The sequence below is a fragment of the Lactuca sativa genome, chromosome 4 (genome assembly GCF_002870075.4).
Source record: "Lactuca sativa cultivar Salinas chromosome 4, Lsat_Salinas_v11, whole genome shotgun sequence".
Lineage (NCBI taxonomy): Eukaryota > Viridiplantae > Streptophyta > Magnoliopsida > Asterales > Asteraceae > Lactuca > Lactuca sativa.
Window position 1 is genome coordinate 5,879,838 of NC_056626.2, and position 72,089 is coordinate 5,951,926.

The following is a 72,089-nucleotide window of genomic DNA, read 5'->3' on the forward strand; positions in this document are numbered from 1 at the left end:
TGCCTGCTTATGAGAGATGCCTTTATGCCAGATATGTGAGCTATTAGTGTTGTATATGTATGATTAGAGATCTCCAAGGAGCTGTGAGGTAGGATTTCCTGAGTCCGGTGATGCCTTTTGTGTTGTGGATTGAGTAGTTGGAGTTGTATGCTAGAGTGGTTTTATGTGTCGGTGGAGGCTGCTTGATTCCTGAATGCTGCTTGATTTGTTCTTTGTGGAACTCATGAGTGATAGGGGTTCTTCAAAAGATTATGACAAAGGAGTACGGGAAACTAGGAGAGCTTGGGGAGTAATTTCATTCCAATAAGTGTTTAGCGGTGAGTATTCTTTGGGTAGCGAGCATGTGGAATGAGATTGGTCAGTAGGGAAAGTTGAGCAGCTACTTAGGAAATTGGGGACGACCCTTAAGGAAAGTATGGGTAGATGTGGAAGGTAGTATTGGTCCCATACTAATGAAATCAGAGGACCCATACTCGAAAACAAGGAGAATTCCAGAGGTTCTAAGTAGCAGGTTGAGGGGAGATAACATGGTTTGGCTACCATGATTCGTGGCAGAGTGTGTTTATGTCTTTACTGGTTATCCGACTGTGGTTGTTCAGACTGAGAGTGTATATGGTAATTTGTGGGGCCAGAGGGTCATGTCGGTCGAGCTTAAATGGAGTATACCTTGCGAGGAAAAAAATCGAGTTTAGGCATCGAGGGATTTGACCGGTGAGGTGCCAGTTGGAGTCGCAGGACTCAAAAAGGGAGTGGAGATGATGCATTGTGGAGGATTGCAATCGGAGTTGAGTGATCGGCCTATGGAGTGTGAGGGAAATGTCTATAACGAGAATTATATTATTCCCGCTTTTCGTGTTGGAAGGAAGGGTGAGTGTGCTTTTGATTTCGGAGATTAGAGGAAGACCCTATAGGGTACCAGATAGTTGTGGTGTTAGCACCAAAGGGATTTTTTTGGTACGAGTGCCCTGAGTTATTCCTTATGTCGGGAGGGAGTCATCAGTGGGGACTGTGACAGACGAGGATAGGGATGCGCCTCAAATGAGTATGGTAAGGCGTATTCTAGCAACCATTCCAGATAACCAAGGGGAATATCTTGGGACGACAACCTTCGTTGTCTATGTTGCAAATCGACTGTGCGAGTGAGGTCTCCTATTTCTATGTGATTCTTGCGATCAGCTGTTAGGTGAGGATCCAAAGAATGAAGAAGGTGATAGTTCATTATTCTAGATAAATAGTCGATACTATTTCAAGACGGTCGGAGTATCTGGTTGCGCAGCTTTATGAGATTCTTGGTGATTGGAGGCAGTCACATTGGGAAGTTTCCAAGATCTCCATATGAGATTCATAATACTTGGATTTGATTGGTATTTATCTGGAAGATCATCGAGCGTTGCGCGGTACGTCCCAAGAGTTGGGTATGGTATATCGGGTGAGCCAGTTCGTAGTGTGGTTTGGTTGGTATTCTAATTGGCGATGGTTCAAACCCTAAGTGGGGGAGAACTAGGTATTATGTTGGGAGGATTATCAGTCTGTTTATGTTTTGGTTCAGGAGATTAGGTTATAGGGATCTGCGGTCCGGGTATATGAGACTAGGGTCTGTAGGCAGTCAAGGCAAGGTGTAGAGCGAGATGATGGGTATTGTATGTAACGTCCCAAAAATACGAGCCAAAAATTTCATTTTTAAAACATACACTTTGCAAAACATTCGAAATAAACATTCATTGATCATATCATTTCATAAAAGATGTTGCGTGTCTGGAAACCATTTTATAAAACATAATAATGTCAGAGTACAAATCCACAGGAAGATCTCATAGTGCGGGATACAAAGCATGTATGTGATGTGCCGCTACCGCGCCAGCTCCTTCCCCTTCTAAGAAGAGGTACCTGAAACCAAAACTGAAAACTGTAAGCACAAAGCTTAGTGAGTTTCCCCCAACATACCACATACCATACAATCAAATAACATACATATATTGCCAGGCATATCTGGGTGCCCGACCTACCCCTTCGGTCCTCGCGACCAGATACAAACTAGTCAATCTGGGAGCTTGCCTCCCCTTCGGTCCTCTCGACCGGATACTGACTAGCATATCTGGTTGTTGGTCTCCCCTTCGGTCCTCTCGACCGGATGCGGACTAGCATATCTGGGAGCTGGCCTCCCCTTCGGTCCTCTCGACCAGATACTGGGGACTATTTCACCCCCTACTACTACCACATAACACATATATCACATAATCTATCTAGCATGATTGGGCATGACCGCCCCTTCGGCCCTATCGACCGGTATTCTGGGGAACTATCTCCCCCCTACTATCACTAGCACATAGCATCATATCATACTAGCATAATAACACATCACAGGTAGTAGCAACCCTAGATGAATATCACAGAGACAAACATCTATCATAAAACTCCTACTGGTGGGCCGGCATTATGGCCGTAGACCCATCGCTACTGGAAGGTAACTCACCTCAAAGTAGTTGTTGATCTGCGTGGGAACTGACTGTCTTCTGCTGCTGCTGCCCCGGAAATCCTCCGGCTATAATTCCCACAAAACACTCAGTCAAATACTGCTAACTGACCTCAGGGTAAAATGACCATTTATCCCTAACCAAGCCAAGAGTCAAGGTCAAAGTCAACTTCCAGTTGACCTGAATCGCCGAGTTGGCTTGCCAACTCGCTGAGTCCCTATTCATTTGATTGACCATAATTTCGTCTCTACTCGTCGAGTCGGGCATTGACTCGATGAGTTTTCTTCTAATCGATGTCCAATAGTCCTTCATCCTACTCGCCGAGTTATATGAACAACTCGTCGAGTTCATCTTCATCCGAAGAACATGCTATGCTGAGACTCGCCGAGTTGTATGGACAACTCGCCGAGTCTGTTCTTAAGGCAAGAAGATTGCCTTGGACTCGCCGAGTCAGGGCGTTGACTCGCCGAGATACTTCATGGGTGAGTCTGGCTTCCAACTCACTGAGTCACACCCCATGACTCACTACTCCACTCCACAAAGACGAAAAGGGGGAAAAATTGGGGACTCGCGACTTGACTTGCCGAGTCCGATGAACGACTCGCCGAGTCAGTCACATGCAAATACTATACACTCGATTTTGCTTGAATCCAGCTCATGCCATACCTAGATCTGGGTTTCTAGGGCTTGATTAACACGTAAAGTTTCCAACTTTACGTGTAAATAAACACCAATGAAGGTTTTAGGGCTCAAAATGCACTAAAAGAGTATATCTAGGGCTTTCATGCAATATGGCTTCATAAAGGCAGTGGATCCGAGCTCCTGGAGCTCAATGATGCCTAGATCTAAAGGTTAATCGACTTATTACAGACCCTAAATCATACCTAAGCTTAGAAGTGGCTCAAGAAGAACTTTAATGGAGCTATAAGGGACTATAAGCATGAAAATAGAGGGAAATTGAGTTATACCTCAAGGGAATCACTGAAATAACACCAATATGTCTGGCCTCCTTCTTTTCTTCTTGATCTACTCTTCTTTTCTCTCAAAATCTTCAATAAAACACACCAAAGCACTTCAATCTCACAAGGAACAAGGGTTGGACGATATAGGGAGCTCTAAGGGTGAAGGGGGCGAGGTTAGGGCGCATAAGGTTGGTTTAAATATGGTGCAAACCCTTGGAATTTAGGGTTTCATCAGAAAGCGGGGACTCGCCGAGTCCAGAATATGGACTCGCCGAGTTGCCAAATTAAACGTGTTCCATATCCCGTCTCTACTCGGCGATTCGGGCCTACAACTCGCCAAGTCCAAGGCTAAAAATGCAAAACACTTAGATAAATTTCACATACCAGGAACCAGGTGCTACATTGTAGGTGCCCAGGAATGAAATAGTGTCTTCACGGATGATAGTCATTGGTCAGGGATCCTATTGTGGTCAGTGTTTCTTTCGGGTTCGCCAATGTTCGAGTTTCGAGGCGGTCGGGTCGTTGAGATCAAGTTTCGATGGCTGAGAGATTTGCTAGTTCGACGTATAGATTGCTATCAATACTTCAGGAGGGGCAACAATTGATTTGTCAATTAACTTCAGAGTCAGTACGTGTAGTTTCGCATGGGTTTGATTAGTAGTGTTGGGGTTTTGGATTGTCATCAACGCGTTTTCAGTGATTGACGATTTTTCCATACATCATTAAGGAGTTTGAGTACTTCGAAGGCTTCGAGTTGTGTAGTTGAAGATCAGTGGTTGTGACGAGCTATTGTGAGATTCTGTGATGGTGTATTGGGGTTTCCAAGTATGATGCCCCGAATGGTTGGAATGTAGGATTATTATAAGACTCAGGTTTGTTAGATGAGAAGTGGAGCATCGAGCGACTATTATATATTCCAGTTGTGGACCCATCAGTTATTATTCACTAGAAGGGGATTGTCCAAGGGTGTAAATTTTATTGAGGGAAAGTGCTTTGTTTATGATAATTTTCGTCAAATTGTAATGATGATTAATCTGAGTGAGTGTGTGTACCTATTTATGGTTGGATCGCGGAGCCTGAGTTTAGTGAACTTAGTATGGTGATGGGTTGATAATAAGATTGTGAGATTGTTCCGTAAACTAGCGGATATGAGGTTGTAAGAGAGTGGATGGATCCATGTGGGAGTAATCACTTATGACTGTTGGGAAGGACCATGGGGTGAGCCTATGGCGAGTGAGGGAGTGTCGTAAGACTGCAGGGAGCCGTAGCATTCACTAGTCAGTGAGAAAGTGTTGTAAGGTTGCGGGGAGTCGTATCATTCACTAGTCAGTGTATGACACAGAGGGGTTCTTAGGCTAGGGTAGCCTTTCCATTTGAGTCTTTGGGAACCTGGTGGTCGGACCATGGGCGAGACTAGGGTCTTAGTGATGGTCGGGAACCGTTATATCACGATTTAGGGAGGCGATGTCGCAATCCGGAAGGATTGGAGTGTAATGGACGCGTAGATTCATGGATATCGGGTCTTGAGTTGAGTATCAGATTGGATATGAGTGGTTTCATTTTTGTTGTCAGACCAGACTCTTGTGTTTGAGTTGGCTCTATCTGTGTAAAGGATAGATAGGTTGGAATTTTGGATTTTCAGATGGATCTCTTTTTGAGTGGTTATGGTTTCCATCTAATGTTTTAGATATGAGTGGGTCGGTTGGTTTGGCTTGGGGGAGGGACACAGCACGCGCGGGATGGTCCTGTCTGACGTGAGCTTAGACATTGTGAAGAGTTTGAGTTTCCATGCAGAATGACAACGTATTATTTTAATGTCTGAGGGCAGATTATTGAGGGTTATTCTTCGGATGGGTTTGATAGCAGCATTGGTGGTTGGTCTTCGATGCGAGGAGAACCCTTCGTTTCTTATGGGTTTCCGTCAGGATCGACCAGTATGGCGGGTGATGTGTGTAAAATGCACTAGTTTTAATCCTACTACTTCAAACACAAATAAACACACGAAAGGCAGTGTACATATCGTTTAGCAATATAGTTCCAGCAAGCAGGGTATCGAACACAGGGAACGATAACAATTAAACTAATCTACTAGAATTATCTAAACAAGTAATAAAAAAGAAGAATTTTCTCTAGTTTTGCAAGACTAGAAACTTAAGCACCTATTCATCTTCTAAAGGTGTCCCTCGGCTGATTTATATTTAAGTTAAGGTGGCCTTAGGCCTTATTCCCTATTGTATTTGTATTGTGTTGTGCTTTTTGGTTTTCTTTATGGAGGGATCTCTTATTCAAAATATTCTTGAAAGGCGGATTGACAAGTGCGACGAGGAGATGGAGATTCTAGAAAAGTTCGATCTTTGAAGCTATTAACTAATATCTAGGGCAAGTAGGACTAGTCTTTATGGCCCTATTGATTTAGGAGTTGTTGCAACACTGGTTGTTGGCGGTTATTAGCGAGGTACGAGCAGGAGAATGGCTAATGTCCCTCACAATTAACTAACACTCAAACTAAGACAATTAATAACTAAAGAAAATAAGAAGTAACTAGATTCAATAATGAAAGAGACTTATGTTCAGGTTCGACTCACTTGTTTCTATGGTTGATTTTGTGGCAAGTGCAATGGATTATTTTATCATTGGCTATCGATTAGTGTGATTAGATTCATGTTCACTATTACTAGTCCTTAGAAAGCAAATTAATTCAAACAGTGGCCAATTAGTTAAACTAATAAGTTTCCTAGTATTTTGATTCGGGTTAAGTAAGACTTGTAATTTTAGCTAATTAAATTTCTCAATTCAATCAACATCTTGTATGGTTGTTCATCACACAAGCTCACGTATTAACTTACTTATTTTCTAGTTAATTAGGTTCACATTCACTAATACTAGGCATATAATATTGTTTTCACAAAAATCATATGGAGCAAGTAATTAAGAAGATGTTCATGCAACTTAATAGACTTGATAATTAACAGAAAAAAATTATTGTCAACATATAAGGGTCTTTAACAAGCTTAACAAAACAATTTCAATAAATCCAGTTAATCCATACAATAAAATCAAACCAAATTAACAAGCTAATCTACCCTAAACAGAAGTTATGAGTTTTTAGCTCATATTTATAGCAATTAACATCTCAAAAACGAAATCCAATGATAAAAACATAATGTATGCAATAGATTAAGAAAAGAGAATGTGTTTTGCCTTTCGATCTCTTCCAAATTGGTCTCTAGGGTGAAATCTCGAGTTCCAGAGCTCCACCAATACTTCTAATTGTAAATTAGTCGCAATTAATCCTCTGAAAAACTTTTGGTCTCGGGCAATAATCTCATTTATATAGTTTTCTGAAAACAGGGGCAACTGGTCGAGTCCATAGACCGACTCGACGAGTCCATCACTTAAATCCCGTGTACGGTAAGGCACCTGATGGTTTGCGAATCTTCTCATCAACTCGTCGATTTCTTAACCTTTTTTTAGCTTGATTTATTCTAACTTTAATTCTTGAACTTCCAGTCACTAGTCCCGCTTCCTTTTTAACTCGAGCACGTCTTTTAGGCTGAAAATATAATTGTAACATAATTAAGCACCTTTTGTTCAATATTTGAGACAAAATAGCCAAAAAAAAATATTAAGATATTAGACAAAATATATGACTAAATACGCACATATCAAAATACCCCACACTTGACTTTTGCTTGCCCCCAAGCAAAACTGAATTTTAGCACACTAGCACAACATAAGACAATCCTAATCTAACCCAGCCATTATGCCAAGACCGAAACTTTGTGTCTAAATTTTTTCCTAAAGACCCCCCCTCCCCCCAATCCTAAATACTTAGAATCCTCATAAACACTCGCCCACTTCTTTTGAATAATGCTCTTTTTATGCATCCCTCCAAATCCATCCACGGAAAACTTTCTTAACGTCAAGTCATTTTTAGTTAAACAACCAAGCATACATAAATTCTAGAAAAATTACATCCTTGATACCACAATGGAGCTCTTGAATTCTTCACTTATTTGATCTTTAATCTTTCTGAATTCACCACCTTCTTTGTTTGGTTTTTGGTATCTTCAACTTTTGAATTTTGATTTTCGTACTTTATACTTTAACCGCTCCAAAATTCTTTAACTTTTTGGTAAATTCTCTCTGTTTTGTTTTTACATGTTCCTCACATTTTTCACTCAAACCCTACATGCTTAAGCAAGGAGCTTAACTTCATCCTTTATTGGTTAAGATATTAGTCTTATGTGCAATGACTACTTCGGTTTTCCTGGATAAATTTCTGGTACACGATGCTAAAGATATTGCATCCCTCAAACTAAGCGAGGTTATGTTTTTGTCCCATGATTTCACTAGGATAAAGGGGGCCACAAATGCATTAGAACGTGTATAGGCTCAACTAAACATTTAGGTCTTCAAAGAATCATCAAACACAATACTAGCATGAATCCAAATTGCTTTTACCAAAATTTCCTAAATTAAGTCCTACCAATTTTACGCCAAAAAATTAATTAACTAAAATTATGATTCTAATTTAACTAACATAACCAACCCCCTACCCTGCACTTAATCCATGCAATGTCCCCATTGCATGTTATGAATGATAAAGAAACATAAAAGTAAAGAGGGAATTGGAACAAACTCCGTTGGGATAGTAGTTGCGAGGTTGATATTCTTCATTTAAAGCTCCATCTTCAATTGACTTTTAAGTATGGGAACAACTCATCCATGCCTTAGGTGTCAAATCTTGTGTGGTACAGCTCCAAATATTTAGGAAAAAGCTCTCGGAAATGCTCGAAAAATAATCTTCAAAGAATATAACCAATACCGCGTCAAATGGAATCGAATTATTATCTTGAAAAACAAGATAATGAGCCACTCGTCGAGTTCATGTGGAGACTCGACAAGTTATCCTTATAATGGCAGAAAAACGTGTTTTTTCCTCTTTGACTCGTCGAGTTCTATGTATGCACTCGACTAGTCATCGCTATATGGCCAAAAATCTCTTCTTCTTTTAGGTCCGTTTTCTTTGGGTGTTTGGGTAATATCAAAGTAACAATTTCCCTCATTTTTCTTTAGTAAATAAGCACTCTTTAGCCCTTTTCATGATCGGACTCATACTCGGACTCAAAACTCCTATTTCTCTGGCCTAAACTCGAATTTTCTTTACTCTATATTTTTGCATGTCACACCCTCGAACCAGACGGCGGAAACGTCCGAGGGCTTGCGCGTGACTTCATCTTGAAATATCATTACAATGAATATAAATGAAACATAACATCATCATCATGCATATCAAATACAACCAACATTGTTTACATAAAGTACAATATTACATGTTCAAAATATTTAATGTATGTTGATAACAAAATATAATATATTCCACCATTTTCTGCCGACCTTTCTTCTTAACGATTCCCTGAGAATACAAGTTATTTTGAAAAACGTCAACATATATAATGTGGGTGAGTTCATAAGCATATTTGAATGAAAAGTTTCGAATTGCTTGTATATACCAGAAAGTCCGATATTTTCTGAAAATGGTTTGAACGTGATGTATCAAAATCAAGTATTAATGCATGTGTGTTTGTTGTAGTTAAAATGTATCGATAATAAAGATGTAATCAAGATAAAAATCTTGTGTTTTCTGTTATAAGTAGAAATTAATGTATAATTGTATTGATCCTAGAAAATCCGATATTTTCTGCTTATATGAGTATTGAGGTCATAAAATTTCCAAGACCGTGTATGGATGTATGTATGTTTCTAGTATCGTCGAGATTAGTATCAATATACCGAAATCTTTGATGAAGTTAGTCTCTAAGTGAGCCGTTACAACCATTCTTGAGAAAGACTAATTCGCGTGTCTTGGCGTTTTCAGGCGCCGGTTTTGATGTAGGTAAGGTTTGTCGCCCTAGACTGGCCTAGTCTAGCTGTAGCGAACAGCTAAAGCGTGGGAGGTCACCTCGTATAGATCTATACACAAACTCCCGCTCTCCCTCCAAGAGACCCTGGTTATAACTACATGCTACGATCATACACTCAAAGGTGTCAACCGACAAGTCTCACTAGATTCTCAACTTATTCACGAGTAATGTATTTCACCAAGTATAATGTTTATGTGTATCTTTTAAGTTTTCAAATCCAAAAGTATGTATATGAATATATGAGGTTCAATGGATATGTAGAGGGATAGTTAAGATCCACTAAGCATGTGATTTTCAGTCCAAGCCCAATTAGCATGTAAATGGACCACTAAGGCCCAATAAACATGTGATCCATATCTCAGGCCCAAATTAACATATCAATCGGCCACAAAGGCCCAATAAACATGTGAAAGAAATATTAGGCCCAATATACACTTAAATGGACCCCTAAGGCCCATTAACCATGATACGAGAGTATTAGGCCCAATAACATGTTATCGATGTATTTCGTCCATTTGTTATTATTTCGTTGTTTTGTTTTCGTTCGAGATTTACCAAGACAACAAAATATCTATTTTTTTGTAATAGAGACATTTTTGGCCCATCAGACAGAAAATATACAATTTTAGTCACCTTTTTGGAAAATTTAACACTTTAAATCCCTTAAGGCTAAAAGTTTCCATTTCCAGCCCAAAAATCATAAATATTAACATTTTTGACCCAAATACAATAAAAATTAAAATTCTTAACCCATTTTTAAAAAGAATGGCATTTTAGGCCCATAAATCCAAAGATTTACATTTTTGTCTCGAATTTGTATTACTTGACTATTTAGTCATTAAAAATCGAGATTTTTACAAAATAAGCCCAAGAAAAACATAATGGCCCATAATATGGCCTATCATATGAAATTTTCACTTTTAGCCCTTTTTGAAGTCATGAAAATCATTAAGACTCATTTTTGAAATAAAATGACTCTTTAGTCCCTCTAAAAACCGAAAATAACTTGAAAACCTCAACTTTTTGTTTATTTGTCAAAAATGGTCCTTTTTCAAGATTTTGTTTAGTTTCTCATGGACCTTCACATTTTTAACACATTTATCTTTATAGTAAGTTGTAAGAAATGTTTTAGGTTACAAATATCACTACTTTTAGTTAGAGATTTCGAGATCTATAGAGTTTTCACACATAATCACATGTTAAATAAAGAAATACACACATAACATGCATAACACTTAGATCTAGCACATAGTAACTTGTATTCTCCACCAAAAACACATGAAAACCGAAAACAAGGGGGTATGAACTCACATTAAGGTTTGGATTCGATTTTTAGATGGGGAGATGAGAGGATCTCGGCTTTAGCAAGCCTCTTGAGGAGGTTTTCGAACTTGGATGGTTCTAAGTAACATGATCCACAAAACATGGGTGTAAGAGGAGTGATTTGAGTGTAAAGATGTAGTAAATCAACTTAGGTTTGTAAGATCTTACCAAGGATGATGATCTTGATGAAGAATCCTCTTGAAGACACACACAAATCTCGAAAACTAAGACGAGGAAGGAGGTGCTCTTGAGGGATTTCTTGAGAGGTTTTTGAAGGAAAAGGAGATGGTGAAGAAAGAGGCCTTTGGCTGAGATTTATAGAGGGAAGAGAGAGATGAAAATTAGTGAATGCATGGAAGATTAAGATGTAAGTGTTTAGATACATGGGATGTAAGTAGCATGGAGATCCTATAACAACATAAAATTTTCAAAACAAATTTTTTTTTCTCATTTTAAACACATAATATCTCAAATCATCATTCTCAAAATCACAAGCGTCTCAAATGTCAATAAAAAAACATAAATCCCGGAATCATAAAACAACTCTTCGCCAGTGTGTACAATCACGCTGGTGCCTTGTCGCGATCCTCGGAACTACCTGAAACACATAACACAGTAAGCGCACAGCTTAGTGAGTTCATCATAATACCACACACAACTCATTAGCCACTCAAGGCTATAGCTCAATGAGACCCTCTAGTCAATGTGTCTCAGTGGGTCCCTCCGGTCCCACAACTCAGATGGACCCTCCGGTCGCTCGACTCATCATATCAATATAATTCATAGAAAGCATAACACAAAACAACAACATGATATCTCACTGCATAGATCATACACATAAGACCCTCTGGTCACACATAAATATTACCACTCAGGGTAAGTATAGTGAGAAGACTCACCTCGTAAGCTAATGGATGAAAATATTGCACTGGGGTTCTCGATCTCTACCCACCGGTCTAGCCTCCGCCTAACACATAATAATTATCCCTAATTAATATTGGCCCTCAAGAAGCTAGACTAACCCTTCTTCAACTCACAGAAGGGTAAAAGACCATCTTACCCCTCCAAGGCTTAATAGTCCTCAATCTTGACCAAACCCTAAGATTCAATAAAAGTCAACAGCAGGGAGTATGTTGCGCGTTCCAACTCCCTGCGCTGGGCGTACTCGGCTGCTCACAGAATCGGGGGTGCTTGACCCCTACGCTGCGCGTACTGGGGTTACGCCCAACGTACGCCCCGGTTTCACTCTTCTCATATTTTTGGTCTTAATCCGTTAAGAGATATGCTCATATCTCAGATATGGACCTTCTAATGCCTCTTAGTCCATAAAGTCATCGACTTTAAGCCTTTGCATGGCTGGAAAGTCACCATCCTCCATAAATACACACTCTTTTGTCCCAAAGGTCTTATAACTCATGCATGAAATGATTTCACCAACGATGATTGGATTTTTATGGCTTCACACTACTCATACACTCAAAAGGGGTTGGTCTTAGGCTTTGGAGTTCAAGATCTCATCAAGACTCCACCTTTATGGGAAAAAGCCCTAAAATGTCCAACACAACTAGCTCATAAGAAGGAAAGGTAAAGTCTGAAGCTTTATACCTCAAATAGAAGCTTCACACCTAGATTTGCTCAGATCTAGAAGCTTGGACTTCAACTCTCCTTCTTCAAGGTCTTCTCTTCTCTTCAAAATCACACAAACACTCATTCAAAGCTCAAACACACACACACAAGCTCTATAATGGAGATTAGGGCACTCTTAGGGTTTTCTCTCTGGAAATGGTGGCCATAAATGAGGCTATCATGTTCCTTAAATATGGGACTCACCCTAAAGTAGGGTTGAATTCTGGGCCTAGTACGCCTAGCGTACGTCCAGCGTACTGGGTGCTCCGCGTTGCATGCACGTTGACGAGTACGCTAAGCGTACCCTCAGGTACGCCCCGCGTACTTGTTCCTCACTCTTTTACATTTAAGACCAATAATGACAATATCCCAAAAGATTAAGGTTCTCGAGGTATACCTGGACTCGGGATGTTACAATTCTCCTCCACTGGAATCAGAATTCGCCCCCGAAGTCATGCTCCCCAAATAACTCCGGATGCTGCTCCCGCATCTTGGACTCTGGCTCCCAAGTCATCTCGGACCCTCTCCGATGTTGCCACTGAACCTGAACCAAGGGCACCTCCTTGTTCCTTAACACTTTCACCTTTCGACCCATAATCGTGATAGGTCTCTTGATATAATTCCGGATCGCATCCACCTGAATGTCCTCTAATGGTACCACTGCCGTCTTATCGGCCACATATTTCCTCAACTGGGACACATGGAAAGTGTCATGGATCTGACTCAACTCCGTAGGTAGCTCCATGCGATAGGCCACCTTACCCACTCTAGCGATCACCCTGAATGGGCCGATAAATCGGGGCCCTAGCTTGCCACTCCTCCTAAACCGTATTACCCTTTTCCATGGGGATACCCTCAGGAGAACGAAATCTCCAACCTGAAAATCAAGTTCGGATCGCCGCCTGTGCGCATAACTCTTCTGGCGACTCTAAGCCGTTAGTAATCTCTATCTGACCTGTTGAATATGCTCAGTCGTCTTGAGCACTATCTCAATGTCACCCATCACTCGCTGGCTTACCTCCCCCCAACAAATATAGGATCCAACACCTCCTCCCATAAAAGAGCTCAAAAGGAGGCATGCCGATACTGGAATGGTGGTTGTTGTTGTAAGAAAACTTAGCCAAAGGTAGGTATGTGTCCCAACTTCCTCCGAAGTCCATAACACACGCTCGGAGCATGTCCTCGAGCGTCTGAATTGTCCGCTCGCTCTGTCCGTCTGTCTATGGGTTGTAGGCTGTGCTAGAATGCAATCGCGTGCCCAACTCCTCATGAAACTTCTTCCAGAACCTGGAAGTAAACCGCACATCCCGATCTAACACGATGGATATCGGCACCCTATGCCGAGCCACCACCTCTCTCACATATATCTCCGCCAGCCTCTCCGCGGAAGAGCTCTCACTAATAGCAAGAAAGTGAGCGCTCTTCGTCAACCTGTCCACAATTACCCAAATTGCGTCAACACCCTGCGTGGTCCTCGATAATTTGGTGATAAAATTCATAGAAATTTGTTCCCACTTCCACTGGGGAACCTCTAGTGGCTGCAACATGCCATGTAGATGTTGTTGCTCGGCCTTGACCCTTCGACAGGTCAAACACCTCTCAACTACCCACGCAACGTTCCTCTTCATACAGGGCCACCAATAATCTCTCTTCAGGTCCAAATACATCTTAGTGGCCCCAGGATGGATCGAGAATTTCGATCTATGCACCTCCTCCATCAGGGTATGTCGAGCTCCGCCCGTATAGGGCACCCAAATCCTTCCTCGGAAGGTCATAATCCCTCGGCTGTCCGTCACAAACTCGGACACCCCAATCACCCGCTCCCTTTTGCGGTTCTCTGGTCTACAGCCTCCGCCTGGGCCTCTCGAATGATATCTAAGACCGGATTCATCACTGTCATCCTCATACACACGTCTCGGATCGGAGCACTCTCTGCTCTGCGGCTCAGGGCGTCGGCTACACATTAGCCTTGCCCGGATGGTACAAGATCTCACAGTCATAATCTTTCACCACATCCAACCATCTCCTCTGCCTCATGTTAAGGTTGAGCTGATCCATAATATATTTCAAACTCTTGTGGTCCGTATATATGGTACACCGAACCCCGTACAGATAGTGACACCAGATCTTGAGGGCAAACACTACTGCCCCTAGCTCTAGACCATGGGTGGGATATCTCGTCTCATGAGGCTTCAACGGCCTCGATGCGTACGTTATCACGTGCCCTCTTTGCATCAGAACCGCACCCATGCCCGTAATAGATGCATCGCAGAAAACCACAAAATCTTCCATCCGCTCCGAGAGGGAGAACACGGGAGCCTCACACAATCTCTGGTGAAGGGTCTCGAATGAGTTCTGCTGCTCGGGACCCCAAATAAACGCGACACCCTTCCGGTTCAAACTGGTGAGTGGGACAGCAATCTTGGAGAAATCCCTGATGAATCTCCGATAGTACCCGACGAGTCCCAGAAAACTCCTGATTTCGGTGGGGGATCTTGGCACCTCCCACCTCATGACTACCTCAATTTTGGCCGGATAGACCAAAATACCATTTTGGTTAAAGAGGTTTCCCAGGAACTGGACCTCTCGCATCCAGAAATCACATTTGGAGAACTTGTCATAGATCCTCTCCGACCTCCGCATACCCAGAATCTCTCTCAGATGCTCCTCATGCCGCTCTCTGGTCCTCGAATACAGTAAAATGTCATCGATGAACACAATGACCGAACGATCTAACATGGTCCGGCACACTTGGTTCATGAGGTCCATGAACGATGTCGGTGCGTTGGTGAGCCCGAAAGGCATCACCACAAACTCATAGTGCCCATAACGGGTCCTGAAGGCCATCTTCTGGTTATCCTCCTTGCGGACTCTCAGATGATGATACCCCGACCTCAGATCAATCTTGGAAAACCAAGATGCTCCTTGTAGCTGATCGAACAAATCGTCGATCCTCGGAAGTGGGTAACGATTCTTACCCGTCAACTTGTTCAATTCCCGGTAATCAATGCACATCCAATGTGAACCATCCTTTTTCTTGACAAAAAGGATCGGGGCTCCCCACGGTGAGATACTCGGCCTGATAAATCCCTTCCATAATAGCTCCTGCAGCTGTGAGGATAGCTCCTGCATCTCCGGCGGCGCAAGGCGATAAGGTGCCTTGGCGATAGGCGCCGCTCCCGGTAGCAAATTGATTTGAAACTCTACCTGCCTCTCGGGAGGTACTCCCAACAACTCCTTGGGAAAACATCTGGAAACTCGCACACTATTGGAACCTCAGAGAAAGAACTCGATCTCTCTGCAGAAGCCCGAGCATCTAACACATACGCCAAAAACCCCATACATCCCTGCTGCAAACTCTGCATCGCCCTGGCAGCAGAGCAGAACGTTGATCCAGATCTAGTGCCCTCTCCGTACACCGTAAGTAATCTCCCACTAGGGTCTCGTATAGTCACCAGCTAGTGCTCACAGTCGATCATAACTCCAAATCGGCTCAACCAATCCATGCCCACGAGAACACAAACATCCCTCATCGCGATCGGCACCAGATCTATCAGAAACTCAACTCCGAAAATATCAAGCACACATCCTCGAAGCACATCAGTTGCAAACACTGAATGCTCATCAGCTATGGAAACTCTTAGAGGTCGACTCAATGCCTCTCGACGGATACTGAGGTGACGACTAAAAGCTAACGATACGAATGACCGACTCGCGCTCGAGTCAAATAACACCAAGGCAGGCACAAAACACATCAGAAAAATACTGGCCACAAAATCAGGTGTTGCGTGGACCTCCTCCACTGTCAGCTGAAAAGCTCTCCCACGAACCCTTGGTGTCTCGGCCTTCACTGGCCGGCTCTCAGTAGCACGCACAAAAGTAGGTGCAGATCCCTGCACTAGCTGGGGGCACTCGGCCTTCCGGTGGCCGGTCTGGTTGCAATGAAAGCAAACCGAGAATCCCTTGGGGCAATCCTTCGCCATGTACCCCTCCTTACTGCATTTGTAACATATCCTCGTACGACAAGAACCCTCGTGACTGTTTCCGCACTTGCCACAGGCGCGGCCCTTCTGGCCCCCAACTTTGGAATCAGCGAGCTTTGCCAGCTTCGTTGCCGGATGCGACTGCACTGGTCTTCGATCCCTCCCCATGGACTCCTCTTCATCCTCCCTGGTCTGTAACTCAAGCTCAATCTCCTTCCTCCTGGTATTGGCTTGAAGCTCGGCCAATGTCTGATATGACGAGTTCGCCACGAACTCTCGTATATCCCTCCTCAGTATGCTCAGATATCGGCTCACACGTGCCTGCTCAGTGGACACGTGTTCAGGGAAAACATCGCCCTCTCACGGAACATCCTCGAGATCTCAGTCACTGACTCTGTCTTCTGCCTGAGAGACAGAAACTCCTGCGCCAAACGTTCCCTCTCCACCTGGGGAACAAACTCGTCTCGAAACATCTAAATAAACCTCTCCCATGTCACTGCGGTATGATTTGCAGTGGTAAAGCCAGTTGTCGCAAACTTCCACCAGTCCTTCGCTCCTAAGCGAAGCTGGTTCAGCACAAACCGAACTCTCAAATGGTCGGGATAGGAACACGTGTAAAAACACCCCTCTATATCGGAGATCCACCTCATCACAGCAATCAAATCCTGCGTCCCATCAAACTCCGGTGGCTTCGTGTTGCTGAACTCTCGGAACAGCAACGAGTCACCTCCCTGTGGCCTAGCAGCGGTGACGGCTGCAGTGGTCACGACAGCAACAGACTCAGTGATAGTAGTGTATTGCTCATCAAACGTCTGAATCAAGGTGGTCTTGATAGACCCAAACATCTCCGGAATCTCTGCTCAGATAGCTGCAGCCACCTCCTTGTGGATCATCCTTCGTATCTCCTCCTCGCTACTCCCACTGCTCCCAGGGTTGTGGCATGTCCCCACCATGATGTCTCTAAAACACAACACAATATCATCAGAGACTCGCTCAAGCATACTCACACTCGATCCCCAAGATTCTTACTTGGGCCGCTCACTAATCCGGTGCTTCCAGTAGTACGGGCCCAATACTACCTTCCACACCGCATCAGTATTCATCCCAAGTCCTCTTCCTCGGATCCCAATTTACAGGTACTCTATGCCTCACAAGCTACTCTCACAGTAGATCTCTCATTAGCTCGTTCCTGCTAGGTACTCATACTCAAGCTAAACACTAATAGCAGAAATCCCTAGGCTAAGGCATCACAAATCAGGCCACCCTTGTCCTAATATATATGAATCACTTAGCCAACTCTCTAGCATGCATTATATCACAAAGCATATCTCGTAACACAAAATGAGGGTATTTAGGGACATCACTGCTCGGCTCTGGCTGATTGTACACACTGCTCCGGCTCGACTTCTCTTAGACTCTTGCTCATTTTTAGAAAAATTTATCTCTTTTTGAAAACCCTTCTCAAACCCTCAGTTTGAGTCCAAACACACCCGAGGGTGCATCCGAATCCCTCAAACCAAGGCTCTGATACAAACTTGTAACAACGTAAAATTTCCAAAACAAATTTTTTTCTCATTTTAAACACATAATATCTCAAATCATCATTCTCAAAATCACAAGTGTCTCAAATGTCAATAATAAAACAGAAATCCCATAATCATAAAACAACTCCTCGCCAGTGTGTACAATCATGTCGGTGCCTTGCCGCTATCCTCAGAACTACCTGAAACATATAACACATAACACAGTAAGCGCACAGCTTTGTGAGTTCCTCAAAATACCACACACAACTCATTAGTCACTCGAGGCTATAGCTCAATGAGACCCTCCGGTCAATGTGTCTCAGTGGGTCCCTCCAGTCCCACAACTCAGATGGACCCTCCGGTCCCTCGACTCATCATATCAATATAATACACAGAAAGCATCACGCAAACAACAACAGGATATCTGATTGCACAGATCATACACATAAGACCCTCTGGTCACACATAAATATTACCACTCAGGGTAAGTATAGTGAGAAGACTCACCTCGTAAGCTAATGGATGAAAATCTCGCACTCGGGATCTCGATCTCTACCCACCGGTCTAGCCTCCGCCTAACACATAATAGTTATCCCTAATTAATATTGTCCCTCAAGAAGCTAGAGTAACCCTTCTTCAACTCACAGAAGGGTAAAATACCATTTTACCCCTCCAAGGCTTAATAGTCCTCAATCTTGACCAAACCCTAAAAGTCAACAAAAGGCAACAGCAGGGAGTACGCTGCACGTTCCAACTCTCTACGCTGGGCGTACTCAACTGCTTACAGAATCGGGGGTACCTGACCCCTACGTTGCGCATATTGGGGTTACGCCCCAGTTTCACTCTTCTCGCATTTTTGGTCTTAATCCGTTAATACATAAGCTCATATCTCAGATCTGGACCTTCTAATGCCTCTTAGTCCGTAAAGTCATTGACTTTAAGCCTTTGCATGGCTGGAAAGTCACCATATCCAAAAATACACACTCTTTTGTCCCAAAGGTCTTATAACTCATGCATGGAATGATTTCACCAACCAAGATTGGATTTTTATGGCTTCACACTACTCATTCACTCAAAAGGGGTTGGTCCTAGGATCTGGAGTTAAAGATCTCATCAAGACTCCACCTTTATCGGACAAAACCCTAAAATGTCCAACACAACTAGCTCATAAGAAGGAAAGGTAAAGTTTGAAGCTTTATACCTCAAATAGAAGCTTCACACCCATATTTGCTCAGATCCAGAAGCTTGGACTCCAACTCTCCTTTTTCAAGGTCTTCTCTTCTCTTCAAAATCACCCAAACACCCCTTCAAAGCTCAAACACACACACACAAGCTCTAGAATGGAGATTAGGGCACTCTTATGGTTTTCCCTCTGGAAATGGTGGACAGAAATGAGGCCATCATGTTCCTTAAATAGGGTACTCACCCCAAATTAGGGTTGCATTATGGGCCTAGTACGCCCGACGTACTCATGGGTACGCCCAAGGTACTGGGTGGTCTCTGCGTTGCATGCACGCTGACGAATACGCTAAGCGTACCCTCAGGGATGCCCCGTGTAGTCGTTCCTCACTCTTTTACATTTAATATCAATAATGACAATATCCCAAAAGATTAAGGTTCTCGAGGTATACCTGGACTCGGGATGTTATAGATCCTATGGGTAAAGATGAGGTGTCACCTCTTATTTCCATAAAATTTTCTCTTTTTTTGTATGGGCCGAGAATGGGTTAAAAGAATGGGAAATAAATGGTTTTGGGCACATTCTTGGCTTGTTCGAATTTATGAAGTCCAATAATGTATTTTTCGGCCCATTGGGCCCTTAGGAGAGTTTACGACCCAATGAAAGTCCATTAGGTAATTTACGGCCCACATGGCCGAAAATGTTAAAGTGTTATGAATGTGGGTCCAGTTAGAGCGCAAATAAGGTCCCTAGGCCCAAGAAAGTCAAGTTGGAGGTTTATTGATCCATTAGGCCCAGTAAGAGAATCCTAGTCCACAATGAACTTGAACTGGGATTTCTAGGGATTTCAACCCATAACTGAACATATGAAGTGTATCTGAGTGAGCATAGAGTATGATATTCACTTAAAGTACAAGTTTTACAATACACTATGTTTACATGATAGTATAATTTCCTAGCTAAAATGCTAGTTGTGACGTCATCCCCCTGTTAGAGGGAATTTTGTCCCGAAATTATTTCGAAAGGTAGGTTCACGAATGAGAGAACAGGTGAGGGTACTTCTGCTTCATCTGGTCTTCGCGTTCCCATGTGAATTCCGGTCCACGCTTAGCGTTCCACCGAACCTTCACAATCGGAATTCGACTCTGCTTTGTACGCTTCACTTCCCTTTCCATGATTTCAACTGGTTCTTCGATGAACAGAAGATTCTTGTTGATTTCGATCTCTTCTAAAGGAATGACAAGAGTTTCATCGGATAAGCACTTTTTCAAGTTCGAAATGTGGAATACGGGATGTACGTTGCTGAGCTCTGAAGGTAGCTGCAACTTATGAGCTATCAGACCAATTCGGGTCAGAATCTCGAACGGTCTGATGTATCACGGTCCTAACATATGGATATTCGGGCCCATCCATCCTTGGTATGTGCAAATGGCTCATCATGTGCGTGAGTTCCATGTTGTTGTAGTTCATACTCCGCCGAAGATCATCTTGGTATGCCCTCGATTCTACACTATACCAGTCCATTGTAAGCTCTTCATCCACCGGGATTACCGGTGGGTCTTCATGTGCATGATCGTGCCTCGAACTCACCCTCCTACCCAGTTATTCGGGTGCCACCACTTCATCATCTTCCGGAATGGCAAAGCTACCACCACCATAATCCTCCACTATTTTCGCCCTCCTAAAAAGAATAAGATTGAATGGAGGTGTGGGAATCATGGTTAGAACACTCGTGTCTCCCCTCTCAGTAACACCATATGACCTTGCTTACCTTGTTACAAACATTCCCCCATTAATTTTAGAATTTTTTTCTCTCCTTCACCGCCCCTTCACCCAAATACCTCTCCAAACAGTAGGGAATATTACAGAAAGTGTTTGGCATAATTATGCACCATAAATAGAAAACATCAAGGCTTGGCACCTTGTCGTCATCTTTCCTCATGTTAATTGTGCTTGTAATAAGACGGTGAATTGGGGACCGGATGCTTCCTTCTTGTACCGTGGAAGGTATGTAGACGTTGTTTGCTATAGTGTTCCACTAATTTCCCAAATTTGTCCCGCCCGGAAAAAGTCTATGGCAACAATCCAAGAATGTACCAAATGCCTCTGTCATGACCAAAGATTGGTCATATAGATCCATTCTCCATCCCAAGTCCGCCATACTACATTCTCGGTATTCACCACCGAGGCAAAAGGTCAAGGCCTTCGGGTTATAATAATCGTCTCCTCCACATAATATCACAGTGGAAAAGAACTCTAAACAAAGCTCCATGTATACCGGTTCTTGCATCTAGAATAATTTCTCCCACCTGTCACACATGATTTGAACTCCATATTGTATGAAAACTTTAGTTAAGTATGGACTCAAAGAATCCGCCAAACCCAATTGCTCAATCTACGTCCAATTAAGTTCATTTGGTACATAGAATTCTTTCTTTTTAAGTGTTTCAAGCCTCTTTTTCCATCTAGTCAAAGTAGACTTGGATCCACTTTCTGGAAAGTTGAACCAAGAGAAGTCCCCTTGATCTATTATTGAGCTCTGACCCTTACTTTTGAACATTTTCTGCAAATTAAAAACAAGGAAAACAAACACACAAACCACAGAACTTGTTAAAATAATCAAAATCCGGAAACTGAAAAACGGACTCGTCGAGTCCGATGAACAAGTCGCGGGCATGCTTCTAATTCGAACCAAATCTGCCATGTAAATCCAAAATTTGTTTTAGAGGTTTTTTTAGGGTGATAATCCAAGTATTAATTCACCAAAAATTCCTGTCTAAACACTCTAATTTAACCAAAATCAAAACCCTGAAATTTATGTCAAAACCAAAAATCGGGTTTTTAACAAATTCCAACTTCTAAACAACCAAAGATCAATACTTTGACAAGATTATTCAAGAAAAATGTTACCTTTTGAGCAAATTGGAAGAGAAAGTCACGAAAATTGGAAATCTTTGCTCGAGATAACTCTTGGTTGAATGGGGGAGGATGACAGATGTAAAAATGAACGAGAGTTTTACTTTTTAGGGTAAATACCCTAATTTACAGAGTTTAATTTTTTTTCCATTAATAAAACCTACTCATCAAGTTGGGGTCCCCGACTCGTCAAGTAGAGGCGTATACTATGAAATATCGCATATTTCCAGATGGACTCGTCGAGTCAGGTCAACTGGACTCGACGAGTTGTATCCTCTGTTCGAAAAAAAATTGTACTCTTAAAAATAAATTTCACCACACCCCACACTCAAACTTGGCTTGTCCTCAAGCAAACATTTTAAGCTTAATAGAAGTTACCAAAAATCCTTTAGAACACACAAAATAAAGAAAATGGAAATAAAAACCAAAACGAAAAGAAATGGGTAAAAAGAAAGCAAACTCAAACAGCGGGTTGCCTCCTGTAAGCGCTTCTTTTTTAGGAGTCTTTAGTTGGACTCCTTCCCGCTCTACGTTGCAGGGGCTTTCTCCAAGTCCATTCCTTCGTCAAGTAGTTCTTCATTTAGTATGCCCTCTTCATATTTCTTGACCCTATCCTTGCAAGGGCTTTCTCCAAGTCCATCTCTTTGTCAAGTAGTTCTTCATTTAGTATGCCCTCTTCATATTTCTTGACCCTATCCTTATTCATTTAAAGCTTGACCCATCTTTGCTCCACAACTCAATTACCCCGTACAAATACACATGCTTGATTATAAAAGGCCCGGACCAACGAGTACGTAATTTTCCCGGAAAAAGATTAAGTCTTGAATTGTATAAAAGCACTTTTTGATTAACTTCAAATTCCTTGTTACCCTTCAACCTTGCATCATGCCATCTTTTTGTCTTGTCTTTGTAGATTAACGAGTTAGTGTAGGACTCATTCCTTAATTCTTCCAAAGCATTTATTTGTAAAAGTCGGTTGGCACGCAACTCATTTGGCTCAAAATTGCATGTTTTTAAAGCCCAATAGGCTTTATGTTCAAGCTCCATGGGTAAATGACAATTTTTACCATAAACCAATCTATAAGGTGTGGTTCCAATGGGTGTTTTGAATGCGGTCCTAAATGCCCAAAGTGCATCAACAAATTTTTTCGCCCAATATTTTCTATTGCTACCCACCGATCTTTCCAATATTCTTTTGAGTTCCCTATTTGTGACCTCGGTTTGCCCATTTGTTTGTGGATGGTACGGTGTTGAAAATCTATGGCGTACACCATATTTTTGCAACACTTTTGCTAGTTGGTCATTAGCAAATGGGTTCCTTTATCACTAATTAACGCCTTGGGTACTCCAAATCTAGAAAATAGTTTTTTTAGGAACTTCACCACAACCCTTGCATCATTGGATGGTAATGCTCGCGCTTCAGCCCATTTTGACACATAACCCACCGCCACAAGTATGTATTTATTACCTTTGGATGAAGGAAATCGTCCCATGAAATCCACACATCAAATATTTCACAAACTTAAATATTCCTTTGAGGCATTTCATTTCTTGCAGAAATATTACTCGTCCTTTCGCAAGCATCACACTCCCTCCCATAAGTGGCAGCATCTTTCTAAACTTGTAGGCCAATAGAACCCCGCATCAAATACTTTCTTAGCAGTGAATTGTACCCCATGATGTCCACCTGCCGGTCTATTGTGGCAATGCTCTAATATGTCTCAGGTTTCCTTGTCAAAAATGCATCTTCTTATGATCCCATCCGCACAACTCCTAAAAAGATAGGGCTCATCCCGGATATAATATTTAATTTTTGAAAAAAAAGCTTCTTCTTTTGTTGATGAGTGAGTCCTTTTGGAAGAAAGTTGTTAGCCAAGAAATTTGCAATGTCTGCATACCATGGTTATTCCCCCATAATCACCATCAAGTACTCTTCCGGGAAGCTATCTTCAATTCCCTTGTCATCCATCTCGTCCCTTGCTGGATTTTCTAATCTAGAAAGATGGTCAACAACAACATTTTCCATCCCATTCTTGTCCTTGATCTCGATGTCAAATTCTTGTAGTAAAAGCACCCATCGAATCAATCTTGGCTTTGCATCCTGCTTGGCAAACAAATACTTAATAGCACAGTGGTCAGTAAAAATAGTAGTTTTAGAAAAAATTAAGTAAGGACGAAATTTGTCAAAGGCATACACCACAACTAATACTTCTTTTTCCGTTGTGGTGTAGTTTTCTTCGGTCGGATTTAGGGTCTTGCTTGCATAGTAAATGGGTTGAAAGTGCTTGTCAACCCTTTGGCCAAGTACAGCTCCTAAAGCATAATCGCTTGCATCGCACATTATCTTAAATGGTAAGTTCCAATTCGGGGCTATAATGATCGGGGCGTTGGTTAATTTTTCTTTCAAAATTTCAAAAGATGCTAAAAATTCTTTAGAAAAATTAAAAGGTTCATCTTTCAAAAGTAGCTGAGTTAAAGGTCTAGTAATTTTAGAAAAATCTTTAATAAAGCGGCGGTAAAAACCCGCGTGACCTAGAAAACTCTTAACGCCCTTCACATTAGTTGGTGGGGTAATTTAGCAACAATATCAATTTTCGCCCGATCCACCTCAATCCCCGCTTTGGATACTTTATGGCCTAAAACAATGTCCTCCTTCACCATGAAATGACATTTTTCCCAATTAAGAACTAAATTAGTCTTCTCACACCTAGCAAGCATCAAATCAAGGTTAGCAAGACAATCATGAAAAGAAGAGCCAAAATCATCTAACTTGTTTTATTACCCAAGTATCTTGGGGCACTAAGCTCTTAAAGCTCCAAGCAACAAGCTACAAGAAAATGTATGTCATCTAACTTGTTTTATTACCCAAGTATCAAAGTTTTGTATGCTATATAGGGTAATACCTTGGAAAGTTCAAGTTTGCATGTATGATAGAGAAAACATAGATCCAAGGTATTTAGGGTTGCATGTGCACCTTAAGAGTGTTAGAATGCTCAAAACCCTTCAATTAAATGATGACATGTGTAACATTTAATGTTTATTTAATGAAATTCAAAGATATTTTAAGATAATAATATGACACATGTTATTATTTAAATGGGTAGAAGAATTTGTAGAAATAAAAGGTAGGATGATATTTAATTTCACATATATATATATATAGGGAAAAGTAAATATACCCTTAAGGGTATATAAGCTTAGGTACCCATACTCATTATACTACGTCGTTTTGTATCATATAATACATTGTAATTGTCCAATGTTCTTATAATTTAACTTCTAACTTGATTTACTTTCATGAATTTTATAAATTACACATTTATCTTCCTCTTACATAATTTTTATTTTCAAGTACAATATATATAACCTAATAGATGTTCGGCAAATAGTGATATAAGAGAAAGATAATAGTAAAATTTGGAAAATTTTGAAAGTAAATCAAATTAAGGGTTGAAGTTTAAGAACATTATAATGAATATATCAGACAAAACGATAAATTATGATGTGTTTGGGTACCTAAGCTTATATACCCTTAAGGGTATATTCACTTTTCCCTATATATATATGGGAAAAGTGAATATACACTTAAGGGTATATAAGCTTAGGTACCCAAACACATCATAATACATCGTTTTGTCTGATATATTCATTATAATGTTCTTAAACTTCAACCCTTAATTTGATTTACTTTCAAAATTTTCCAAATTTCACTATGTTGGATATTATTCCTTTTATATCAGCTCAGATACCGATTGTTGGAAATATAAAAATCTGATTACCACAACAAAATGTTCGGTTACCAGTTACTGTGTGACAGATATATGAGTTAAAGGTATAAGATATAGATATATATAAAGAATAATAATTGCAGAATAAGTATAAATATGAAAGCTATAATAATATAAATGACTGTATTTAAATGACGTAAAGCTATAAATAATATAAATGATTGTATTTAAATAACATAAAGCTATAAATAATATAAATGACTATATTTAAATGACATAAAGCTATAATAAAGTATATAAGTATATAAATATATATCAAGTAGGTTCGTCAATAAATTGACTAAACTGGACTCATGGAACGACTGGTCGATATTTGTTCTTTGAATGGACTGGTCGATATTGGGACTCTTGGAGCGACTGGTCGATATTTGTTCAATGATCAATCCGGTAAAAAGTTCATTTTCATGTAAATGGGTTGTTTACAAAACAGTGCAAAGTACACGAGTCATGTATTTGTATACGGGTATAGGGTGTTTGAGGAGATTTGATGAGGTTGGAGTGGGTATTTGGAGGGTGTTAGGAGGTGGAATAAAGTTTTAATTTTGGTGGTGTAAGGCAACGAAGATGGTGAAGTTGAAGGAGCTTTGGGTGGTGATGGATGTAGATTTTCAGAGTAAATCTCTCTGGATAGCCAATTCTCTCTCGCGTCTCTTTGGGGTTTCCCGTGGTTAAAATCATCCACGAAAATTTATATATGTAGTTAAGGTTCTGAAGAATTGATGGTGAAAGTCTCCCTAGTAGTATTTTGGCTGTGTTGTGCTCGGTTTTTTGTTTTCTAACATGAAGATTCTGAACTCGAAAACAGAAATCTCTCTAGATAGTCAATTCTCTCTCGCGTCTCTTTGGGGTTTCCCGTGGTCAAAATCATCCACGAAAATTTCTAGATGTAGGTAATGTCCTGAAGAATTGATGGTGAAAATCTCCCTAGTCGTTTTGTGCTCGTAACGAACCCAGTTTTCTTCGTTTTTGACTTGAAGATTCTGATGTCGAAAAACAGCAAGGTGGTGATGGTTGTAGTGATTTGAAAGGGTTTTTGGAGGAGGTTTAAGGAGGGTATTTGGAGGGTGTTTGGAGATTATTTTGAGGTTGGAAGGAGGTTAATATAAGAGAGGTTTTTGGTGGTAAATGGTGTGATGAACAAAGATAGTGAAGATGAAAAACCTTTAGTTTCAATGAAGAAGATGAAGATGGTTGATGGTGTTCTTCATTTCATTGTTGATGATCTTGGTGTTCTTCACTTAGCTTCTTGTTTGATCTTGGTGTTCTTCATTTAGCTCCAGGGATTTGTCTTTGTTCTTGAAGAAGATGAAGATTGGTGATGTTCTTGGGAGTGTTTGTAGTTTGTAGGAAGTGTTAGAATATTACAAATGAACACACACACACTCACACACAAACTCACGTATACATATATACATTGAAACAAATATCTTCATCTAGTGTACTTGAGTTTAAGTGATAGAGTATGGCTGGTCATGCAAGTTGATGTAGAGTAGGAGGCAAAAAACGTGGGTCTTCATTTGGCTTTTCATTTCCTTGACTTTGTTGACCATTCCTTATAGACTATTCAACTTATTGACTTTTCCACACATAGCAAATATATATAATACATATATACATATATAACACACACACACACACATATATATATATATATATATATATATATATATATATATATGAAGTTGTTTAGTCACACATATGTGTTTTCATCATTCGCGTGTTTTCGTATTTTCCGTTTTGATCACGCATTCATGCAACCTTAAATAACTGATAATATTTGTTAGATAATACAAAAACAGTTCGTCTTATTTCAGTGATGGTCACATACAAGGTCACATACAAAATATTTTTCAACAATTTCCCCCTATGTGATCATTGTTGAAATAAGGACATGTATGATATAATCATATTGACAGTTTTGAACTTTTGAAGATTCGAGATAAAAGATTTGTCAATAGATAAGATATATATATATATATATATATATATATATATATATATATATATATATATATATATATATATAACATAGTGATTGTTTTGAAATTTTGTGACTTGGTTTAACATATCTTATGTAAAAGATTTTCAGAAATTTGTTTCCGTATCAAAGTCTCGGGTTCGGTTATCAAAGGGTAGCCATATATGTATCTAAAGAAATGTCTTAAGATTTTATAGCATTATTAATGACGACAAGTGGTCTAACAGGTCGATTCAGATGAGCGCTCATAGGTATAGCTCACATTTCACTTGGGTGTTTGGTTGTTCTGGCAGCAGAACAAGTTAATGATCACTAAAAATGAGTGATATCTCTCTCTGACGACTCATACTAATATTGGAGGTGTTTAGCTATGCTTTTCCTGAAAGGTCACTTAGTCTCATTATTAGATAATCAATCACATAAGACTGGTTTCGACATTACTCAGCGGGTTTCTTCATTCATACCATTAAAGTTCACTCTCTCTCCATCGAAAAATACATGTAGAGGGGTTTAGCAATTTTCATAGTGCAGTTTGCAACTAAGAATCTTCAGTGATGAAGGCTACAATATCCCGGGAAATCCATTGTTATTGCAGCTTGTTCTTTGATGGTATCCTTTTTGTTGATCAATATCTATTTGTTGTAAGAGGATATTTTGTTTTAGCATCGAGAATTTGCTACATTTGAGAAAATTGGGATTTTTGAGAGTATCTATCTTGCGGGATTAAGATATCCCTTTTAGTGAAAAATGGTTTAAAAAACAAATCAAGGGATCTTTTGATGTTTGTTTTGAAATAACCATTTGGTTAAACTTTGTTTGAAAATACCAAATATAGAGTTTTTGTTTTGTTTGGTATTTCTTTGGTGAATGATTTTGCTTTCTTGTTGATTCGTCTTTATCTTGTTTCGTCTTTGATGATTGGATTTGGATAGATCTTTGGTTTTCTTTAATAAGTGGTGGTTGAAATCCTTTTCGTTTCGTCTTTTCTTGTTGATGGATCACGGGATCTCAAGACTTTATTTTTGGTTGGCTTATATCTAGGTAGAGATTGGTGGCATAAAAGACAGTTTGTCTAGTATGTAAGAAATGAATGTATCGTCCCTGGTCATTTTGATATCTAAGCAAAAATGAGACCGTGACAAGGTATAATCGGATATACCTTACAAGCAATAGTGACACACCTAAGCTCACAAGAAATGAATTCCACAATGATTCAGATTGACGAGGCACAAATTCTCACATGGGTTTTTGTTTTCATCTGAACCTCCTAACCTTATGTCCCTTGATTGTTTAAAATCGTCAATAATGAAATAAAATTGAAGGAAATAAAGTTATATACATTATGAAAAGTAGGAGATTTGAACCTTCACTCCAATTGAGAATCAATATGACTTAAAATCTTCATCGAGCATAAGCATCTGAAAATTAAGTCAAGAGACGATTAATCACAAGGTTCTATAAAAGCTTATTACGACAAGTCTTTTATTATATTTTTGAAGATTCGTTTTTTTGAATGTTTTTGGAAATATTGGTTATTTCAATGTTTTTGGTATTTTTGAAAAGAAAACAATTTTCAAATGTTTTTGAATTTTCTTTTTGAATGAAAGTAAACACACTTTTGTACAAACAAAAAGTAAAAGTTTAAGGATGGATGTTATCTGGATTTAACATTCCTAGACGGCCTAGGAAGTATTGAAACTTTGTTTCATCGAGAGCCTTAGTGAAGACATCGGCAATTTGATCTTCGGAGTTGATGAAGTGTAGTTCGATATGACCCTTTTGAATGTTGTCTTTGATAAAGTGATATCGAATGTCGATGTGCTTTATCATGGAATGGTGAACGGGATTGTGAGAAATGGCAATTGCACTGGTTGAGTCACAAAATATGGGAATTTGTGAGATTTTGAATCCATAGTCACGCAGTTGAGTTTGCATCCATATGACTTGTGAACAACAGCTGGCGGCAGCAACATATTCAGTTTCTGTTGTTGAAGTGGATACACAAGTCTGTTTCTTTGAAGTCCAACTCACTAGTCTACCTCCTAGGAATTGACAGCTACCAGATGTACTCTTCCTATCTAGCTTGCATCCTCCGTAGTCTGAGTCGGTGAAGGCGTTCAGCTGAAAATCGGATTTAGCTGGATACCAAAGGCCATGTTTGGGAGTGCCTTTAAGGTATTTGAAGATGCGTTTCACAGCAACTACATGGGATTCCATAGGATTTGCTTGGTATCTAGCACAGACACATGTAGAAAACATGATGTCAGGTCTACTGGCAATGAGGTATAAGAGTGATCCGTTCATTCCATGATATCTTTTCTGGTCAACGGGTTTGCCATTTAAGTCTGCATCAATTTTGTATCCAAAAGCCATTGGGGTTTTTTCAGTATTGGATTTTTCCATTGAAAAACGAGTGAGTAGGTTTTTGACATAATTCTCTTGGTTGATGAAAATGCCATCAGTTGACTGTTTAATTTGAAGTCCGAGAAAAGTAGTCATCTCCCCAATCATGCTCATTTCAAATTTGCTCTTCATTAAATCTGCAAACTTAATACTTAAAGATTCATCAGTAGAACCGAAAATAATGTCATCAACATATATTTGTACAATTAAAAGATGTTTATTAAAGATTTTACGAAAAAGGGTTGGATCGATTGAACCTCTTTTAAAACCTGATTCTTCGAGAAAGGTTGACATCGTGGCATACCAGGCTCGGGGTGCTTGTTTCAAGCCATAGACAGCTTTCTGCAATTTAAAGTTGTGATCGGGAAATTTGGGATCTTCGAAACCCGGTGGTTGTTGGATGTATACTTCGCGATCTATCTCTCCGTGTAGGAATGCACATTTAACGTCCATTTGGAATACTTTGAAGTTCTTATGTGCAGCATATGCAAGAAAGATGCGAATTGCTTCAATTCTGGCAACTGGAGCATATGTTTCATCGTAGTTGATTCCTTCTTGTTGTGAATATCCTTTGACTACAAGACGTGCCTTGTTTTGACAAATGATTCCTTGATTGTCAGTCTTGTTTCTGTATACCCATCTTGAACCTATAACAGTAACATCGGGTGGAGTAGGAACAAGATTCCATACGTCGTTTCTTTCAAATTCTGCTAGCTCTTGTTGCATAGCTTTTACCCAGTCTGGATCTTTTATAGCAGAATGTATGGTTTTGGGTTCAGTCGTGAATAAAAAGGCTCCAAATAAACATTCATTTGTGGATACGGCTCTAGTCTGAATGCCTAAGTTGGGATCTCCGATGATTTGGTCTGTTGGATGATTTCTTGTCCACTTTATTAAGCGATTCTCTTCCGCTATAATAATTGGAGTTTCAGTATCCCATTGTTCTTCTCCAGGAGTTTCATCTTGGAATAGGTTTGAAGGTTCCCCCATAAATGATGCATCGGGGTTGTTTTCGCTATTTGGGGATTGGGTATTTAAAGGAGGATTTGGTGTTTGTTCCAAAGAGGAAGTATGTGTTGGTGGTTCCCTCTCGAATTGATCTGCATCATTTTGGTTTGTTTGTGGAATAACTTCAATTAAAGTAGTTAGAATTTCAGAATTGTAAGCAGTTTTTGGTTGTTCAAAAAGTAAATCAAGATCGATTTCAATGTCTATGTCAGGAGAAGGTGTTTGTTGAATTGGATTTTGAAAAATATTTTCAATCATTTTTGAACCAAAATGTTCACGATCCAATTTCCTGACATAAAATTCATCGAAATGAACATCGGTACTTTCTTCAATTACTCTGGTACGTTTGTTCAGTACTCTATAAGCAGCTAAAGAAAATGAGTAACCAAGGAAAATTCCTTCATCCGACCTTGATTCAAATTTTGAAAGGTGATCTTTATTGTTCCTTACGAAGCATCGACAACCAAAAATATGGAAAAACTTGATGTTTGGTTTTCGGTTGTTAATGACTTCATATGGTGTTTTATGAAGATGTTTATGGATTAAGGAACGATTTTGAGTGTAGCAAGCTGTGGCTATTGCTTCTGCCCAGAAGTATTGTGGCAGATCACCGAAGATAAGCATTGATCTTGCAACTTCACATAGAGTTTGGTTCCTTCTTTCAACAACACCGTTCTGTTGTGGAGTGTATGGGGCTGAGAAGTTATGTTCAATTCCTTTGTCTTTGAGAAATGAATCTAGAGTATTGTTTTTGAACTCTAAACCATTATCACTTCGGATTCTTCAAACAGGTCGTTTCAGCTTCAGCTCGATTTGTTTGATGAAGTTGATCATCTCTTCAGGTGCTTCTGATTTTAGTCTTAAGAAAAAGACCCAAGTAAAGCGCGAGAAACCATCAACGACAACAAGAATGTTCTTCTTCCCTTGTATGGTTTGGGTTTTGGCAGGGCCACAAAGGTCTATGTGCAACAACTCTAGTGGTTCGGATACACTAGATTCTGAGATGCTTTTGTGAGTGTATTTGGAAAGTTTTCCTTTTTCATATGCGGCACAAAGAGTTTCGTTATCAAGCTTCAGAAGTGGTAGCCCTCGAACAAGATCATCGCCGATTAATTTTTTGATGTACCCAAAGTTTAGATGGGAAAGGCGACGGTGCCATAACCAACTAATATCTGCTGGGGCTTTAGATAGCAGACATATATCGGGTTTACCATAGATAAGATCCATGTCAAGTGGATACATATTTCCGGCACGGTCAGAACCAACTATAACATCTTTGGTTTTGGTGTCCATGATCAAGCTTCGTTGTTTGGTGAAAAGAACTTCAAGATTGTTATCACATAGTTGAGAAACACTGATGAGGTTGTGTTTCAGGTCATCGACGAAAGCAACTTTCTTTATGGTAAAATTACCATTTGTTATGTTTCCATAACCTTTGATTTTTGCTTTCATGTTGTTGCCGAAGGTAACATCTTGATTGGTTTGTATAGGTTTGAAGTCACGTAAGTAGTTCCGGTTTCCTGTCATATGCTTGGAGCAGCCACTATCAATATACCATGTATCATCATTGGGTTCTCCAGCATTAAGTACCTGCAATCAGACAGAAAGTTTAGGTACCCAAATCTGAATGGGTCCTGGTTTGTCAGTTGTTATTTTGGGTGCTTTGCTTGATGAATTTCTTTTATCATTTGACTTCACATTATTGTAATGGTTTGGTTTATGATGATGGAATGGTTGAGGTTTGATTTGATCTATCAATTTTACCCAAAATGTGATTTGTTTTTGAAAACCTGTGGGTTGATAAGATTTGTGATTTGGTGAAAGATATCCTAGATGTGAAGGTTTGTTTGAAAATTTTTCTTCATATCTGGGATGTGATGGGCGGTTTTGAAAAGCTTTTTGATGATGATGGTTTGAAACTTTCTGATGTAATGGTTTTGAAAGTTCCTTGAATGATTAAAAGTGATATCTTGAAAGCGGTTTTCAAAAGGTTTTTGAAAAGGTTTTGGTTTTTGTTTGGAAACCTGTTTATGAGGTATGACGTAGGGTTTAACTGGTTTCTTTGGTTGGTTTTCAAAAATGTTTGGCATGATAAGTGGGGTTTTGGTGACTTGAATGGATTTTTTCCTTGTTTGTTGTTTCTTGGAGTATTTTTGTCCCAGACTAGTTTTTCCAACAATTGATGAAGTCATTGTAGGAAAAACAGTTGGTATAGAAGTACTACCATCCTCATAAGAGGAATTTTCTCCATTCAAAAAGTTTTTGAGTTTAGTGGTTCCATCGGTATGTTTGATTTGGTGAGTTAAAGAACTTGCAGAGTTTGTTTCAGAATTTACAACTCTTTTGAAAGACTTTTTGGAAACACTGAAAGCAGTATCATCTGGACTACAGTTGATAACTGTTTCGTCATCTGAATCTTCCTCATTAACAGATGTGAAAAGATCTGGTAGAGTAGATTTCAAAGGATTCTCTTCCAATTCCTGGTCTATAATTCATATCAATTTTGCCAGTTCCTAAGGTGTTTGCCTTTGTGAAAATATCATCACTTTGTTTTCTAGCAACTTTGATAGAATCCATATTCCATATCAGTCTTTTATTCTCGGTTTTAAGAGAATTGATTTGTTTTAAAGAATCAGTCAGTTTTTCATTTAGAATATTGTATTTATCAGTTGATTCTTGAAAGTCTTGTTTCAACTGAAGGATTTCCATTTCTAAAACATCTTTTGTTTCAGAAGAAATTATTGACTGATTCTTTAGTTCCAAATCCCTTTTTTGAATTAGGGACTGATTTAATTGTTCCAAGACGTGATTATAATCTTCTGATTTTCTTTCAACGTCTCTTTCCAATTTGCTTTTAGTTCTTGTTGATTCTCCAAATTTGAGTTGCACGGTTTGTAACTCAAACTTGCAAATATCATAATTGACCATTATGTCATGATATGTTTTGAGATCGGTTTCCAGACTAGTCTCAATTTTGGTTATGTGGGACTCAAAAATTGTTTTGGAAAAACCAAGTTCAGAGATCATAGACCATACCTGTTCTATGACGTTTGGAGCTCTTGAAGGTATTTCAACACCAGCTACGAAGCAGAAGTTTGATTGTGCTTGTTCATTATCCGCTTCGTCATCAGATGTTGGCCAGTATTCTACGATTGGTTCATGGATTGCCATCAATGCTTTTTTCTTTTCTTGGTTTTCCAGTTTCTTCAATTCATCGGCTCTTTGAGCATAGTATGTTGAGTCTTTGATTTTGGTTTTGTTTTTGGCTCGACATTCTCTGGCATAGTGATTTGTTCCTTTGCAGTTGTGACAAATGATCACATCTTCATCACTGTCATCCTTTTGACTCTTAATCGGAAGTCTTTCAGGTGCTTGAGTTTGGGCTTGTTGGGAAGGTTGAGAATGGTTTTGTTGGAATCCAAAATTTTGGTTGTTTTGAAAACCATTGTTTTGATTGTTGTAACCTTGATTTTGGAAACCTCTGTTTTGATTTTGAAAACTGTTGTTTGGATTGTGATTATGACCTGAGTTGGGATCGTTTTGAAATCCCTGGTTTTGAAAACCTTGGTTTGAGTTATTTTGGAAGGAAGGTCTTTGAGAATTTTGTCCAAAGTAAGGTCTAGTTTGAAAACCTGAGTTGTTTTGTCCAAAAGATGGTCTTGGTTGAAAACTTGAGTTATTTTGTCCAAAAGATGGTCTTGGTTGAAAACTTGAGTTATTTTTTCCAAAAGATGGTCTTGGTTGAAAATTTGGTCTAAAATTTGATTGACCATGATTTGGGATAAATCTCTGGAGATTTGTGTTTGCAACCAAAGCACACAGTTGTTGATAATCTGCTTCATCATTCGAATCAGACTGGAAGGTTTGGTTTTGAAAAGATGTAGTATGATTAAAATGATTAAAGTTTTGATCAATGAAAGGTGTTTGGTTTTGTGAAGTTGTGGACACAAGAGCAAGTGGTCCTCCAAAAGCTGCAGTAGTTGGTGGGTCAATCGAGGATTCATACGATTGAAGTTCTCCATACAAATTATACAAAGATTCGGTATGAATAGCTGGATTTCCCTGAATAATGAGTTTAACCATTTTCCAGCTTTCGAAAAGATTGTTTAAAAACTTGAGATTTATCTCGTGTTGTGTCTTTTTAATACCCAAATTGTTCATTTTAACCATAATCAAATTGAACCTATCATGGGTATCATGGATAGTTTATGATGAAAGCATTTTGAAATTATCGAATTCATTCAAAACAGATGTTCTTTTGTTTCCGATAATTCTTTTATTTCCACAAAAACGATTTTTCAAATTTTCCCAAATTTGATTTGCGGTTAACATCATAATGTCATCCATTTGACTTAGAATACTATGAGGTATTCCAGACACAAGTTCCTTTTTGGCTTGGAGTTCCAACTTTCTTATGATATCGGTTTGAGTGGCTTGATTTGTAGCAAGAGTAGCCATATTTTCTGGAGTAACATATGTTCCTTCTACACACTTCCAGATATCTTCATTTATAGCGTTAAGATGAAGATTCATACGGCCAACCCACGAATTATACTCTTCAGGAATAAGTATGGGTGCCCGTGAACCAGATCCTAAGCTATTTGCAATGGACACAGAGTTCATGTTGGAGTAATTTGCCAAAGACATTTTTTTTTGAATTTTTTTCAAAGGAGTTCGAACAAGTGATATTAAAATGAAAATTTTAAAGAAAAACATATGGAAGGTTTATAAACACTATAACCAAAAGTTTTTCGACAAAAATTTCAAGGTAAATCACACAAGCTCTGATACCAATTGTTGGATATTATTCCTTTTATATCAGCTCAGATACCGATTGTTGGAAATATAAAAATCTGATTACCACAACAAAAGGCTCGGTTACCAGTTACTGTGTGACAGATATATGAGTTAAAGGTATAAGATATAGATATATATAAAGAATAATAATTGCGGAATAAGTATAAATATGAAAGCTATAAATGACTGAAAGCTATAATAATATAAATGGTTGTATTTAAATGACGTAAAACTATAAATAATATAAATGACTGTATTTAAATAACATAAAGCTATAAATAATATAAATGACTATATTTAAATGACATAAAGCTATAATAAAGTATATAAGTATATAAATATATATCAAGTAGGTTCGTCAATAAATTGACTAAACTGGACTCATGGAACGACTGGTCGATATTTGTTCTTTGAATGGACTGGTCGATATTGGGACTCTTGGAGCGACTGGTCGATATTTGTTCAATGATCAATCCGGTAAAAAGTTCATTTTCATGTAAATGGGTTGTTTACAAAACAGTGCAAAGTACACGAGTCATGTATTTGTATACGGGTATAGGGTGTTTGAGGAGATTTGATGAGGTTGGAGTGGGTATTTGGAGGGTGTTAGGAGGTGGAATAAAGTTTTAATTTTGGTGGTGTAAGGCAACGAAGATGGTGAAGTTGAAGGAGCTTTGGGTGGTGATGGATGTAGATTTTCAGAGTAAATCTCTCTGGATAGCCAATTCTCTCTCGCGTCTCTTTGGGGTTTCCCGTGGTTAAAATCATCCACGAAAATTTATATATGTAGTTAAGGTTCTGAAGAATTGATGGTGAAAGTCTCCCTAGTAGTATTTTGGCTGTGTTGTGCTCGGTTTTTTGTTTTCTAACATGAAGATTCTGAACTCGAAAACAGAAATCTCTCTAGATAGTCAATTCTCTCTCGCGTCTCTTTGGGGTTTCCCGTGGTCAAAATCATCCACGAAAATTTCTAGATGTAGGTAATGTCCTGAAGAATTGATGGTGAAAATCTCCCTAGTCGTTTTGTGCTCGTAACGAACCCAGTTTTCTTCGTTTTTGACTTGAAGATTCTGATGTCGAAAAACAGCAAGGTGGTGATGGTTGTAGTGATTTGAAAGGGTTTTTGGAGGAGGTTTAAGGAGGGTATTTGGAGGGTGTTTGGAGATTATTTTGAGGTTGGAAGGAGGTTAATATAAGAGAGGTTTTTGGTGGTAAATGGTGTGATGAACAAAGATAGTGAAGATGAAAAACCTTTAGTTTCAATGAAGAAGATGAAGATGGTTGATGGTGTTCTTCATTTCATTGTTGATGATCTTGGTGTTCTTCACTTAGCTTCTTGTTTGATCTTGGTGTTCTTCATTTAGCTCCAGGGATTTGTCTTTGTTCTTGAAGAAGATGAAGATTGGTGATGTTCTTGGGAGTGTTTGTAGTTTGTAGGAAGTGTTAGAATATTACAAATGAACACACACACACTCACACACAAACTCACGTATACATATATACATTGAAACAAATATCTTCATCTAGTGTACTTGAGTTTAAGTGATAGAGTATGGCTGGTCATGCAAGTTGATGTAGAGTAGGAGGCAAAAAACGTGGGTCTTCATTTGGCTTTTCATTTCCTTGACTTTGTTGACCATTCCTTATAGACTATTCAACTTATTGACTTTTCCACACATAGCAAATATATATAATACATATATACATATATAACACACACACACACACACACATATATATATATATATATATATATATATATATATATATATATGAAGTTGTTTAGTCACACATATGTGTTTTCATCATTCGCGTGTTTTCGTATTTTCCGTTTTGATCACGCATTCATGCAACCTTAAATAACTGATAATATTTGTTAGATAATACAAAAACAGTTCGTCTTATTTCAGTGATGGTCACATACAAGGTCACATACAAAATATTTTTCAACAATTTCCCCCTATGTGATCATTGTTGAAATAAGGACATGTATGATATAATCATATTGACAGTTTTGAACTTTTGAAGATTCGAGATAAAAGATTTGTCAATAGATAAGATATATATATATATATATATATATATATATATATATATATATATATATATAACATAGTGATTGTTTTGAAATTTTGTGACTTGGTTTAACATATCTTATGTAAAAGATTTTCAGAAATTTGTTTCCGTATCAAAGTCTCGGGTTCGGTTATCAAAGGGTAGCCATATATGTATCTAAAGAAATGTCTTAAGATTTTATAGCATTATTAATGACGACAAGTGGTCTAACAGGTCGATTCAGATGAGCGCTCATAGGTATAGCTCACATTTCACTTGGGTGTTTGGTTGTTCTGGCAGCAGAACAAGTTAATGATCACTAAAAATGAGTGATATCTCTCTCTGACGACTCATACTAATATTGGAGGTGTTTAGCTATGCTTTTCCTGAAAGGTCACTTAGTCTCATTATTAGATAATCAATCACATAAGACTGGTTTCGACATTACTCAGCGGGTTTCTTCATTCATACCATTAAAGTTCACTCTCTCTCCATCGAAAAATACATGTAGAGGGGTTTAGCAATTTTCATAGTGCAGTTTGCAACTAAGAATCTTCAGTGATGAAGGCTACAATATCCCGGGAAATCCATTGTTATTGCAGCTTGTTCTTTGATGGTATCCTTTTTGTTGATCAATATCTATTTGTTGTAAAAGGATATTTTGTTTTAGCATCGAGAATTTGCTACATTTGAGAAAATTGGGATTTTTGAGAGTATCTATCTTGCGGGATTAAGATATCCCTTTTAGTGAAAAATGGTTTAAAAAACAAATCAAGGGATCTTTTGATGTTTGTTTTGAAATAACCATTTGGTTAAACTTTGTTTGAAAATACCAAATATAGAGTTTTTGTTTTGTTTGGTATTTCTTTGGTGAATGATTTTGCTTTCTTGTTGATTCGTCTTTATCTTGTTTCGTCTTTGATGATTGGATTTGGATAGATCTTTGGTTTTCTTTAATAAGTGGTGGTTGAAATCCTTTTCGTTTCGTCTTTTCTTGTTGATGGATCACGGGATCTCAAGACTTTATTTTTGGTTGGCTTATATCTAGGTAGAGATTGGTGGCATAAAAGACAGTTTGTCTAGTATGTAAGAAATGAATGTATCGTCCCTGGTCATTTTGATATCTAAGCAAAAATGAGACCGTGACAAGGTATAATCGGATATACCTTACAAGCAATAGTGACACACCTAAGCTCACAAGAAATGAATTCCACAATGATTCAGATTGACGAGGCACAAATTCTCACATGGGTTTTTGTTTTCATCTGAACCTCCTAACCTTATGTCCCTTGATTGTTTAAAATCGTCAATAATGAAATAAAATTGAAGGAAATAAAGTTATATACATTATGAAAAGTAGGAGATTTGAACCTTCACTCCAATTGAGAATCAATATGACTTAAAATCTTCATCGAGCATAAGCATCTGAAAATTAAGTCAAGAGACGATTAATCACAAGGTTCTATAAAAGCTTATTACGACAAGTCTTTTATTATATTTTTGAAGATTCGTTTTTCTGAATGTTTTTGGAAATATTGGTTATTTCAATGTTTTTGGTATTTTTGAAAAGAAAACAATTTTCAAATGTTTTTGAATTTTCTTTTTGAATGAAAGTAAACACACTTTTGTACAAACAAAAAGTAAAAGTTTAAGGATGGATGTTATCTGGATTTAACATTCCTAGACGGCCTAGGAAGTATTGAAACTTTGTTTCATCGAGAGCCTTAGTGAAGACATCGGCAATTTGATCTTCGGAGTTGATGAAGTGTAGTTCGATATGACCCTTTTGAATGTTGTCTTTGATAAAGTGATATCGAATGTCGATGTGCTTTATCATGGAATGGTGAACGGGATTGTGAGAAATGGCAATTGCACTGGTTGAGTCACAAAATATGGGAATTTGTGAGATTTTGAATCCATAGTCACGCAGTTGAGTTTGCATCCATATGACTTGTGAACAACAGCTGGCGGCAGCAACATATTCAGTTTCTGTTGTTGAAGTGGATACACAAGTCTGTTTCTTTGAAGTCCAACTCACTAGTCTACCTCCTAGGAATTGACAGCTACCAGATGTACTCTTCCTATCTAGCTTGCATCCTCCGTAGTCTGAGTCGGTGAAGGCGTTCAGCTGAAAATCGGATTTAGCTGGATACCAAAGGCCATGTTTGGGAGTGCCTTTAAGGTATTTGAAGATGCGTTTCACAGCAACTACATGGGATTCCATAGGATTTGCTTGGTATCTAGCACAGACACATGTAGAAAACATGATGTCAGGTCTACTGGCAATGAGGTATAAGAGTGATCCGTTCATTCCATGATATCTTTTCTGGTCAACGGGTTTGCCATTTAAGTCTGCATCAATTTTGTATCCAAAAGCCATTGGGGTTTTTTCGGTATTGGATTTTTCCATTGAAAAACGAGTGAGTAGGTTTTTGACATAATTCTCTTGGTTGATGAAAATGCCATCAGTTGACTGTTTAATTTGAAGTCCGAGAAAAGTAGTCATCTCCCCAATCATGCTCATTTCAAATTTGCTCTTCATTAAATCTGCAAACTTAATACTTAAAGATTCATCAGTAGAACCGAAAATAATGTCATCAACATATATTTGTACAATTAAAAGATGTTTATTAAAGATTTTACGAAAAAGGGTTGGATCGATTGAACCTCTTTTAAAACCTGATTCTTCGAGAAAGGTTGACATCGTGGCATACCAGGCTCGGGGTGCTTGTTTCAAGCCATAGACAGCTTTCTGCAATTTAAAGTTGTGATCGGGAAATTTGGGATCTTCGAAACCCGGTGGTTGTTGGATGTATACTTCGCGATCTATCTCTCCGTGTAGGAATGCACATTTAACGTCCATTTGGAATACTTTGAAGTTCTTATGTGCAGCATATGCAAGAAAGATGCGAATTGCTTCAATTCTGGCAACTGGAGCATATGTTTCATCGTAGTTGATTCCTTCTTGTTGTGAATATCCTTTGACTACAAGACGTGCCTTGTTTTGACAAATGATTCCTTGATTGTCAGTCTTGTTTCTGTATACCCATCTTGAACCTATAACAGTAACATCGGGTGGAGTAGGAACAAGATTCCATACGTCGTTTCTTTCAAATTCTGCTAGCTCTTGTTGCATAGCTTTTACCCAGTCTGGATCTTTTATAGCAGAATGTATGGTTTTGGGTTCAGTCGTGAATAAAAAGGCTCCAAATAAACATTCATTTGTGGATGCGGCTCTAGTCTGAATGCCTAAGTTGGGATCTCCGATGATTTGGTCTGTTGGATGATTTCTTGTCCACTTTATTAAGCGATTCTCTTCCGCTATAATAATTGGAGTTTCAGTATCCCATTGTTCTTCTCCAGGAGTTTCATCTTGGAATAGGTTTGAAGGTTCCCCCATAAATGATGCATCGGGGTTGTTTTCGCTATTTGGGGATTGGGTATTTAAAGGAGGATTTGGTGTTTGTTCCAAAGAGGAAGTATGTGTTGGTGGTTCCCCCTCGAATTGATCTGCATCATTTTGGTTTGTTTGTGGAATAACTTCAATTAAAGTAGTTAGAATTTCAGAATTGTAAGCAGTTTTTGGTTGTTCAAAAAGTAAATCAAGATCGATTTCAATGTCTATGTCAGGAGAAGGTGTTTGTTGAATTGGATTTTGAAAAATATTTTCAATCATTTTTGAACCAAAATGTTCACGATCCAATTTCCTGACATAAAATTCATCGAAATGAACATCGGTACTTTCTTCAATTACTCTGGTACGTTTGTTCAGTACTCTATAAGCAGCTAAAGAAAATGAGTAACCAAGGAAAATTCCTTCATCCGACCTTGATTCAAATTTTGAAAGGTGATCTTTATTGTTCCTTACGAAGCATCGACAACCAAAAATATGGAAAAACTTGATGTTTGGTTTTCGGTTGTTAATGACTTCATATGGTGTTTTATGAAGATGTTTATGGATTAAGGAACGATTTTGAGTGTAGCAAGCTGTGGCTATTGCTTCTGCCCAGAAGTATTGTGGCAGATCACCGAAGATAAGCATTGATCTTGCAACTTCACATAGAGTTTGGTTCCTTCTTTCAACAACACCGTTCTGTTGTGGAGTGTATGGGGCTGAGAAGTTATGTTCAATTCCTTTGTCTTTGAGAAATGAATCTAGAGTATTGTTTTTGAACTCTAAACCATTATCACTTCGGATTCTTCAAACAGGTCGTTTCAGCTTCAGCTCGATTTGTTTGATGAAGTTGATCATCTCTTCAGGTGCTTCTGATTTTAGTCTTAAGAAAAAGACCCAAGTAAAGCGCGAGAAACCATCAACGACAACAAGAATGTTCTTCTTCCCTTGTATGGTTTGGGTTTTGGCAGGGCCACAAAGGTCTATGTGCAACAACTCTAGTGGTTCGGATACACTAGATTCTGAGATGCTTTTGTGAGTGTATTTGGAAAGTTTTCCTTTTTCATATGCGGCACAAAGAGTTTCGTTATCAAGCTTCAGAAGTGGTAGCCCTCGAACAAGATCATCGCCGATTAATTTTTTGATGTACCCAAAGTTTAGATGGGAAAGGCGACGGTGCCATAACCAACTAATATCTGCTGGGGCTTTAGATAGCAGACATATATCGGGTTTACCATAGATAAGATCCATGTCAAGTGGATACATATTTCCGGCACGGTCAGAACCAACTATAACATCTTTGGTTTTGGTGTCCATGATCAAGCTTCGTTGTTTGGTGAAAAGAACTTCAAGATTGTTATCACATAGTTGAGAAACACTGATGAGGTTGTGTTTCAGGTCATCGACGAAAGCAACTTTCTTTATGGTAAAATTACCATTTGTTATGTTTCCATAACCTTTGATTTTTGCTTTCATGTTGTTGCCGAAGGTAACATCTTGATTGGTTTGTATAGGTTTGAAGTCACGTAAGTAGTTCCGGTTTCCTGTCATATGCTTGGAGCAGCCACTATCAATATACCATGTATCATCATTGGGTTCTCCAGCATTAAGTACCTGCAATCAGACAGAAAGTTTAGGTACCCAAATCTGAATGGGTCCTGGTTTGTCAGTTGTTATTTTGGGTGCTTTGCTTGATGAATTTCTTTTATCATTTGACTTCACATTATTGTAATGGTTTGGTTTATGATGATGGAATGGTTGAGGTTTGATTTGATCTATCAATTTTACCCAAAATGTGATTTGTTTTTGAAAACCTGTGGGTTGATAAGATTTGTGATTTGGTGAAAGATATCCTAGATGTGAAGGTTTGTTTGAAAATTTTTCTTCATATCTGGGATGTGATGGGCGGTTTTGAAAAGCTTTTTGATGATGATGGTTTGAAACTTTCTGATGTAATGGTTTTGAAAGTTCCTTGAATGATTAAAAGTGATATCTTGAAAGCGGTTTTCAAAAGGTTTTTGAAAAGGTTTTGGTTTTTGTTTGGAAACCTGTTTATGAGGTATGACGTAGGGTTTAACTGGTTTCTTTGGTTGGTTTTCAAAAATGTTTGGCATGATAAGTGGGGTTTTGGTGACTTGAATGGATTTTTTCCTTGTTTGTTGTTTCTTGGAGTATTTTTGTCCCAGACTAGTTTTTCCAACAATTGATGAAGTCATTGTAGGAAAAACAGTTGGTATAGAAGTACTACCATCCTCATAAGAGGAATTTTCTCCATTCAAAAAGTTTTTGAGTTTAGTGGTTCCATCGGTATGTTTGATTTGGTGAGTTAAAGAACTTGCAGAGTTTGTTTCAGAATTTACAACTCTTTTGAAAGACTTTTTGGAAACACTGAAAGCAGTATCATCTGGACTACAGTTGATAACTGTTTCGTCATCTGAATCTTCCTCATTAACAGATGTGAAAAGATCTGGTAGAGTAGATTTCAAAGGATTCTCTTCCAATTCCTGGTCTATAATTCATATCAATTTTGCCAGTTCCTAAGGTGTTTGCCTTTGTGAAAATATCATCACTTTGTTTTCTAGCAACTTTGATAGAATCCATATTCCATATCAGTCTTTTATTCTCGGTTTTAAGAGAATTGATTTGTTTTAAAGAATCAGTCAGTTTTTCATTTAGAATATTGTATTTATCAGTTGATTCTTGAAAGTCTTGTTTCAACTGAAGGATTTCCATTTCTAAAACATCTTTTGTTTCAGAAGAAATTATTGACTGATTCTTTAGTTCCAAATCCCTTTTTTGAATTAGGGACTGATTTAATTGTTCCAAGACGTGATTATAATCTTCTGATTTTCTTTCAACGTCTCTTTCCAATTTGCTTTTAGTTCTTGTTGATTCTCCAAATTTGAGTTGCACGGTTTGTAACTCAAACTTGCAAATATCATAATTGACCATTATGTCATGATATGTTTTGAGATCGGTTTCCAGACTAGTCTCAATTTTGGTTATGTGGGACTCAAAAATTGTTTTGGAAAAACCAAGTTCAGAGATCATAGACCATACCTGTTCTATGACGTTTGGAGCTCTTGAAGGTATTTCAACACCAGCTACGAAGCAGAAGTTTGATTGTGCTTGTTCATTATCCGCTTCGTCATCAGATGTTGGCCAGTATTCTACAATTGGTTCATGGATTGCCATCAATGCTTTTTTCTTTTCTTGGTTTTCCAGTTTCTTCAATTCATCGGCTCTTTGAGCATAGTATGTTGAGTCTTTGATTTTGGTTTTGTTTTTGGCTCGACATTCTCTGGCATAGTGATTTGTTCCTTTGCAGTTGTGACAAATGATCACATCTTCATCACTGTCATCCTTTTGACTCTTAATCGGAAGTCTTTCAGGTGCTTGAGTTTGGGCTTGTTGGGAAGGTTGAGAATGGTTTTGTTGGAATCCAAAATTTTGGTTGTTTTGAAAACCATTGTTTTGATTGTTGTAACCTTGATTTTGGAAACCTCTGTTTTGATTTTGAAAACTGTTGTTTGGATTGTGATTATGACCTGAGTTGGGATCGTTTTGAAATCCCTGGTTTTGAAAACCTTGGTTTGAGTTATTTTGGAAGGAAGGTCTTTGAGAATTTTGTCCAAAGTAAGGTCTAGTTTGAAAACCTGAGTTGTTTTGTCCAAAAGATGGTCTTGGTTGAAAACTTGAGTTATTTTGTCCAAAAGATGGTCTTGGTTGAAAACTTGAGTTATTTTTTCCAAAAGATGGTCTTGGTTGAAAATTTGGTCTAAAATTTGATTGACCATGATTTGGGATAAATCTCTGGAGATTTGTGTTTGCAACCAAAGCACACAGTTGTTGATAATCTGCTTCATCATTCGAATCAGACTGGAAGGTTTGGTTTTGAAAAGATGTAGTATGATTAAAATGATTAAAGTTTTGATCAATGAAAGGTGTTTGGTTTTGTGAAGTTGTGGACACAAGAGCAAGTGGTCCTCCAAAAGCTGCAGTAGTTGGTGGGTCAATCGAGGATTCATACGATTGAAGTTCTCCATACAAATTGTACAAAGATTCGGTATGAATAGCTGGATTTCCCTGAATAATGAGTTTAACCATTTTCCAGCTTTCGAAAAGATTGTTTAAAAACTTGAGATTTATCTCGTGTTGTGTCTTTTTAATACCCAAATTGTTCATTTTAACCATAATCAAATTGAACCTATCATGGGTATCATGGATAGTTTATGATGAAAGCATTTTGAAATTATCGAATTCATTCAAAACAGATGTTCTTTTGTTTCCGATAATTCTTTTATTTCCACAAAAACGATTTTTCAAATTTTCCCAAATTTGATTTGCGGTTAACATCATAATGTCATCCATTTGACTTAGAATACTATGAGGTATTCCAGACACAAGTTCCTTTTTGGCTTGGAGTTCCAACTTTCTTATGATATCGGTTTGAGTGGCTTGATTTGTAGCAAAAGTAGCCATATTTTCTGGAGTAACATATGTTCCTTCTACACACTTCCAGATATCTTCATTTATAGCGTTAAGATGAAGATTCATACGGCCAACCCACGAATTATACTCTTCAGGAATAAGTATGGGTGCCCGTGAACCAGATCCTAAGCTATTTGCAATGGACACAGAGTTCATGTTGGAGTAATTTGCCAAAGACATTTTTTTTTGAATTTTTTTTCAAAGGAGTTCGAACAAGTGATATTAAAATGAAAATTTTAAAGAAAAACATATGGAAGGTTTATAAACACTATAACCAAAAGTTTTTCGACAAAAATTTCAAGGTAAATCACACAAGCTCTGATACCAATTGTTGGATATTATTCCTTTTATATCAGCTCAGATACCGATTGTTGGAAATATAAAAATCTGATTACCACAACAAAAGGCTCGGTTACCAGTTACTGTGTGACAGATATATGAGTTAAAGATATAAGATATAGATATATATAAAGAATAATAATTGCGGAATAAGTATAAATATGAAAGCTATAAATGACTGAAAGCTATAATAATATAAATGGTTGTATTTAAATGACGTAAAACTATAAATAATATAAATGACTGTATTTAAATAACATAAAGCTATAAATAATATAAATGACTATATTTAAATGACATAAAGCTATAATAAAGTATATAAGTATATAAATATATATCAAGTAGGTTCGTCAATAAATTGACTAAACTGGACTCATGGAACGACTGGTCGATATTTGTTCTTTGAATGGACTGGTCGATATTGGGACTCTTGGAGCGACTGGTCGATATTTGTTCAATGATCAATCCGGTAAAAAGTTCATTTTCATGTAAATGGGTTGTTTACAAAACAGTGCAAAGTACACGAGTCATGTATTTGTATACGGGTATAGGGTGTTTGAGGAGATTTGATGAGGTTGGAGTGGGTATTTGGAGGGTGTTAGGAGGTGGAATAAAGTTTTAATTTTGGTGGTGTAAGGCAACGAAGATGGTGAAGTTGAAGGAGCTTTGGGTGGTGATGGATGTAGATTTTCAGAGTAAATCTCTCTGGATAGCCAATTCTCTCTCGCGTCTCTTTGGGGTTTCCCGTGGTTAAAATCATCCACGAAAATTTATATATGTAGTTAAGGTTCTGAAGAATTGATGGTGAAAGTCTCCCTAGTAGTATTTTGGCTGTGTTGTGCTCGGTTTTTTGTTTTCTAACATGAAGATTCTGAACTCGAAAACAGAAATCTCTCTAGATAGTCAATTCTCTCTCGCGTCTCTTTGGGGTTTCCCGTGGTCAAAATCATCCACGAAAATTTCTAGATGTAGGTAATGTCCTGAAGAATTGATGGTGAAAATCTCCCTAGTCGTTTTGTGCTCGTAACGAACCCAGTTTTCTTCGTTTTTGACTTGAAGATTCTGATGTCGAAAAACAGCAAGGTGGTGATGGTTGTAGTGATTTGAAAGGGTTTTTGGAGGAGGTTTAAGGAGGGTATTTGGAGGGTGTTTGGAGATTATTTTGAGGTTGGAAGGAGGTTAATATAAGAGAGGTTTTTGGTGGTAAATGGTGTGATGAACAAAGATAGTGAAGATGAAAAACCTTTAGTTTCAATGAAGAAGATGAAGATGGTTGATGGTGTTCTTCATTTCATTGTTGATGATCTTGGTGTTCTTCACTTAGCTTCTTGTTTGATCTTGGTGTTCTTCATTTAGCTCCAGGGATTTGTCTTTGTTCTTGAAGAAGATGAAGATTGGTGATGTTCTTGGGAGTGTTTGTAGTTTGTAGGAAGTGTTAGAATATTACAAATGAACACACACACACTCACACACAAACTCACGTATACATATATACATTGAAACAAATATCTTCATCTAGTGTACTTGAGTTTAAGTGATAGAGTATGGCTGGTCATGCAAGTTGATGTAGAGTAGGAGGCAAAAAACGTGGGTCTTCATTTGGCTTTTCATTTCCTTGACTTTGTTGACCATTCCTTATAGACTATTCAACTTATTGACTTTTCCACACATAGCAAATATATATAATACATATATACATATATAACACACACACACACACACATATATATATATATATATATATATATATATATATATATATATATATATATATATATGAAGTTGTTTAGTCACACATATGTGTTTTCATCATTCGCGTGTTTTCGTATTTTCCGTTTTGATCACGCATTCATGCAACCTTAAATAACTGATAATATTTGTTAGATAATACAAAAACAGTTCGTCTTATTTCAGTGATGGTCACATACAAGGTCACATACAATACATTTTTCAACACACTATTATCTTTCTCTTATATCACTATTTGCCGAACATTTATTAGGCTATATATATTGTACTTGAAAATAAAAATTATGTAAGAGGAAGATAAATGTGTAATTTATAAATTTCATGAAAGTAAATCAAGTTAGAAGTTAAATTATAAGAACATTGGACAATTACAATGTATTATATGATACAAAACGACGTAGTATAATTAGTATGTGTCACACCCCCAAACCAGAATGGCGGAAACATTCGAGGGTGGATGACTTCACGTAGTATCACAACAATTGAATATTGTAAAGAAAGTAACACAACTATCATATATATAATGAAAACGTATATTGTTGCGTTATACATATTAGCAAAAGAATATTACAATATGATGATATAAATGTTTAATAATAACGTCTTTAGCGTTCCTTCTTCAAAAGCTGGTAGTTACCTGTATTACTGATTCCCTGAGAAATACAAGTGGTTTCGAAAAAAAATGTCAACAATTAAGTTGGTGAGTTCATAAGTGTTTTGCATTGAAAAGTATGCCCTTTTGGTAGTAAATCGATGAACGAGGTTTTCAGAAAATCCAATATTTTCTATAAATGGTTTGAAAAGTTCCCAGAATTGGACTGCGTTAGTGTGTTTCATACTTGAATAATAATGATAAATTTTGTGCTAAAAATAACGTGGAAAAACTGAATGCATATATGAATCTCGTAAATCAAACTTGTTTTTATACTTTTATGTGAGTTTTATAACCATACTATTGACACTGACTGCCTGTAACAACATTCTTCAGGTGTTGTAGTGTTATGACATTTGTCACCACAGACCTGCCGGTCTAACTATAGCTAATAGTTTAGGTGCGGGGTTGTCAATCCCGTATAGATCTATACATAGGTATCACGCTCTCCCTCCGAGAGATTATGGTATATAATACAGGACGTGAAATGCATACATAAGAGTATGTTGAAGTTTGAATATCTCACATTGCTTGGTATAAATAGATTTACGATAAGAAATACTTTACTTCATTTGAAAGTATTTCATTTTTTCAAGATGTATATGTAAAAATGTATGTTATACATGCTAACTATACTCATTATAGTTTCTCAGAAAGTATGTTTCCATTTAGTAAAAATAACTTGGTGATATAATAGCCCTTTAACATAAGATGTTTGTATCGATATCTATGAGATAGATATTACATTTATGTTTATAAAATGATACTTTGACTCGTAATGTACTTGTATTTCCCCCCTAAAACATGAAAAGAATTGAAAGGTAGGGGTATGAACTCACTCGTTTGGTTTGAAGAGAGAGAGGCTAGAGTTGAGCAGAACTTCGACTACGGAAAGTTGTGCCTTCGGACTCTTCGGGGGTCTCGGTAGCGTAGATCTTTCGTCGGGGCTCGGGTGCAGAAACCGAGGGCGTCGAGACAACTTTTGGGGCTTGAAAGTACGAGAGGGTGACTGGGAGTTTGAGAAAGTGTGCAAAAACCCGTAGCTCAAACCCTCTATTTATAGTGCTGGAGGATCGCGTACGCGGGGCGTACCACCGGAGTACGCGGGGCGTAAAAATGCGTCACGGCTTACGACTCCGGTCTAGCTAAGCGTAGAGTTGCAGCCGATGGTACTCGACTCTGGGTCTAGTACGCTGGGCGTAATCTGGGATTACGCTGGGCGTACTCCAGTCTCCCGTCTTCTAAATTCCGTAACTTTCGCGTACGGGCTCCGTTTTTCGCGTTCTTTATATCCACGCGTAGGTGAGATTATGCTCTACAACTTTCATTTAGACTCCGTCGGCTAGTTTTGACTTTATTTTTAATGATATATTTTTAATAGGCCGGGACTGCTAAAGTCCGTTAAAAATCCATAGTTTCTTTATTCGACGTTGGTTTTCGTTTGTCTTTTTATCATTTTACTCCTATTGTGGAGATCTTCAACTTTCGTTTAGGTGGCGATAGCTGACAAACACTCGATCTTCAATTCGAGTTTTTAGCCCTCTACTACTGTTACGAAACTTAGGAAAAATCGTAACTTCTTCATACGAGGTCCAATTTGGGTGACCTTTTTATGTATGTTTACAGTTTAACGAACTCTACAACTTTTGTTCAGATCCTTAAGGCTAAAATGCATTTTATTGAAATTTCACTTTTTACGTTAAATAGCGTTTTAACGGTATGTCGTAAATATACGATTGATTATAATTTCTTCAATATAACCCGATTTTGAACGTTCTTTACGTTTTTGGAAACCTTGGCACGGTATCTAATATTTGATGCATCCCAACTTAGATACTTGAACACTTTATTTTTGAGGTTAATTTAGTTGATTCCAAATAGTTTTCGTTGTTTTTGACTTTTGAGCGTTACACTGCTTTTGAAAAAAATATAGGGTTGTCACAATATGAGTACCTAAGCTTATATACCCTTAAGGGTATATTCACTTTTCCCATATATATATATATATATATATATATATATATATATATATATATATATATATATATATATATATATATATATATATATATATATATATATATATATATGGGAAAAGTGAATATACCCTTAAGGGTATATAAGCTTAGGTACCCATATTGTGACAACCCTATATATATATATATATATATATATATATATATATATATATATATATATATATGATGTTTTTACCTTTGTGAAAGGTTTATTGTATCAACCATTTTGTCCATTTTAATGGGGCCCACATCGGATACACATACATTTGAAATTTTGTAGAAAGACCAATTCATATGGCTGACGGAGTGGGGGTGTTAAGGTCTATCGCTAAACTCGCTAAGACAAGGAGAACACCGCCCCCTAGCGCTCGCTAAGGGGGTCGCTATGCTCCAGTCGTTAAGGCTTTGGCGAGATTAGAGAGAAAGGAAGGGAAGAAGGTGATTGGTCCAAAGCATTTGGTTTCTTCTTCAATACGACCCAACCGAGCTTGAATTATTTCTTTAACCTCTAATTTTTTCTTCTCTATTTCTTCCTCTTTCCCTTAAAAGTTGAGAGAGCAGATTTAGACTCTTCATCTTTTTCCACATTAACCCACTGAAACTCAAACTCCCTGAAATTTGACCAGCTTGCATCAGTTTGAAGTTGCTCCCTAGATTGCTTCTGCGGTTGAGTTTGAGTAAACATTTCTTTTTCAGGTTCTTTCTCGTTCTTCTTCTTCAACCAGAAAAAGCAAAAAACCCTCCTTCTTCCTCTGATTCCTCTCTTAATTTCTCTAATTTTTTCTTGTTTTTGCTTTTCAACCCCCTTAATTTTTTGATTTCTTGTTGTTTCTCATCTTTTTCCACTGAAGATTTGAGAAAAAACAGGCATTAGACGCTTTAAGTTATGAGAAATAAACGAAAGAGAAACAAAAAGAAAGCACAAATTTTCCTTTCAAGCTCCTCTGGACTCTCCAAAAAATGTCGTTCTCATCCACAAGGTCTCGTTTGTAACACCAACACTTTTTAATGCTAGTTTATTTAGATGGATGTTTAATATAGGATTTTTTTAAAACCAATAAATCATAAAGAAAAAAAATCACATTTTAGGCCATGTTTATCGGTTGGATATGATATTTGGAAAATGAGGGCGCCGTTTGAAATTCAAAGTTTCAATCTTATTTTTGAAATTTAAAAAAAAAATCAAAAAAGATAAATAAATAAAATGCTAGGAGTGTTATCACTCTTTATAAAATGATTATAATTAGATGCTAAGAAAAAAAGATGACATGACATTCAAAAAAGTAATGTGGCAAGGTGTTAGGAGTGTTATCATTCCCTCTAGCCTAATAAACTGCGGATTGTTTTTGGCTCCGATTGATTCATCATCATACCGATTCGGACCCCATGCCAAATGACAAAAACACCCCTAGTTGACTATGTTAGTCACTTTCACTAAATAAGAAGAGGGCTAAATGTGTCATTTTCACTAGTGTTTGCGATTGCATCAACTATGTCCAAAAAACAATGTGCTGCATGAACTACTCTTAACCCCACAAGAGACAAAATGCCCTACGCCTTTTTCTAGAAAGCTTTGAGTGACTTTTTTTCTTTGCCCTGTCCAAATAATCTAATTGTGTTTGATGTATTCGTACTTGAATCAATTTTATTATGAAAATGATGCTATTTATAAAAAATATCTACAAGATTGAACAAATTTAAATTACTGAAAAATAAACAAATTGGATGACATTCAACATTGATCCCGTTTGAGTCTTAATTAATTCTAAGACAAAAGGGTATGGAGCAGGAAGATGGTGCAGGAGCATGAACCGTACCCCAAAACATAATACGTGGGTGCGGTTTAGGGTGTGGGAAAAGGGTGAGGGGAGGCTATCATGTTCTTTCTCTTCTCGTATGATTGGTTAGTTTCTTTCCATTTTTTTTAATATTTATTAAATTATATATATATATATATATATATATATATATATATATATATATATATATATATATATATACTGAAAAATTATAAAAAAAATATATCAAAGTTCATAGTTTTTAATTCTTTACAAAATGAATATAATATTTATTCTCTACAAAATGAATATAATATTTTTACAAAATAAAGGTAAAAAAAAAGATGACAATTTTCTGTTTTTTGGTGGGTGAAATGAGAGTGAATGAAAAACTGACATATTATTTAAAAACTAAAAAATGAAATATGATCATACCCTCGGGTATAAATGTTACCCATTTAATATGTAGAAAATAAAATATAATCTGAATTAATTAAAATTGCATAAACTTCGATATTTGAATATTTGATGATTAATGAGTACATATTTACAGTTAACAACTACCACAATAAAAGCTTCAAATAAGGGCTGAGTTAATAAATAAATAAATAATGAAATCCTGCATTCATTATGAAATTAATATTAAGCATGTGTGTCGCTCTAAATTCAAATGTTATTCTAATAAATGATATTTCTGAAAAGATAAATTACTTTTGAAAAATAAGAGAATCCATAAAGGCTTCAAATACGGTGGCGGGTAATATTTAATCCATGTTCTACCTATGGATAAAACACTGGAGTTCTAACTACAGGTGTTCGTTTGGATGGATCGATTTGATATAATCCAATCAAGTGAATCCAAATTAATTTCGGTTTTCAAAACATGGATCCGAATAGTCCAAACTAAATTCAAATCCGATCCGATCCAATCCAATTACAATTCAATTGGATCGGTTTTTATAATTCGGTTTTCAAAAACCGAAACATTTTAAAACGACATATAATTATAATATTATCTAGCTTTATACAAGAAGCGAAAACAAATTATTTAGTTGTGATTTGAAATTTATAAACAATTACTAAGAAGAAATATTATAGTTAAATATTTTATAGATTGAAAACTTTTGAAAGAAAATGTATATTAATGTTTTTTTATCGGGTTAAACGTTTTGAACATATTTGAAAAAATAAATTACAAATTAATAAATAACTATAGGTATATATTATAAATAAATAAATAATAAATGTTTATTCGGTTTTTTAGACTATTCGGTTCTTATTTTATAATCCAAAACCAATCCGAAATCCAAAATAATAATTCGGTTTTGTTGAAAACCAATCCAAAAATCCGAATATCCGAACCAAATAGTCCAATCCAAATTGTCCAATTGGACAATTCGTTTTATCCAAATAATGAACAACACTAGTTCTAACTTGGCAATCAAATGGACTGATTGGAACACATATCCATTTGGATAACCGGCGATCAAGACATGGAGTAGTTACTTAGTAAACATTGGCCTGTTTCTGTTTTTTCTTTTTTTGAGGTTTAGATGTAATCTTAGATGTCCATTTTCCTTCTGCTTTCCTTCTTGAATGTGATTGTTTTTTAGACTTCTAGCATCTTTTGATCTTAGCCTATTAATATATCTGTGGGTATAAAAAAATAAAAAATATATTATATTATTTGAAAAAGTAAAAATAAGAATAGTTTTAGCTAATAAAATAAAAAATCAAATTCTATCCGAGCTTTCATATGATAGATTTTGAAATAGGGACTTAACACTTAACGTCTTTATTAAAGTTGTAAAGTGAAAAACTTTAGTAAAATAAATTGCAAACACCTAATTTTTATAAAAGTATACCAAAAAAGTTTTCATTTAAAATCATCTTTATACTTTTAAAACATCATTGAAGAGCCATGTATTTTCAAAAGATTATTATAACAACAATGTTTAGATATTAAACCTCAATAAATACTCGATCAAAAACCAAACACCGAAAGATCCACAAGTATTAAGTTATAAATCAATACATCATCAAATACATAAGTACATACAAAGGCTTAATTAACATGTGTCTCTACCGGCAAATATCTTCAATGTTACTATTTAAGTTTCACTTTTTATTTTTTGAGTGTCGTGACAGTTTTCTTCTCGCTCTCTTTTCACTTACCAATAGGCAGAATATTGTCACATTTCACTATCTTTTATTTTTTTATAATTATTTTTTAAATATATTTTGTAGGAAATTAAAAACCATGAATTTTGATATATAGGTTCATCTTCCCATGCTCCACATCCCTACTTCTTCTTAGCCCCTGCAAATCAAAACAAATGTGAAAACCACATCCTGTACCAAGGACCCAAGAACTAGCATGTGGTGAGTTATTATATAGAATGGTATAAATACCTACGAAGGTGGGATTTATCTTCCCATCCTTGATGTCCTACAAGTATTTCAGGCAACTTCTCTTCCAATGCCCCTTATCTTGGCAATAGAAACATGTTGCATCTTTTGGATCAGAGGAGGGAGGGACAAAACCGGTTTTTCCTTTGGATCCACTAGAAGAAGATCCATCATGAGACTTACCCTTCCAGTTCTTCGAGGGAGCTTTCCTCTTCGATCCCTTTCCTTGTCCAATTGCCAAGACAGAAGCAACAGCAGCAGGAGGAGTGGATCAACAACTTTTCCTTTCAATAGACTTTCAGCAGTTCTGAGCAAACCTTGAAGTTTGCTCAATGTCACTTTCTTATTGCTCAAATGATAAGTCATTTTGAACTGATCATAGCAAGGAGGCAAAGAGTGCAAGACTATATCTATAGCCAGCTCTTCGTCAAAATTGACATTCAACTTGAGCAAACAATCCACATACCTCTGCATTCTTTGCAGGTGGGTCATGATGGATTCTCCATCCTTCATCTTGGTCGTGATGAATGACCAGAATATCTCATACCTCTCTTGACGTGCTCTTTGATGGTAATTTTCCATCAAGTCCTTGCACATCTCATAAGGCTAATAGTCCTCGTAGAACCGTTGCAGCTCAGGAGTCATGGTGGCTATCATAATACATGACACCTTAGTAGCATCCTTGTAGTGAACCCCATAATCAGCTATTTCTTCGGGGGTAGCTTTGGACTCATCAATCTCGTTCAACGGCTTATTGAGGACATATTCTTTGTCCTCGTAACGCAAGTCCATTCGAATGTTTCGAATCCAATCATTGAAATTGGAATCATCGAACGTAATCCTCGCACAAATGTTCAAGAGCGAGAAAGAGTTTTTAGAGTTACTGTTGGAGGAACCGGAAGCGGTGTTTGAGGTAGACATCTGCAAAAGAAGAAGGACAAAGTTTGATTAGATAAGGAATCCTTAATATAACACCCAACTAAAATATTAAGGCTATGATCCAACACAATAATTCACAATTCGGAAAAGGGATGATGTAATCTAATTGTAAATTATTTGAAGGTAGGTAAATGACGATTTACCAATTCCACCACAAAAAGCGAAATTAAGAGAATTAGGTTTTAAATGAAATGAAATTCCTAGATTCTTTTAAGATTCATTGAACTTTTCAATGACATGTTTAATCTCGATTATGCCCTTCAAGTTTGTGATTGGGATAACGAGGATCACAACACAAGGTGTGAATGACCATGTAAATTAGCTTGGTACTCTCGATGTCATTTACCACCTGATCAATGTGCCGATTCACTACACATGCTCCATTGATATATGATAATTTACGAGCTACCTATTGTCACCCTTGTTAGTCCAAGTTAGTGTGTCGGTTAACCACACACACTCCATTAACAACTTGACAAGGTGTTATGTGCAATTTCATGGATTAACATCAAATTCACATTTTCCTAAAGTAACCAAGATTGAGAATTTATATAAACATTTAGTTACTTTATATTGATCATTATACTTATTAATGAGAGAATTAATGTCATATCCTACCCGTTTGGCTAACGACCCTCCACTAGTCAAGAGTGCGATGGGTAAGAATGGATACCCAATGGCGGTCATTTTATGGGCTGCTTCCTTAAACACCCCTTATAGACCAGCTTCGTGAATGAGACCTATTAACGGTAAGACTGACTCATCTTACACACACACACACACACACACACATATATATATATATATATATATATATATATATATATATTAATATTATAATAGTATAAGGGTTGTATTTTAAAATTTTAAAATACTTGGGTTTTAGAATTTAATATTTCAAAATTAAATTTTAAATTCCAAACATAAAGGGTGCGATTTGAAACTTTTCAAAATTACTAGATCAAATTTTAAATAATTAATTAAACAAATAATTTAGGCATTATCTTAAAATTTGACCAAATCTATCTATTTTGATAAGGAAATCAGATTACCATTTAGCAAAATCAATTTATGTGGCCTTATGATCCATGATTCCTTATGTTGGGTTTAACCCATGTGGTGGCCCATGGATACTCCATGGAGGTTAAAACCCATGGAGCATAAGTAATGGGTAAAGTCATAGGTTACATGGTGTAACCCTAATGTGCACACTATATAAAGACCCCATTGGTTGGTGAAATTAGCACTAGTGCATAATATAGAAGGCAAGCTAATGATTGTGATTGAATTCCTCGCTTCCAATGCTTAATTCCAGAGCCAAAAGTTCCCATTCAGAGGTTTATGTGAGATATTTATACTTCTCCCGAAAGCAGGGCACCACGTCATCGTAGGTACACCACGTCGTGGTGGTTGTGTTTATCCCGTATTCTACACGTCATCCAATCTGATCGGGAATCTTCAAGACACCACGTCGTTGCAGATATTACCACGACGTGTTCGGCATATTTTCCTTCATTTTAGAGCTCTAGTCCAAACTTTCAACTCCAAGCTTCTTTAATCCAGCTTCCAGCTTCCTTTTTGCTTAAACAAGTCTTTTAATACCTACAACATGATTCATAGCAAATTAAGTATCTTTTGTTCTAATAAGGGCATAAAAGTAATTATAATATCATGATATGTTGTATAAATATGTGTATAAATATGCACATATCAAAATACCCCACACTTATTCTTTGCTTGCCCTTAAGCAAATTTATTTAAAATTTTACCAGCAAGATACAAAACAATCCATTTCAAACCCATCCATTATCCCAAGACCTCAATGCATGTAATTGTGTCTATAATTCCTAAGAACTTCCCATTCCTAAATACTCACAATCCCTACGAATCTTCACCCCTTAACTTATATGACATTCATTTTTGCAACCCTCCGAATCAATCCTCAGAAATCTTGCTTACGCTCAAGGTGTTTCTGGCTAAACAACCAAGCATACATAAATTCTAGAAATTACAACTTTGATACCATAATAGAGCTCTCTTTTTTTCACTTTGTTGTATATTTGATCTTTAATTTACTTGAATTCACCACCTTATTTGTTTGATTTTCTGGTATCTTCAATTTTTGATTTCTTCAGAAATTTTGTTCTTTTGATCTTCACACTTTGAAAACTCCAAACTTCTTTAACTCTTTAGTAATTTCTCTCTCTCTCTCTCTCTCTCTCTCTCTCTCTACATATATTCTTACTTTTTTTTCTCTCAAATCCTACATGCTTAAGCAAGGAGCTTAGCTTCAACCTTTATTGGGTAAGATATTAGTCTAAGTGCAATGACTACCTAAGCTTTCCTGGATAGATTTCAGGTTTAGGCTGCAAAACGTGTTATGCCATATAAGCTACCAGATTACCTTTCATGCTTCATGACTTTTCACTAGAAAATGGGAAGCCACAAATACACTATAACATGTGTTGGCTCAAGTAAATATTTGGGCTCTGATCGGATCATCTAATACTATACTAGCAAAAATTTTAATTGGCTAAGTTTCCTAAATTAGCATATTAAAAACTAAAATTTAAAAATCAAATATGAATACCTAGCCAACTTTAGCATGCATAACATAACATATCATATCTCATAACACATAACGTAAGGGCATTTTGGGGATTGACCGTTCAGGCGTTGGCTGACCGTACACACTGCTCCGCTCTGGTTGTCTCAAAATCTCTTGCTTTTTAGAAAAAATTTAGTCTTATCGTTTGAAAATTTTCTCAAATCCTCAGTTTGAGTTCAGATACCCCCGAAGGTGCATCCGGGTCCCTCAAACCAAGGCTTTGATACCAAATTGTAACGACATAAATTTTCAAAACAATTTTTCATTTTTAGAACGTAATTTCATTCAAGACAAAACCATAAAATCCAATGTAACATGGTCATTGTACAAAACATATCAAATCCTAAGATCAAAACATATCCAAATCCGTCTGTGTGTGTACGAGTCATGTCAGCGCCTTCCCACGGTCCTCACTAGTACCTGAAACACATTACACATAAACACTGTAAGCAAGAAGCTTAGTGAGTTCCCCATATACCACTTACACATATACGCCTTTCCAGGCCATACTCTACATGACCTTCCGGTCCATGTGTCTCAGGGGACTTCCGTCCCAGTCTCGGTAGACCTTCCGGTCTTACCCATACCGACCTTCAGGTCCATGACTCCCTGACCTTCCGGTCCATGTCATAATGCCTTCCAGCCCATATCATACATAGCATACATATCAGATACATAACGCAAACAGAACATGCAACTCATAGCATACAATACATGCATCTCATAGCATACAAGACCTTCCCGTCACACATAGGTACCTTTCCGGGTACAGTATAGTGAGAAGACTCACCTCGGGTAAATCTCGGAAATCTCGGACTCTTTGAGATAAGATCTAGCATCCGCCTAATCATAACAAACACTTCTCATTAATACATTTCCTTAAGGCTAGACTCTTTCCTTTCCTATCATTCTCATAAGGGTAAAAGACCATTTTACCTCTCTCATGGCTCAAATACCCAAAAGTTGACCAAACCCTAAAAGTTAACAAAAGTCAACCTTCTGAGGTACGCGACGCATACCAGATCTGTACGCTAAGCGTACTCGGAGGCTTCATAGAATCGGGGTACGCGACCTCTTACGCCGCGCGTACTGGGATTACACCCAGCGTAACTCCCAACTTTCTCCTCCTTTTCATTCAGGTCATAATCAGTTAAGACATGCGTCCAAAATCCAGATCTGACTTCTCTAATATGACTTAATCCATAAAGTTGGTGACTTTAAGCCTTTGCATGGCTGTGGAAGTCACCAACACCCAAAACACTCCATTTCCAACCTTAAAAGCTCCATATCTCATGCATGAACAACCTTTAACAACCAAGACTGGATTTTTATCACATAACAACACTAAATGAACTAGTATGGGACAGATCTCGGCTTCTATGAGCTCAAATACTCAAAAAGCTATGAACTTGGGGACCAAAAACCCTAAAATTTCTCTCTACAAAGCATGAACAAAAAAGATGCAAAGCTTGAAGCTTTTTACCTCAAAATGAAGCTTCTTTCACTGCTAAACTCGAATCCAAAAGCTTGAGCTCCAACCCTTCCTCTTCCAAGGCTATCACTTTGCTCCAAATGGCCAAGAACACAATACAAATCCCTCCTAGACACTCCCTTGCTATATGAACGAGATTTAGGGTTTTGAAATGGTAAAGCTCTGGAAAAGGTGGCCACCAAAAGGGCCTTAAGGTTGCTTAAATAGGGAGGCTCAACATATTAGGGTTTCTTTTCTGGGCCGGGTACGCCCCGCGTACACATTGGTATGCCCCGCATACCTGGCGACCCTTCCCGCTCAAGACGCGGACGAGTACGCTGAGCGTACACCCCAGTACGCCCCGCATACTCGCCAAACATGCATTTCCTTAACAAGGGCCAAATGTGCTAACTGCTCAAAGATGAAGGTTCATAAGGTATACCTGATTTTTGGGATGTTACAGATCAAGCGGACAAACTTACAAGTTCACTAGTGTTCAGTTCGAGTTGCTTAGACTTATAATTAATTGACCAATTAATTTTATTGATTCAATTCTATATATGATTTTTCGTCATATATTGGCTTCTATACTTTTTACCCACTTTTCTACTTAACCCTAGGTTTTAATCAAAACTCTAGTCCTACGATTTTGCAAGTCACAAGATCATAAGATTCAAATTCAATTAAGAAAAAATGGTCATTCTATCCTAATCAAATTCAGCAATAAGCAGATTAAAAGCAGTTATCAAAAATACTTGAGGTTCTTTAATAAGCAAAAGTCAACAAATAACCAAATCACTAAATCCTAACTATGAAATCAACCATGTTTAGTCAACTCATCCTAGCCAAATGAAAGTCATGAGTGTTTAGCTCATGATTTCAGCAAACAAAATCATAAAATCAAGATTTAAAAGTAAATACATCGTTATTCCTAATGAAAAAACGAAACGTGGAGTTTACTTGCCTTGGATCTCCTTCGTCTAATGATTGTGATTGAATTCCTCGCTTCCAATGCTTAATTCTAGTGCCTTTGCCTTAAAAAACTTCGAATTCTCCAGAGCCAAAAGTTCCCATTCGAAGGTTTATGTGAGATATTTATACTTCTCCCGAAAGCAGGGCACCACGTCGTGGTGGTTGTGTTTATCCCGTATTCTACACGTCATCGAATCTGATCGGGAATCTTCAAGACACCACATCGTGGCAGATATTACCACGATGTCTTGGGCATATTTTCCTTCATTTTAGAGTTCTTGTCCAAACTTTCAACTCCAAGCTTCTTTAATCCAGCTTCCAGCTTCTTTTTTGCGTAAACAAGTCTTTTAATACCTACAACATGATTCATAGCAAATTAAGTATATTTTGTTCTAATAAGGGCATAAAAGTAATTATAATATCAGGATATGTTGTATAAATATTGTTGGGTTGAAGATTCGCTAAAGGATTGCGTCATTAGGCTCGGCTGTTAGTCCAATTGTTTTGTACTCCGGTTTGGGCCTGTCCAACCGAGAGCCTGTTAGGTTTATTATATAAGTATATGCTTGCATGCATATTAGGTTAACCATCTAGATTACAAGATAGAGAATTACGATTACTTTGATTTTCTTTATCGTTCTTGTAAACCTACTAACCCTCTACAGTTAATGTTCTTGATCGAGCTCTTCTGAGGGTTGTTTTATAATCATTCGACACGTTTGATTCATTCTTTACTTGTTCTTTATTTTCGTGTTCTTACTGTTTAATATTTATTCACCTGTTTAAGATCTAATCGATCTTCAAGATTAAGTTTTAATCTCATCAATTGGTATCAGAGCAGGAGGCTGTGTAATCGATACACATCTTTTCTGTGAAAAGGTTTCAATTAGGGTTTTTCCGCAATTAATGATATTTATTGAGCCGTCATCTCATTATTGACGTATCTTGATATTTATTGTTTTGCCCTAATCTGATTTATTACAAGTCTGATCTTTGAACATGTTTTTTGATCATAATGGACGAGTCGCAATCAAACCCCATCAATATTTCCAACAACATCGGTTCAACCACGAAGATTTCAATCCTATATACCCATGATTATGAAGTCTGGGCGCATCACTTCGAAGACTACGTTATAGGATCTGAGGATAATGGATACCTCATATGGGAAGTGATCATTAATGGACATTTTTCTCATTCTGCAACGTCAAGGATTATTAAAACTCAAAAGGAGTATAATGATCAGCTGAAGGATGTCAAAGATATTGCACAAGATGAAAAGGATAAATTCCAGTGTAATATCAAGGCGTTAAGATTGATAAGATTCGCCCTTCAGTCCGACACCTTCAGGTTGGTCAGCTCATGCATGACGGCAAAGGAAGTTTGGGATAGACTTCGCGAACTGTACTCTACAGACGAGGATCTTGAACATTCTATCCAAACCTTGCTCTTATCTGAGTTTGGAGAATTCAGGCAAGGAGCCGAAGAAACTGTGACCCAGACATTCGATCGCTTCAATCATCTTCTCAGCAGGATGATCAAACATGACATCGAAAGGAAGCTTATCGAGCAGAAGGTTACGTTCTTAAATGGTCTAAGGTCAGAATGGAGAGTAGTGGTGTCAACAGTTAAAGCCCATGAGCAGTTTAAATCATACTCTTTGGCGAAACTGGTGGGTATTCTTAAGTCACAGGAGAAGATTGTGCTGCAGGAAAAGAACGTTGTTTCAAGCCTAGGTTCGCTGGCCCTCCTGTCAAAAAGTAAAGCTGTGATGGAGGATGAAGACCTCAATTTGGAGGAGTATGACCTCACATCTGAGGATTATGCTATGATGGTGTCTAACCCTAAGAGGTTCATTAAGAAGAGATTCCCCAGCAACAAAAACCGAAACTGGCAGGGGAGTTATAGTTCAGAAAAGGTTAATTATGAACCGAAGGTTGAAGAGCCCAAGAAGGAACCGAAAGCAGATGGTGATTCTGGAGTAAGCTGTTACTACTGTGGTGGGAAAAATCACTATGCTAAGGATTGTGTCCTCAAAAAGATGGCTGAAAAAGATGAGGAAAAGGATGAGGAAGCTTTGCTACAGAAAAAGCTTGATGATATGAGGAAGAAGAAATCTACCGCTAACCCTTCCATGAATGCTCTTATTGTGCAGGGTTCGGTTGCTAATGATGAGTTCGGTGGAGTGGAAGTTTGGTCAACCGACTCTGAAGACGATGAAGTGAGGAAGCCTTCTCATGGAAAGGCTTGTGTGGCAAAGGAGGAGAGCAGTGGAGGAAGGTGCTTCATGGTGTCCGATGTATCTCAGATGAGGGGATACAACACTGATGGTGGAAGCAATGAACCGAAGGAGCAGCAGGATATGTGCTTTACGGCCAAACCGCTCAACGTGCAGTTCAACGAGCTCGATGAACTGAACAAGAAGGTACAATCGGTTTTCGTTTCATTTAAAGTACCACAATCCTCATGTGAGAAAGAACTAAAAAATGTTAATACAAGAATTTCTCATCTAGATAGTAGCTTAACTCAAACACGAGTCACCAATTCTAACCTAACTGATTAATTAAGCAGGGTGTCTTCGAAGAGTGAGGAGCGGCGCATGTGGATCGAGTTGAAGGAGTCTGAATTAGTTAAAATAAAAGACGAAAACATTTATTTACAAAGAGACAATTTAAAGTTGTTAAAACAGCGGAATGTTTTTTGTTTAATTGCAAAACGTCTTTATTCTAATATTACTCAGCTTCACTTGGACTGTGAAATAGGCCAAAAGATCCATCGCATGATTTTGCCCTTCCTTGAGTTTAAGGAGGATGAAATCGATGCGGAAGCTTATAATTGTGAGAGTGTGATATCATCTGATGACATTAATCCGACCTACATGTATGGACTGGACAAAATAGAATCTTTCATTAAATCCAAGGACCACAAGGACATGCTTAAAAACCTTTTGGATGAAAATGATAGACTTAAACTGAGAACCGAAACCATACACAAATTTGACTCTTTAAACGCCAACTTGAGCTCAGAAAACAAAATTGATGTTGAAAATGCATCTGAGCTTAATGAGGACGACAACATGAGTGAAATTTTTGTGGAGGACACGGTTGACTGCTCAGAATTTGTAAAAAGCGAACCTGAAAACCACAAGAATCTAATTTCTGAAAATTCAGTGGAGTTCGCTCGATTGTCCCAACAAAAGTCCCCGATCTTAGCAGAGAAAGCGGTTGTATATCAAAAGGTCAGGACCACTCCAAATCAAGTGTACAAGGTCACTGGAATAACCAAACATCAGACTGCTGAACTCACAGCTATTGTGAACGAAGACAATGCTGATGGCTGCGATGAGTACTTCTGGTCAGCTCCAATAGATAATGCAAACGAAACGGTAGGCTTATCAGAAAGAACCTCATGGATGAGTAAAGGTAGATACATACCAGAACCCTTGAACAAGCCAGATAGTTTCGATGAGCCAAGCACCAGTGGTACGAAACATATTCCTCAAGAGAATGGAAGTTCGGCAAAAGAAGACACTCCCTCTAGTACCTCAGTTCAAAGTGAAACTCCCACAGTTCAAAGTGAACCAGCTAAGGAGAAACCAAAAATGAAAGCCAATATTCATCATCAACCGAAGCAGATGAGGAATAAGAAACGTGAAAGGAACCAGAGATACAGGAAGAATCTCTCTGAAAGGAAACAATTCTGGCAATCCCAGAATGCATATTTCACACATCAAGACAAGAATCTGAAGTTTGAGAACAATCCTGTCAAAAAGCATGAGAGCCTCAACAACCGAAAGCCAAGGTTCGGTTCAGAAGAGAATAGCAACCGAAAACAAAGGTTCAGTTCTGAGAATGACTCCAACCGAAAGCATAGGTTCGGTTCAGAGAACTGCTCCAACCGAAAGCAAAGGTTCGTTTCTGAAGTCAAGAGAGATCAAAACTCTAAGGTCAGTCCCACAAATGATCAAAAGCAAAAGAGTCACCTAGAGTCTCTAGCCAAGAAGTCATCTCAATCTAAACCCAATCCTTCTCATTCATCTAATTCTAATTCTCCCACTTCATCTCCATCTTGCTCTAAAGATCATTCTGTTCGTTCTCAAAAATCTCATTCGTCAGCTGAACAAAAAGGCAAACAGAAGGTTAATGCATCCAAACCAGAGTCTAAACCGAACGCACCTAATCCTAATAAAATCAAAGTTTTTACCATTAAAAAGAAAGATGAAACAACACTTATAAAACGAACATATCTTGTTGACATCTCTCTTACTATTCCTGTTCCTATGAAAAGCTCACGTGGGCCCAAGAAACTTTGGGTTCCTAAATCTGCTTAATTTTTGCAGGTTATAAGTGACGAGCAGTTTGACGAAGAATGGTACATCGACAGTGGCTGCTCGCGTCACATGACAGGGAGGAAAGAAGAGCTCAGGGAATACAGGTCTCTTTCAAATGGTGGCAACGTCAAGTTTGGAAACAACTCTTTCGGCACCATAAAGGGATACGGAATGATAACTAACGATGATTTTACTATAAGGAAGGTGGCTTATGTGGAAGGACTACAACACAACCTCATCAGTGTATCTCAGCTTGTTGGAGGTACGGGTCTCAAAGTCTCATTCGATGATGAAGGTTCTGAAATTATTGAGAAGAAGACAAAGAAAGTAATTCTCAAATCGGAGCGTAAGGGTGAAATGTTTCCTTTAAACCTTAAACCCATCAAAGGAAACCCAGCTATATGCTTGTTATCAAAAGCTCAATCTGACGAAAGCTGGTTGTGGCACCGAAGACTCTCTCATCTCAACTTTAAAGATATCAAAAAACTTGTCACTGGAGGTCATGTTCGAGGTCTTCCATTGCTCAAGTTCGACAGAGATCATTTGTGTGCTGCATGCGAAATGGGGAAGCAGAGTCGTCAAAGTCATCCATCTGTAATTAACACAAAAGTTGTTGAACCACTCGAATTACTTCATATTGATTTGTGTGGTCCTTCATCTATCGAAAGCATCGGTGGTAGCAAGTATATTCTTGTTATTGTTGATGACTTTTCACGATTTACATGGGTGTTCTTTCTAAAGCTCAAATCTGAAGCGACTCATAAGCTGAAAGTGTTCATCAAGCAGATTGAAGTACAGCTCAAGAAGGTTGTTCGCAACATCAGAAGCGACAATGGTCTGGAATTCAAGAACAGGGAATTTGAAGAATTTCTAGCAGAAAAGGGAATAAGTCACAACTTCTCAGCTCCCTACACACCTCAACAGAACGACATTGTCGAAAGACGAAACCGATCTTTGTGTGAAGCTGCCCGAACTATGCTAAGTTTCGCTTCCTTGCCTCTTTATTTTTGGGCTGATGCTATTTCTGCTGCTTGTTTTACACAGAACAGGTCCTATCTTAACAAACGATTCACGCTCACACCATACGAGATTCTCAACAACAGAAAGCCCAATGTGAAATTTTTCCATGTGTTCGGCTCACGGCGTTTCATCTTTAACTCTAAAGAACACCGCAACAAGTTCGATGTCAAAGCCGACGAGGGAATCTTTCTGGGTTACTCTCTCACTTCCAAAGCATACAGAGTCCTAAACAAGCGTTCGAGAAAAATCGAAGAGACATATTACGTGACTTTTGACGATAGCTATGTCAAAAAGCTACAGGCCAAAGAAGACACAACTAGGGAAATCTTTCCTCAAACTGGCCAAGTCACAGTCTCGATCACTAATCTATACGAGAAATTTATGGAGCTCTTTGACGAACCAGAGAAAGCTACTCTCTTAGAAGCAGGCGCAGCAGACAACAAGGTAGACCACATGAAGCAAATTGTCGAAGAAGCTGCCAGGAGAATAAATGAAGGAGGATCGAATTCTGATGAACCTCAATCCAATGATACTTCAGTCGAGGGGGAGCCAAGCTCACATGTTGAGGGGGAGCCAAGCTCTACAACTGCTACCGAAAGTCCAACGGCAACCGAAAGTGCTTCTCCAACCGAAGGTACATCAACGCCTGAAAGTCCAGCACCACAAGAAACCTCTGAACCTCAAGTTTCTCATAGCTCATCAATCGAGGGGGAGCATGGTGATATGTCACTTGACTACGAAAGCCAATCCGAGCCAGAAGAAATGATCAATGTTGAACTAGACCCAACCTTTGATCCAAACTATCCTCCTCTTACCAAATGGACCAGAGATCATCCTATCTCTCAAGTGGTTGGTGATGTCTCCGAAAAGGTTCTGACCCGATCACAACTGAAGGCAAAACAGACATCCTTAATTTCAAAGGTTGAGTTTTGTATGTTTAACTCATTCGTATCAAAAGTTGAACCGAAGACAGTTAACACTGCTCTCGATCACTCCGATTGGGTTCAAGCGATGCAAGACGAACTGAACGAATTTGAAAGGAACAAAGTCTGGCGCCTCATTCCAACTCCTCCAGATGCTTCAGTTGTTGGTCTCAAATGGGTCTTTAGGAATAAAATGGACAAGGAAGGGAATGTTATAAGGAACAAAGCTCGTCTGGTAGTAAAAGGATATTGTCAGGAGGAAGGGATTGATTATGAAGAAACTTTCGCTCCTGTAGCTAGGCTGGAATCTGTTAGAATATTTCTTGTTTACGCTGCCCACAAAAACTTTGAAGTTTTCCAAATGGACGTCAAGTGTGCATTTCTTAATGGAGAACTCGAAGAAACCGTGTATGTGGAGCAACCTCCTGGGTTCGTGAACGAAAAATATCCAAATCATTGCTACATTCTAGATAAAGCTGTGTATGGCCTCAAACAAGCTCCGAGAGCCTGGTCTGAAACGCTAACTAAATTCTTAAAGATGTTCAAATTCAAACAAGGTTCGGTTGACCCAACCTTCTTTCGCAAAAAGGAAGGTAACCACCTTATGATAGTTCAAATTTATGTCAATGACATCATCTTTGGCTCAACGAATCCCAACCTAACAGCTGAATTCAGAAAGCTGGTGGAGACTAAATTTGAAATGAGCTCATGGGTCCTATTAACTTTTTCCTTGGTTTAAATATTAGACAGGGACCCGAAGACATCTTTATCAATCAGGAAGCTTACACGAAGACTCTCCTAGCAAAGTTTGGTATGATGGGAGACTCCAAAGTCAAAGTCCCAATGGCATTCGGCACCAAGCTAACTCCATCTCTAGACAAACCGGCTGTTGATATCACGCTCTATCGTCAAATGATAGGCTCACTAATGTATCTTACTGCTAGCAGGCCTGACATCATGTTTTCTGTGTGTTATTGTGCTCGATTTCAGGCAAACCCACGCGAACCTCACATGCTTGCAGTAAAGAACATTTTACGCTATCTCAAGCGAACCACCTCCTTAGGTCTATGGTATCCTTCCAACTCAGGCTTCTTCATTCAAGCCTATTCAGATGCTGACCTTGGAGGATGTGGACTCGACAGAAAAAGCACCACTGGTGGCTGTCAATTCCTTGACGGGAAGTTGGTTAGCTGGCAATCCAAGAAACAAACGTGCGTGTCGTTGTCTACTGCCGAAGCAGAATACATAGCCGCTGCATCTTGCACCTCCCAAGTGATTTGGATCCAGATTCAACTTCGAGACTATGGACTCAATATAAAGAAGATCCCACTATATTGTGACTCTGAAAGTACAATTAGGATCTGTCATAACCCAGTGCAACACTCTAAAACCAAACACATAGCACTGAGGTATCACTTCATCAAAGATCACGTGGAAGATGGAAACGTCGAGGTACACTTTGTAAGAACCACTGATCAACTGGTTGACGTCTTTACCAAAGCTCTTCCTGAAGCATCATTCAACAGAATACTGCAAGGGCTAGGTATGATGGAATCAGAGTCAGTACCTCACACTACCTCTCAACCTCAAACGTAAGAAGCGAAATTGACCGAACGTTCAGGTTCGGTTAAATCATCTGACTCGCTCATCACCACAAAGGTAGTTTTCTTGGTTGTATATTTCTTGTACAAAGTTGTTTATCTTTTTGTTAAAAGTATTTTCTGATTGCATGTCTAAATTTCTTGGTTTCTCAAAATTTTCCAAAACCGAAACCTACCGAACGCTCGGGTTCGGTTTTTCAAAATTTTCTTGAACCGAAACCAACCGAACGCTCGGGTTTGGTTTTTCAAAATTTTCTTGAACCGAAACCAACCGAACGCTCGGGTCCGGTTTTTCAAAATTTTCCCAACCGAAACCAACCGAACGTTCGGGTTCGGTTTTTCAAAGTTTTCCAAAGTTTTTTTTACTCTTTCCAAGTCTTATTTTCTTTGCTTATTTTTTTTTCTCTTTTATTTTTTTTTATTTTTTTGTCTATTTCAAAAACTCCAAAAATATTTTTCTTTTTTTAATTTTGTTTGTGTTCGTTCGTTTATGGGGAGATAATTGATGGATTACTTTAGTGTCCCTAGAAGCATGCTGCTGTATGTGTCCCAAGCCTCATAAGATTTTGAATAATAGCCTTCATGACCTGGTATAAACAAACCTTGTCTTCCCAATAAGGCTACCACATTTATTCTAATCATGAGCTACCTCACTCTCTTCTCACATGAGTTAAGAGTTTTCTGCTTGGTCCTTATTTTCGCAGCAGAGGTACTTTATTTTCTTACACCATCTCCATTACATTTGTTTCATCAACGTAACCCTTGAGACTCTCAGAAATTACCACAGAGGTTTATGGTTACACAACATCTGAGTTTATGATCTTAGTTTCGTGCCACTACGAGCTGAGTGAAACCCCAAATTCAACGCGTAATCTGAATTGACGGTGAACAATTAATTTGCTCAAGTTTTCACCAAAAGAATTGACGGATGTACCTAGCTGAAATCTCAAATTTTATTTTGTGTGATTCCTATGAAATTGTTAAACACCATAACATTTCTTCCCTTGGGATCCAGTTTTTAATTTTTTTTTCGAGATTTTATATTTTCCAAGCCAATTTAAAATTAATTCCTACCTACTTGTTCAACAGACTACACCGGTCTCACAAGTACTTTGATCACTTTCTTTCTTATTTCAAGATTAGAATTGTTGCATCAAAGCGAAAGCCACCCTGAAGTAGCCTAATTAAAAGAAGCCTTTCAACATTTATTAATAAGTGTTTGATCGTAATTCAACGGGAATCCACATTAACACTTTAAGGTCTCTCTTGACCTTGAAGGAAGAGATTCGTGCCCGGGATCATTTGTTTCGTGTCATTATTGACATCACAGTTATTCCTAAAAAGCGTTGCTTTATTTCTTTTCTTTTTACACTCTTCGCACGAAAATCTTTGATTTTCCAAAATTCCATTACTAATTATTACAGGCTGTATTATTTGTTTGGTGGTTAATTTTTAAGATGTGGTCAACAATCATCCACGTGGGCAATTTATTCAAAAGATGCCATTTACAAGATAAGACGAAAGGTTGCTGACTCAGGCGGGAAATAAAAGGATTGAATTTCAACTCGTGGTTAAAAAGGGGCGCGTGTGAATTTGAAACGCCCATTCTTTTACTGACATCATGGACGAGTGTGCGAATTTCAAGCGACACCCATCTGGCACTTAATGGCGCGTGAGGATTTGAAATGGTTTGTTCTGAAACAGCGCTTGTTGGGCGGCGTGATCCTAGGAATCTGACACTCTCTCTCCTACATGATCATCGCATGCCTTAACTGTCACGCATCTGTCATTCCGGAAACCTTTTCGTATTTCCATAGAAGATTTGAAACGATTTTTCTCTCTCCTTTCACCCACTATAAAAGGCAGTCTTCACTACCGTTTACCTCTTTACTGCTTCCGAATTTACAAGAGAGCAAAAACTCGAAAAAGCTTTACTGTTCATCTTCTTCTTCCTACCTTCAACAATGGCAGAATCATCTTCCGTCCATGCTACCTCACACATCCTTCCCATTCGTCCTCAACAGTGCTTGGTGATTGACCTAACACCTCAGGCGTATGATTCCTACATGTTTCCGATCATCGAGTGCCTGAAGTACTCGCAAATCGCTCCTGCACTATCTCGTGTTGAGTCTGTGCCCATGGTGCTCCTATCGCAGGTGTTTGCGACTGCTCATTACGATAAAGCAGTCGACAGGGTGTTCTTCGAGGTGTCTGATCACAAGACCTCGATTTCAAGGCAGCGATTTGGTACACTGCTAGGGTTTGCTGCTGACCCTTCAAGAATCAATCCGGAGACGATTCCGGCGGGCCATCTTTACAACATGTTTTACAACATGGCGTACACGGAGGTGCTCACCTCCGTTGCGAAGTTCAAGAAATCCTGCTTACCGCCGCAGTGGAACGGCATGTTCACAGTCCTCTTCAAGGGCTTATCTGAACGGAGCTCAGGATCCGATGGTTCAAGTCGACTGTTCCTGTCGATTATGTATGCACTTTACAACGGCGTCAACCTAGACTTTGGGTTCGTCCTCTGGCAACAGCTCATCCAGAGCCTTTCTTCTTCATCACGACATTCTGAGGTGTCGTTTGCCCGGTTCTGGACACTTATCACAAAGTGGGCAATGGATAAGTTCGACGTTCCTATTGCTGCAGGTGCATCGATGTCTTCGATCGGTACGTTTCATACCACGAAGATCATCATCTCTGATGCATCCAAGTTCTCTTTCATTGGCTCTATTCCGGAGACAATGTACGGCGATGTTCCTTCTGACAGCAGGATCATCAGGACGATTAAGGAGTTTAAACAATCAGGACCGAGGGATCTTACACCGGAAATGCTCAAGTCCATCCATGATGCTGACAAACCGGTGAACAGGGGTAAAAAGGCGGTAAAAGGGAAGCATGTGACCAAAGCTCCTAAAGGTCCTTCTCCCAAGAAGAGGAAACAAACAAAACCTGCAACATCCCCGCAGCCGAAGAGAAGGAAGACTCAACCGATGCGAAAGCTTATCATCCCTTCCTCTTCGAGTGACTCAGAAGGCGAGAGTTCGGGTTCGGACGGCTCTCAACAAGGCGAAACCCCTCCAAGAGGCAACACCCCACCCCGATCTCCTACCCCAGACATGGAAATCCATAATTCCCCCATCCCTTCACCCACTCAAACAATTCCTACTTCCATTCCCACCATAAACCCCACTACTACTATTCCTCCAACCTCTTTCCCTATACCACCACCCATTTTCACAACTGCAACCGAAACACCACCTGTAACCGAAACCCCACCCGTAACCGAACCACCTCAAACCGAAACCCAGCATACAACCGAACCTACCCACACTCAACCACCACCCGAAACTACCCCACCCAACACTCAACCTGAACCTACAAAATCCATCACACCCCCAGCTTCACCACCCCCACCATCTCCAGATCATGCCTCTGATGGAGATAAC

The 72,089-nt window shown here is 38.2% G+C and overlaps 2 protein-coding genes across 2 annotated transcripts; both read right to left on the reverse strand.

Moving 5' to 3' along the window:
- Positions 1-31,874: 31,874 nt before the first annotated feature.
- On the reverse strand, positions 31,875-35,252 carry LOC128133357 (uncharacterized). Its single transcript, XM_052770752.1, has 4 exons — positions 34,862-35,252; positions 33,618-34,387; positions 33,296-33,571; positions 31,875-32,681 (listed from the first exon to the last, which is right to left on the reverse strand). Exons 1-4 carry the CDS (start codon positions 35,250-35,252, stop codon positions 31,875-31,877), a joined length of 2,244 nt encoding a protein of 747 aa, XP_052626712.1.
- Positions 35,253-42,144: 6,892 nt separating this feature from the next.
- On the reverse strand, positions 42,145-45,522 carry LOC128133358 (uncharacterized). Its single transcript, XM_052770753.1, has 4 exons — positions 45,132-45,522; positions 43,888-44,657; positions 43,566-43,841; positions 42,145-42,951 (listed from the first exon to the last, which is right to left on the reverse strand). Exons 1-4 carry the CDS (start codon positions 45,520-45,522, stop codon positions 42,145-42,147), a joined length of 2,244 nt encoding a protein of 747 aa, XP_052626713.1.
- Between the last annotated feature and the right edge of the window lie 26,567 nt (positions 45,523-72,089).

Bases quoted from the DNA above. Each gene is read 5' to 3' on its own strand.
- LOC128133357 (XM_052770752.1), bottom strand. From the start codon at position 35,252: ATGAACAATTTGGGTATTAAAAAGACACAACACGAGATAAATCTCAAG. The intron at 34,388-34,861 runs GTCAATCAAATT...ACAACTGCAAAG, and splicing joins GAGATTTATCCCAAATCATG to GAACAAATCACTATGCCAGA. The intron at 32,682-33,295 runs GTTTTTCCTACA...GTCTGATTGCAG, and splicing joins GTAGTACTTCTATACCAACT to GTACTTAATGCTGGAGAACC.
- LOC128133358 (XM_052770753.1), bottom strand. From the start codon at position 45,522: ATGAACAATTTGGGTATTAAAAAGACACAACACGAGATAAATCTCAAG. The intron at 44,658-45,131 runs GTCAATCAAATT...ACAACTGCAAAG, and splicing joins GAGATTTATCCCAAATCATG to GAACAAATCACTATGCCAGA. The intron at 43,842-43,887 runs GCAAACACCTTA...ATTATAGACCAG, and splicing joins GTGATGATATTTTCACAAAG to GAATTGGAAGAGAATCCTTT.